At 40.3% G+C, this 72,089-nt stretch overlaps 3 protein-coding genes across 8 annotated transcripts; 2 read left to right on the forward strand and 1 right to left on the reverse strand.

Moving 5' to 3' along the window:
• Window positions 1-37,647: 37,647 nt before the first annotated feature.
• Window positions 37,648-39,893, reverse strand: LOC145796315 (uncharacterized). Its single transcript, XM_082881403.1, has 6 exons — window positions 39,815-39,893; window positions 39,656-39,752; window positions 39,079-39,517; window positions 38,709-38,781; window positions 38,404-38,528; window positions 37,648-37,806 (listed from the first exon to the last, which is right to left on the reverse strand). The coding sequence occupies exons 1-6, from the start codon at window positions 39,891-39,893 to the stop codon at window positions 37,648-37,650; spliced, it is 972 nt and encodes a 323-aa protein (XP_082737529.1).
• Window positions 39,894-44,301: 4,408 nt separating this feature from the next.
• On the forward strand, window positions 44,302-49,741 carry LOC114292368 (uncharacterized). 6 transcript variants are annotated; one of them, XM_028236308.2, is made up of 13 exons: window positions 44,302-44,544; window positions 44,912-45,025; window positions 45,529-45,639; window positions 45,724-45,786; window positions 45,886-45,999; window positions 46,082-46,231; window positions 46,544-46,621; window positions 46,695-46,916; window positions 47,000-47,086; window positions 47,272-47,442; window positions 48,076-48,168; window positions 48,633-49,258; window positions 49,481-49,741. In XM_028236308.2, exons 1-12 carry the CDS (start codon window positions 44,383-44,385, stop codon window positions 48,687-48,689), a joined length of 1,422 nt encoding a protein of 473 aa, XP_028092109.2. In that variant the 5' UTR covers window positions 44,302-44,382; the 3' UTR covers window positions 48,690-49,258; window positions 49,481-49,741. The 6 variants fall into 6 exon arrangements, with proteins under 6 accessions (XP_028092109.2, XP_082736070.1, XP_082736071.1 ...); XM_082879944.1 differs by having other exon boundaries at window positions 48,985-49,258; XM_082879945.1 differs by having other exon boundaries at window positions 47,272-47,436; window positions 48,985-49,258.
• Window positions 49,742-61,515: 11,774 nt separating this feature from the next.
• Window positions 61,516-68,696, forward strand: LOC114278831 (uncharacterized). The gene is made up of 7 exons (XM_028220970.2): window positions 61,516-62,138; window positions 63,110-63,187; window positions 64,561-64,595; window positions 64,767-64,822; window positions 66,787-66,885; window positions 67,142-67,222; window positions 68,344-68,696. Exons 1-6 carry the CDS (start codon window positions 61,605-61,607, stop codon window positions 67,195-67,197), a joined length of 858 nt encoding a protein of 285 aa, XP_028076771.2. The 5' UTR covers window positions 61,516-61,604; the 3' UTR covers window positions 67,198-67,222; window positions 68,344-68,696.
• The last annotated feature ends 3,393 nt before the right edge of the window (window positions 68,697-72,089 follow it).

Consider the following 72,089-nt stretch of genomic DNA (forward strand, 5'->3'; position numbering starts at 1 on the left):
TGGCCATTACACCACACCTCATAGCCTACCACCTCCACCATCCATTCAAGCACCTTGGAGCTGATTTTCAGAGGTTGAAGACTCGTTATTTTGGTCCAGAAGCTGCTGGCCTTCTTCTCTTCAAGGGTAAGTCTCCATTTCCCTCATTTTGACATTGTTTTGCTCTATAGTTTAGCCCTATTTGCAAGCATTTTTGGACTTCAACAGAAACTAAAAAAATTCTTGTTTTTGAGCTCCTCTTCAAGTTTGTTCAAGGTCATTTTTTTGTTCGGGGTCATCTACCCCCTTTCATGCTTCATTTCCTCATGCTTTGAGCCATGCATTTGAGCATTTGCATTGGCCTCAGTTTGGCTTTTTAGCCACTGATGTGTTTTTGAGCCCTAAAATCAGAGAGGGGCGACCCTCTCACCCCTTGTTCTCTTTACTAGCCTTGTTGGCCTTCCAAAGGAGCTCCATTTTGCATGTTGAGAAGTCTTGTTTCAAGCCATTATTTGTGAGTTTCAAGGTCTGCCTTGACTCTCTCCAGAGCCCTTTTGGCCATATTTTGTGTCTTTGATACATGTGTAGAACAATCTCATTCAAGGCCTTTCAAAGGGGCCTTTATTTGCATGTTTCCTAGACCCCTTTCAGGCTCTTTTTAGTGGGTTTTAGGACCCTCAGAACCTCTGTCCAGAGGTGGTTTTTCCATTGTGTGTGTCCATCATGCATGTGTAGAACAACCCCCTTATTGGCCTTTCAAAGGAGGCCATCATTCTTGCATGCATTGACTGAGTTTCAGTGGTGATTTAGGCATATTTTGGCATGGCATACTTCTGTTTTTTGCTGGTTTGGTAAGCCTTCATATGCTCCATATAATTGTAATGTAACTCATGGTTCACTAGCTTTCTTTGCATGCTTTGTTGACCCTTGATTTTAACACTTTTTGGCCATGCCTTAAACTAATATTGTGCTTATTTTGGACTGTCCTAGCTCTATTTTTGGGTCTCATGGTTGAATAATGTTGGTTTTCATGCTTGTAGTTCAATATCCATGCTTAACTTTGAGTTTCGAGGTTCATTCTAGGCATATACTTAGGTGTGTTCATGTTTTAGGCTCATTATACATCATATTTCAGAGCTTTTTTGAATGTCATATTGCCATGTTTTGTACTCTTTAAATGTGTTTGAGAGTCGGACTTGTATGCCTTGTTTTCAGACCATTGACTGAGCTCCATTTCGTTGCATTCCGAGCCATCATCTTAGGCTATTTCCCCACTGTTTCAGACCTGCCTAGGGTTTGTTTGGGGTTGGTGTTACCTTTGGTGCATTGCTTTGGGTACCTCTAGTGTAACGCACTTCACTAGTTTCGATACCCAAGCCCCCTAGCTTGCATTGTGTGCCATATTTTCATGTTTCGGGACCATATTTTATGCCATTTTAGAGCTGTATCATGTGTCATTTTATACCATGTTTCATCATTTACCATGCTTTGGTAGAGTGGCATTTGATGCCTTAGGATCGGTCCCTTGCATCGTGCATGTTTGCATGTGTTTCGGTTGTCTCATTTCCATCATATGGCCACTGATTTGGGCACGGCTGAGGCCTTTCCATTTTGGTATAAGCCCATCGTGCATTGTGTATGCCATGTTGCAATGTGTTGTGCATGTTATGTTGTTTTAGGCATTGTGTGTGCCATCTCATTTCCTTGCATTGCGTATGCTAGGTTGTTAGTCGCATTGTGTATGCCATATGGTTCATAGCATTGTGTATGCTAGTAGCATGTTTGCATCTCATCTTTGTATGTTTGCATGATTAGGTCGCATTGCATTAGGATTGCATGCTAGTTGCATTTGTGCATGTCATGCCATCCTTATTTGTTGCATCTTGTTTGGAGTAGGGTTTAGTCCAGACATGGGAAACGAGGGACGTTTCGTACTCCAAGTGATGAAACGTGCCTCGATTCTCGGTCGCCGACACTCTTGACTGTCCATGATAGAGTTGTTGGCTTTACTTGCTTATATGTGCAATCATTTCATATTGAGTCGTGCAATTCGACTCCTCAGCCATCATGCATCGAGATGCGTGATTGGTGGCACAAGGATCGAGGTCTACACTCCCTTGAACTTGTGCAAGGATAGAGAGAGTGGTCTTGCACACATATGTTGAAAATACCATGCCTTTTCTCCCTCTTGCCTTTGTTGCTGAAAAACCAGAATCCAGGGGCAGAAAGTGGTTGGCCGACCAGGTTTCCTAGCAGGCCGACCACCTTTTTTGGTTTCCACCACAAATGGTGGTCGGCAGGTGTTTCCCAAGCCAATATCTGGTCGGCAGCCTTCCCAAGGTGGAGTTTCAGCCTTCTGGAGCTTTGTGCAAGTTTCTGAGATCAATTGCAAACAAAGGCGAGGCGAGGCATCGCGATGGAATTTCCCGACGAGGTGACTTAAGCATGCATACACCCTCCATCATTCCGAGCAGAGCTGAGGCAATCCATTGCACGTAGCATAGCATGCTAGTTTACTTTGCTTTCCTAGTTAATTTGTTAATTAAATAGGATTTTGTAATATTTAATCATTCATTCGGACTGTAATTATTTATTCAGACCCTCCGAGCGAGGGCATAACTATAATAAGTGTGCGTATGTGTAATGCATGTCTTCCAACCCCACGTCTTTCTCCCTTTTATTTATCAGCTTATGATGGTTAGATTAGGGCATGTTTCAATTAGCATACTTATGCTCGCATGTTTGCATCATTCATCTGCCTTGCATGCACCGGGCTCGGCGCATCATACTAACTGCATTGTATTTCAATTTCGAGTTGAATACTTGTTAGTTGTAGCATTATCACATGTCATCTTTAGAATGGTCGAGCCTATTGTAGTTGCATCAATGCATGTGTTGCATTAGGCATCTTAGCATAGTTAGGATCATGCATAGATTTCTAACATAACTTCTATTTTGTCTCGGAGTACTCGGTAAGTGTTTATGCTTTAGCATCCTTGCATGCGTGTGAGTGACTACCATGATAGCATGCTTACCATGAGGCTATGTGCTTATGTGATATAACTGCCTGAATGCCCGTGTGTGAAGGTTGGGTTATTTGGATTGGAACAACTCATCGACTGCGAGTTTTAAGCCCACTTGAGAATGGCAAAATCATGTTTTCTAAGCCCACCTGAGGGTGGCAAATCCACATTTTAGCCTACTTGCGAGTAGCAAACCGCTTTCAAAAATAAACATGAGATGTTTTGTTCGAATTTAGGCGATCCGATCTATATTTGTTTGCTGTGCGCATCACGTAGTAAATCTAGGCTAATAACCGGAATAAGAGCACATAATGTTTTCAAAACTCGATATCATGGTTAGTAGAGGCCGATCTTTGATCGGGCGAACGGGGGTGCTCACGAAGTGACCTTCCCCAATCGTACCCAAGTTCCCGAGCCGAGGCAACTTTGGTGATGACGGACACGTGGCCTTAGGCAACGAGTCAGGGTTTCCTAAATTTCTCCAAAAATAAAATATTTAGGTGGCGACTCTGTATCTGGCAAAGCAGTCCATGTTTGGCACTTCTTTAAAAAAAATCTGTTTTCAAAAACGATTTGCCGGATTTGGACTCTTTGATGATTCATCGGTCTTGTATTGCACTCTGCGAGATTAGATACAGGGCCGTGACATTTGAGTCCTGAACTGTAGTGAGCCCAAAGGAACAGAACGGGATTTCCCTCCTGGGCTGTTCGGGGACGTCTACAGTTTCCGGCGACTCCGCTGGGGATTTAGAGAACTTGACTCGAACTCGTGATATCTGGTTTTGACTACACTTGTGCGTTTCTTTGCATTGCATTTGCATTGGTGCGCTTAGGACACCTTGTTTTTCGTATGCTATTCCTGAACGGTTTGCCGGAGGCTCACTTCGAGAAGTGTGCCATAAGGCTGACCGGTTACGGGCTCTGCCACGATGGGAACACAAATTCCGATTTTACCGGGGCACCCTTTTTGACCATTCGACCTAGTGCATATCGGAATCCATAGTGACTATTCCAAGCTAGGACAGGTTACTTGCCCGATTATAGGTTGTTTGAAACCGCTGCGTGCGTAATGAAACCCTAGCTCCTGACAAAATAGGACAGGGAAACCCTACCCTAACATAGGGGTGTTTTGGCTCTCACTTTCTTGTTATGTGCTTTTAGAGTGCGTCTCTACAGGGAATGCATGTGTCAGTTTGCAAGTTCGGGCATCAGAACTGCGGGCACCAATTCAGTATTTTTGGGAATCAGTTATCTGCGAGTATCAGATTTAGTTTGGGGACAGTGATTTGGGGATAATGATCAGTGTTGGAAAACAGCATTTTCAGCTTATCAACTGTGTGTTGTGATGCCCAACAGTGTGTTGTGTATTTATTTTAAGCCGTTATGCTGTCCGTTCGTCTGGTTGTTTATTTCCTTATTATTGCTTTATTTATCTTTTTGCTAGGTAGTTTAGCACAGTTGCTTCAGACCAAGCAGATATTCCCCAAGCACTCTGGACATGAGGTCGCCGACTCAATCGATCTAAGGATCTGGTCGACGGGCAACCAGTGTTCCACTCTCTACCCCCAGTTATCAGACAGAGATCGAGGAAACGCAGTGTATCCGAGCAAAGATTGCCAGATCAATGGACTTTGAACAGTTAGGTTGAGCTTCCCGAGGTTACTCCAGAGTTAGACCTACTGGTAGTTCAGATAGATCAGGGCACTATGGCAGGAACGACAGGAGTTGAGGAAATGATGCGTCAGATGCAGGACACCATGAGAGCCATGCAACAGGACGCTGTTCGTCGAGATGAATTTGCCAAACAACAGGCCGAGATCATGGCCCAGCAAGCAGAGTTAATTGCCAGGCTGCAACAACAAACTGCGGAATCCGCTTCACATCAAGCTCCTCCACCACCAGGGGTTCAGACACCCGAGGAAACACCCAATGTCCAGGAAGGTACGGACATTCTGGTAGGGCCGGCTCCACCCCCAATTTTACCCCAGCTATCCAAAACACCTACCAATCTACCGAACTCTCCTTTCGAGTTCGAGGTCGACCCTACCGCGTTAAAATTGAGTAAGCTTAAAAAGTTGTTCAAGAAATCCCAAGGGGTGAAGTCTATCCCGGACATTGAGGACGGGTATACTGACGTGGCTGTGACGCTGCCAGATAGGTTCAAAATGCCACAAATCGACCGTTTTGACGGATCTGGGGATCCCATGGTGCATCTCCGTTTGTTCTCCGATATACTACGGCCGATGGGCCTCACCAGACCGCAGAAGCTTTCATTATTCGGCCAAACCCTATCGAGTGTGGCCGCTATCTGGTACGAAAAATTAGAAGACGACGTTAAGCGAAACTGGGATGAGATGGCCGAGGCTTTCATTGCACAGTACTCCTATAACACACAAATCGAGATCACAACCCGTGATCTTAAGACAACAAGGTAGGAGCCTAAGGAGAGCTTTTCAGAGTTCGTAGCCAGGTGGAGGGCGAAGGCCTCAATGATGACCCTAAGGCCTAATGATAAAGATCAAATTCGGATGATTGTGCGCAATCTCCAGCCTAAGCTAATGCAGAAAATGATCGTGCTCCCCTTCCCTACCTTTTCAGATCTGCACGAGATGGGAGTACAAATTGAGGATGCCTTGAAACAGGGCTTGATTGATAATGACAGAGAGCAACCCAGAAGAACCTTCAACCGCAACAACAATACAAGCACCAGCAATGCCGTAAATGCTAGAGCGTCAGAAATAAGCATGGTCACCACCATTCCCCCTCCAAGACCCATGGCAGCTACACCTTTCTCCGGCGCGTCCGGAAGCAACACACAAACCACCAAATACCAACCTCAAGGCCAAAGGACCTTCACCCCATTATATATGCCCCTGTCCAAGGCTCTGGGGTATTAATCAGGAAAAGGGCACTTAAAGCCCCTGGAGCCGAGGCCATTGCCAAATCCACTCCCTCCCTCTCATAACCCAGCAAAATACTGCGCGTATCACCAACAACATGGTCACGACACTGACCAATGTTTTAGACTGCGTCACGAGATCCAGGATCTCGTTGACAAGCAAGTGATTATGCCTCTTGAAAAACCTAATGTCACAACAAACCCTCTCACATCGCACAACCAAGCTCCACCTCCCAAACGTATCAACTTTATCCAGACTGGGGTTGTATCTTACGATCCTAGCATATATATCACCCCGTCCTACCTACCCAAGCCGGAGGTGCTCCTTCCTGACTGCACTGACTTGTGCATGTTGGACATCTCCAGAACCCAACCCGGACCAATGGTGGTGACTGTCGAAGACAGAACAGGGGAGATTTCAGGGCAAAATGGGATTGTTGAGTCAGAATCAGAGGAATCTAGGAGTTTTGCTGAGGAGGTATACAGTCCGAGTGACTACATTCTATCAGTAGGCCAGGTTGGGCCAAATGTGGAATTATCGACAGGGGCAGAGCTTTGTGTGATACAGGGGGATGAATCTGGTCAGAGGATAGATGACTTGGCAGCTATGGAAGGAGACTTTGCTAACCTCCAATTTTTCAATGAACAAGATCCAGAGGGCATGGCAGTCAACTGGTCTGATTTTGAGGAGTCCGCAGAGGTCACCGGGTGGCTTGATGACCTACCAGATGTTGTCGACAAAACTCAGTTGGAATGGGGCCTGACAGGGGCAAAGACATCAGTTGTGGCCGGAAGGGCCGGAAATCAGAATGCATCGCCAGAGAGCGCCGGTGCTAAGAATTCCGCTCAAGATCTGGGCATTTTGAATACAGGAATTATTGAACAGTCAGCTGTACTGACGCAGTTGGAACAAGAAAGATTTGGGGACTCTGAGAGAATCAGGAAAGCTAAAGCCCTCGTGGGGACTGAAAGTGCCGTGTGCACAGGTACAGAGAATGCTGCGAGCATGTGGACGGAAAGTACTATGGGTATAATTGTACCGGAGCCGGACAGGTGTGTGTTGGCTGCTAATGGAATGTGGTGGGAGATCTATGTCTTGCCCACACGGATGAAGATTGGGGGAGCAACCAGCCAAACGATACCTGGTACATCGACGAAGTCGATCATATGACTAGAAGCGGGTGGTATTTCAAGCCCCCACATCTAGATCAGCTAGAGGTGTCTGGGAAAGATAAGGAGGTGGAGAAATAGAAAGAGAAGCAACTCGAAGAAGAGGCCGTACTGAAGCAGTTAAAAAAGATACAAGCAGACATCTCTATATGGGGACTACTTATGGCATCGCGAGTGCATCGACAAGCTGTCTTATCGGCCATGGACAAGGCCAAGCTCTCAATAGACACCACGCCCGAACAGCTGGTGGGCTTAGTTTTTCCGAGAGGGGCTACCCCGATGTTGACTTTCTCTAACAAAGAACAACCACCTAAGGGTGCGGACCATAACAAGCCGCTCTACATCTCTGTGGAGTGTAGAACAAAATGGATACCCGTGGTGCTTGTCGATACAGGGACCACCATCAATGTGTGCCCGGCAAGAACCGCATATGCCATCGGTTTAAAGAACGCAGACTTTGTACTGACAGCCCAAGTGATTCGACCATATGATAACACAAGTTGGGAAGTAATGGGGACGGTGAAAATTCAGACCAAGGTTGGACCGGGACAGCATGAGGTAGACTTTCACGTCTTAGAAGTTCCTGCGACCTTCAATCTACTCTTGGGGCGGCCGTGACTGCACCAGGTGAAGGCAATTTCATCCACCTTGCATCAGATGGTGAAATACCCCCATGGGAAAGGAGTAGCCATTGTTTTTGGAAATTCATCGATCCATCCACCACTAGAGGTGTCTACACCAATCTTGGAAATTGAGCACGGTATGGAGGATGTATTCTTATCCGATTTCACTCTGGCTGAGGCCCGAGTCGTGCAGAACATTTTGGCTGTTAATGAGGGGGTGTATGTCAATGCTCAATCAGTATACCTCATGAATAAGTTTTAACACATCCCTGGGATGGGATTGGGAAAGAGCGGCCGAAAGGGCGTTGCAGTGTTGGCCGAGGTGCCACACAACCCGCATACTTTTGGTTTGGGTTATCTGCCCACCAAAGAGGATTGGGTGAGAAAAGGTAAGGAGGTGGCTGGGAGAGCCAAAGCAAAGAAGGCCGGGAAGCCATATGAGTTAATGCACCGACCTATCCAGGGTACCCTAAACGGACGCTTTGTCCGAGAGGGGGAGGACTTTCCATTTTGCGGCTTCCCGGAACCATGGTTGAACGCGGAGAGGAAGCGCGTACCAGGCTTTGAGATCTTCTTCAACCTATAGTTATCCGAGGATGACGTTACCGAAGAGCAGATGGACCCATTAGCTGAGGCTGAGCAGAACAAGAAAGTGGAGTCTGAGGACGCCAAAAGTGAAATGGGGGTAGTGCTGGCGTGTCCACTTTCAGATCCTCTGATCGAACAGAAGTGCTTGGGGGATAACTTCTCGGTATGCGTGATGGGGAATGAAACGGCTACGGGTCTACCGGTAAACATTTTGGATGCATTTATCGCACCCTCTCTCACTTGGCAGTATGAAGAGGGATTTTTGTCAAGCAGCACCGGGTCAAGTAGTGAGCCGGAATCTAATTCCACCGAGTCTGTTGAGTCGGAATCAGGTTCCAGCTCGACTGAGTCTGAGTCTGAGTCTGGTGTTCCAGTGGGTGATAACCCGGATACCACAGTCCTGTCCAGGTCATCTTTTTCTTTCTCTTTTGAGTCTGTTGTAACCGAAGAATCGGACGATTTGGATGTGCTTAATGAGAATGACGTGGTTGTGATTTTTGAGTACTTTTCTGTGCCTTTGATTTATTACATTAACTCAGACTTTCAAAATTTTGATGAAAACGACAAGGAAGAAATTCCTCCGGTTTTGCAACGCTTAATTAAACAAGAGCAGGAAAGATTTGTTAAACCCTTAATGGATGAAATCACTACTGTGAACATTGGTACTAAGAAGGACCTGTGGCTGGTCCAGATCGGGTCCACGTTGTCTTCGGAAGAACATGAGCGCTTAGTCGCTTTATTAAAAGATTTCAAAGATGTTTTCGCGTGGTCCTACGAAGACATGCCTGGAATCGATCCTGAGATTGTACAGCATCGGATCCCTCTTGACCCTGAGGCCCGACCCGTTAAACAAAAACGCAGAAGGATCTGCCCGGACTGGGCTCTCAAGATTAAGGAAGAGGTCACCAAGCAAATTGAGGCAAGTTTCCTACTAGTATCCGAATACCCAACTTGGTTGGCCAACATCGTTCTGGTGCCGAAGAAGGATGGTAGGATCCGGGTATGCTTGGATTTCAGGGACTTGAATAGAGCTAGTCCGAAGGACGACTTCCCTTTGCCGCATATCGATGAGTTAGTGGACTTCACAGCGGGGCATGCTTTGCTTTCATTCATGGATGGCTTTTCGGGCTACAACCAGATAGTGATGGCACCTGAAGACCGAGAAAAGACTGCATTCATCACCCCGTGGGGGACTTATTGCTACAGGGTAATGCCATTTGGGCGGAAGAATGCTGGAGCTATATATCAACGGGCCGCGACCACGATATTGCATGACATGATCCACAAAGAGGTTGAGGTGTATGTGGACGACATGATTGTCAAGTCCAAAGAAAAAGAGGGCCACTACACCACCTTGCAAAAGTTCTTTCAAAGGATCAGAGAATTCCAGTTGCGGCTGAATCCTCAGAAGTGTACGTTTGGTGTAGGGATGGCAATTTGAAACCGGCCCAACGGGGATCCCCGATCCCGACCCCGATTTAAGCGGTTTTTTCCCGAAAAATACCCCCGACAGGGAGGGGACGGTATTTGAAAATCAATCCCCGATCTGTTTTGGGCCGGGGACGGTGATCAGTGTTCAAGCCCGGCCCAGCCCCGTCCCCGTCCCCGAATTATCCCCGAAGTGAAAATACTCTTTTACCCCTCCTATATATATATAAACCAAACCTATTTTTCCATTTCACTTCCTCCGTGTGTCTCTCTCTCTCACCGTGGCCCTCATCTCTCTCTCCCTCACTCAATGACTCAAATCTCAGTCTCATCTCTCTCCCTCCCTTTCCTCTCCCTCTCCCTCTCCCTCTCCTCATCATCTAGATCAGATCGAAACAGATCTGAATAGATCCGCCACCGATCCTCCACCACCACCGCCTCCATCGCCATGGCTTCCTCTTCGCAACACCGCCGATCCTCCGCTATAGCTTGACGAACAGATCTGTAGGATTTTTTTATTTTTTTAAGTGGATGATGATAGATTTTTTTTTAAGTGGATGATGATAGATCCTCCACCACCACCGCCTCCGTCGCCATTTCAGATTTTTATTTTTATTTTTTTAAAGTTGCTGTTGATGATGATGATAGATTCATATATATATATAAAGATTCATACATATATGTATATATATATACAATACAACAGATTCATATATAAAATTCATATATATATGTATATATGAATCTATTCAATACAACAGATTTTTTAATTTTTGAGTATATATATTCATATACAACAGATTTAAGAATATATATATAGATATGTTTAAGAATATATATATATATATATATAGATTTAAGAATATATATTCATATACAACAGATTTTTGAGTATATATATTCATATTCAATCCAACAGATTCATATATATATATATAGATTTTTGAGTATATATATGTTTATGTATACAACAGATTCATTGAATATTTTTTGAACAGGTCGGGGATTTTCGGGATCGAGGAAACCCGAACCCCGATCGCGGGCGGAGGTGGGGGGGCCGATAGGGTCCCCGTCGAGGATCGGGGCCGGGGGCGGGAAATTTCTCACTATCGGGGATCGGGGATCGGGAGGGTGGTCCCCGGCCCCACCCCGCCCCGTTGCCATTCCTAGTTTGGTGTTACAGCAGGGAAAATGCTAGGGTTTCTGATTACACAGAGAGGTATCGAAGTCGACCCTTCCAAAATCAAGGCCATCCTAGAAATGCCACCACCAAGGACTAAAAAGAAGGTGTGAGGCTTTCTGGGTAAAGTGCAATTCATAAGACGGTTTATCTCAAAATTAACCTTGACTTGTGAACCACTTTTTGGCCTTCTAAAGAAAGGAAAGAAGTTCTAATGGGACGACCGATGCCAAGCTGCTTTTGAACAGATCAAGGAATACTTACAAAACCCACCTGTGCTGTCACCACCTGAGCCGGAGAAGTCGTTGATTTTGTATCTGTCAGTGACTGAGACCACAATGGGTTGCATGCTCGCGCAAGAATCAGAGGACAAAGTGGAGAGAGCCATCTACTATCTGAGCAAGAAGATGCTAGAGTATGAGACTCGCTACACACCATTGGAAAAGGCTTGCTTAGCTTTGGTATGGGTTACCAGAAAGCTGCGGCACTACCTGTTAGCACACTCCGTAATGTTGGTTTCACGTCTAGATCCCATCAAATATCTCTTCGAGAAATCGGCACTTACGGGTAGGCTAGCTCGTTGGTTGCTGTTGCTTTCTGAATTCGATCTAAAATATGTGACGCGCAAGTCAGTCAAGGGAAGAGCAGTAACAGAATTCTTAGTCGATCATCTAGTGAAAGGAGATGAAGCAGTTGAGTACTTATTCCCAGATGAGGCCATTTTGCATATCGAAAACGAAACTTGGACGATGTACTTTGATGGAGCGTCAAACCAGTACGGGTATGGGATAAAGGAGTTACTGATAGCACCCGACAATTCCCGTATCCCTCTAGCATTCAAACTCGATTCAAAGTCTCGAACAACGAAGCAGAATATGAGGCATGCATCGCCGGTCTAGAAGCAGCCCTAGAACTAGAGGCAAAACGGTTAGACGTCATCGGGGACTCGAACCTTGTTGTGTCTCAAGCAAAAGGAGACTGGAAAGCCAAAGAAGCAAAGATGATAATGTATCACCAAACCTTGGACCTGCTGATTCCTCAGTTTGAGAAGCTAAACTTCACTCATCTACTAAGAGAAAACAACAGGTTCGCAGATTTACTAGCAACTCTATCTTCCATGATAAACATCCCGTTTGGAGTCCGGATGCATCCAGTCATTATCGACCAAAAATTTGTGCCAGCTTACGAGTCAATTGCTGCTATAGATGAGGTTCAGGATGAGAACCCCTGGTATTACGATATTTGGAATTTCTTGGAGAAGGAAGCATATCCACCAGGGGTAAATGCCAAGGATAAAAGGGTAATCAGAAGAATGGTCGTTCAGTTCATTATCTGTGGAGGTAAATTATATAAGAGAGGTCATCTGGGAATGCAAAAACTGTACGTTGAAGCTGAAGAATCGAAGCGCCTAATGGAGGCCATCCATGGAGGGGAATGCGGTGCACATATGAACGGGATAATGCTAGCGCAAAAGATCCTCAGACAAAGTTATTATTGGTCCACCATGGAGGAGGATTGTATCGGCTTTGTTCGACGATGCCACAAGTGTCAGATCCATGCAAACCGCATGAACATTCTGCCGTCGAAGCTGTACAATATGACTTCGCCATGGCCATTTTCAGTTTGGGGAATCGATGTGATCGGGGCTGTTACCCCAAAGAAGTCGAATGGGCATGAGTTCATCCTAGTCGCGATAGATTATTTCACGAAGTGGGTTGAGGCTCAATCTTATGCAGTGCTGAAGGCGTCGTATGTTGCAAAGTTTATAAGAAACAACATCATCTGTCGATATGGGGTTCCAAACGAGGTCATTTCAGATAATGGTTCCCACTTCAAGAAAAAAGTTATTGACTTGTTGGAGAAATACAACGTGGCTTTTCATAAGTCATCCACATACCGGCCGCAAACCAATGGAGCGTTTGAGGCCGCCAACAAGAACATCAAGCACATACTGTAGAAGATGGTGGAAACCTATCGGGATTGGCCAGATAAGCTGTCGTTTGCTCTGTGGGGCTACCGGACTTCAATTAGAACTTCTACTGGGGCGACTCCGTATTCATTGGTTTATGGGATGGAAGCCGTTCTACCTATTGAAATCGAAGTTCCATCTTTGCGAGTACTGGCTGAGTGTCAGATAGTCGAAGCAGATTGGCAGCAGAGTAGATTTGAGGAACTCATGCTCTTTGATGAAAGAAGACTGAAAGCATTGTACCATGTTCAAGGTTATCAGCGCAGAATTGCCCGGGCTTTTAACAAGAAGGTTAAGTCCAGGAATCTAAAAGAAGGAGATTTGGTGCTCAAGGACAACCGAGCTCCCATCCACGACCCTAGGGGCAAGTTCAGACCCAATTGGACTGGTCCCTACATCATTAAGTCTATCTGGTCAAGTGGAGTTGTGGTTCGGATGGACCTAGATGGCCTAGAGTTCTCCCAACCGATCAACATGGACAAGTTGAAGAAATATTACCCCTGAGAGGCTCGCTAGGCCGAAAACCCGAGAGGGCGACCTAGGCAAAAGTCAGAGCATAAAAAAATTTTGAAATTATAAAAACTGAGCTCGCAAGGTTGAAAACCCGCAAAGGGTGGCCTTGGCAAAAGTTAGAGCGTAAAAGGAGAGTAAAAATACTCGAGTGAACCCGAGCCTGAACTACGTAAGGCTTGATTCCCATCTTTGGGATACGTAGGCAACTTCATCCTAAAGTTCAGGCATAAACTTTTCCCCGATCAACTTTGTCCATTTAATCATCTCGGCCGTCTTTGTCTGTTCAGCATTCAAGAGTTCGGTTATGATCTCCGGTGCAGTGCTTTTCAGACTAGGGGCAACTTTCCGTTGCTGTGCAGTGCCGCGGTACTATTCAGACTAGGGGCAACTTTCCAGTTGCCAGGATCCGATGTTGTGCATCTCAGTGACAGATTTCAGGCGTGTCCAGTTCTGATTCATATCGAAAATGGTTTTCAAAAGTTTTAATAAAAGTTGACTTTGTTCAAAATTAATCTTTTTACAACTTAGACCATTTTTGGACCAAAGCGGAAAATTTTCAGTACCCACAACCTTCAATTTCATTGGTTTCAATACAGAGTTCTCCTGCTCTTGTATACAAATTTGAGGTTGCTTTTTATTACATTCATAAAGAAAACTTGAAAGTACTAATAAAGTAATAAATCCGGGGCATAAATAAGTCAGGTGTTCCCGCGCCCCCTCCCAGAGCTGGTCGAAGCCTCTGATGCCAAAGTGGGCCCTTCCTATGCCTCTTCATTAAGCCAATCCAAGCACTCATCAGACAAAGTGCAACTGAAAGTGGGAGCGGGGGCCAGGAGTTCTCACGTCCTCCATACTGTGGCATATCGAGCAAGCTGTGCGCCTTGGACCGGGAATGCGGCCGGGTACTCTATCCCCTCTGGCGGGCAAGTCTGGTCATGGCCGAACTGGCGTTAGAACCGGAACGGAAAATAGACGACACAGTGTGTCATGCCAATCAATTGAATCCTAGGTTGACGGGTCATGTTATAACTCATTGCCGGCAGATTGAGCCAAGGGCAGCGCCAAGCGATGCGGTTTGCAGACAAACTGCACATCCAGTTGTACCACCACCCCTCATCCAGGACATCGACTAGGCGTTGTCGAAAAAAGTAGCTGCGAGCTGAGTATGCCGGGCAAGGCTCCACAAGTTGTAACTTGTCCATCAACCACACCTGGGGAGGGATGAAAAATGAGAGAATAAAGAATAGAGAGATATACGATAAGAGAAAATGAAGGAAAGGGTTTTGTGAGAAAAACCGAGCCTGAGGGCCGAGTGATGTGAGCTATACATATGTGAGATTGGGTGGGAAACATTACCTGCAAAAGTAGTGGGCTCCCTGCAAGCCTAGCCGTCTCCCAGCGATGAAAAGCGTCTAAACCCATTAATGTCTCAGCCAATGTCATGGCGATACAACTCTTGCCCTCGTTCAAACCTTGGGCAACCTCGATCAACCGGACACTGAATCCACCGGAGCCCGGGGCAAGCAAGAAGTGAGATAGCAAGCATAGGCAAAGCGCGTGTCGCCGATAGCCCTGCCAATGATGGTCGCCGCGGTCACCAGCATCAGAAAACCAGCGAACCAAGCTTGGGATGTCCAACTCCCCGTCGTGAACCAATGATCGAGTATCATGCAAAGTGAGGCCGCACATTCGTCCTAGGGCTTGGACGTGGCCAAATCGGAGTTGAGGCAAGATCTCCTCATTGCGCTCGAATTCCATCAAAACTTGGAAATCCTCGAAGGTAGGACACATCTTTAGCTCGCTAAAGCTAAAGACGTGTGTTGTCGGATTCCAAAACCTGGCCGCAGCATGGAGGAAAGGAAGATGCAGCGGAGTACGGCCCAGCGTGAATAGTGCATTCAAGCCGAAACCCCGAAAGTTGAACTTTTTCGAGCCGTCTAGAGAAGCAATCCAAGCTTTGAGATTCTGGATGAGAAATGCTTCCATTTTGATGCCAAACTAAGATAAAATGAAAGAACCACGAAGCTGGGACTTTTATAGAAGATAAGGCACTGTTCAGGGGACACGTGTCAAGAATCTGGTGGTGGCTAAGCCAGGTGGTCGGCCGACCACCTTTTCTGGTAGGCCGACCACCCCCCTTGGTCTCTGATGGAAAAAGCTGGTCGGCCAGCTCCCTATGATGGTCGGCCATGGAGGAAAGCAGGGCTTTGGTCTTGTCCTAGCTTCTGGAAGAGAGTTCCTAGTATTTCCATGCATCGGGAGTGTTGAAGGTGCGAATTTTTCTCTGTTTCGGATGCGTTCCGTCACCCAGATCGTCCGAAATGCATTTTGTTTATCGAGTTGTTGTTAAGTCTTGCTTATCAAGTTGTTGTTTTTCTTATCGGGTTGTTATTTTGTTTGTCGAGTTGTTAAGTTTATCGAGTTGTTAAGTTTTGTCGAGCCGTTGAGTTTTGTATATTGAGTTGTTACTTTTTGTTTAATCAACATTGTTGTGTCTTGTCTATCGAGCTATAAACTTGCTAAGTATGTGTCTTTTCTTAGTAAGTCAATTGTTTAGTTTGTTGTGTCAGTTCGTTACCTGACTTCACAATTTTCAGTGCACAATTCCATTCAATCTCATTTTCGTGCGAAATGATATGATGCGATGCAAGAATATAAAATGCAACACTTTTTCAAAAAGCTGTTTCATTCCATCATGCTTCCTTTGTTACAACATTTTACAACAAGGGTACAAGTTTTACAGAAAATAAAACTGCCTAATAATGTACAATATGCTACAACTACTAGTAAAAAAAGGCATATAAAGCAGGGAACAGCTGCATCAATGCTATCAAGCACAGGAGTAAGAGGCCCTCTCCGTTCTCTTCTGCGGAATAGCCTCTGCACCATCATCGTCATCTGAATCGGGGCTGTCATCCTCGGAACCCTCCTCGGCCTCATCTCCACTACCAGAACCGGAACCAAAGCCACCCTCTCTGTCAGCGGATGTCTCTGACTGAGGATGTGTGGGCTCCTCCTCCTCGCTGGACTCCTCCTCCACAGCAGGTGCTCTGTGTCTTCCTCGGCCGTGAGTCAAACCCCCTCTCCCAACTCCCCGGGAAGGCCTAGATGGCTCGACCTATGGCTCAGTATATAGCGGAGGCATTTGAAAAGAAAGAGTGCAATTCGAATACATCAGCCAAAATATGTATATCAGATGCACAGACAAGAAAGCTACATAGAGGGGATGTATGCAGATATAGTACATGAATGAGGTGTGTGTCAGATGTGCTCTACACATACAGTCAATCAATGCAGTGAAATGTTCAAGTTCAGCATGTCATCAGAAGTATGATAAATGCAAGAAAACTAAAGAGTACCAAGACACCGAGGATGGACAACTGTGCCTCCCTCCGCAAGACCATGCCCTCAAGTGAGGCCACCAATCCGAGCATCCCCTCCATGTACTCTCTGAGTGGCTGTAGATACAAGCTCAAATCATCAATGAATAAATAAGTGTCTAAGTATCTGAGTCATAAATGAAAAGCAGTGGAGCATAACGGTGGTGAGTCAGGATCACTGACATATCGATGATCAGGTATAGGAGGCTCTATCGGAATCGAGTAGGAAGTCCCGTATCGCCAACCCGTCAACTCGGTCGGAATGTCTAGCCATCCGGCATGATGATAACCCGGGGAGATAGGGGGAACCAGTCCAGCCCCACCTCTCGATGTGCCGGCTCTGCTGGTCGAAGGGACATCTGCAGCCTGGGGTCGACTCGATGATGGCATGCCAGCAGACCTCCTTATGGGAGTACGAACACCTGTCAACGGGGGCATCAAGTATGTATGATGGTAGGTCGCATAGTCCCCCTCCTCTAAATGTAGCAATACATCTGTACCCAACATGGCACTAACGACATCCTGGGGAGTGAGCCCCTCAGTAGACCGCATATCGACCGAAGGTGTTGAGGGGATATCCTCATGAGGGTAGCCCATCGTCTGGCGCATGAAGCGTTCCCCCAAGAACCAGGCCCTACCAACTGGCCCCTCAAACAGGATCCTGTACCGAGAAGTGGCCTATCCTCCAGCATACTGAAATCGGGTGTTCCTACCCAAGGGCACCCGGGGCTGCCATGTGATCTGTGGATAACCAATGCATAAGCTGATTAGAAATCGTAAGTGTGCAAGATGAATCAAAGATGAAGACATAAAGGATTGAGAGTTCTGAATTACCTTTGTCGGCCGCACTGTATCGAAAAACTACCGTAGGTAGGGCAGAGTCTCCCGAGCTCTCGGCTGATACTGGCCCTCAAACACAAGCGAGTAAGGGATCATGAGAGGTACCTCCACCTCAAGCTCCGGGGCTAGTGTGGGAAAGTATGCAAAAACCCATAGCTGTGGAAAATAGGGCAATAGCCATCAGAATACAGAATGCTAAGTGCAGAATGTACAGAGAATGCAGAATGCTGAGAACAGAATGCAAAGTATAAAATGTGAAGTGTGCCGTATGTGCAATGTATAGATAATGAAAAGCAGAAATGTAAATCAAGAGGGCAGAAAATACCTTCCAGACTCTCCAGTAGCCACCGACTATGTTCCCCCGTCCGCGGGAGGTCGCGCTCATGTAGCAATAAAGGGTGGCTAAGCCTGCGCCACCATAATCATACTGACTGACTCGTGCGAGGTCCACCAGGGCACTCAGCAGATAAAGCCTGACAGTGTTCCCCCTATCGGAGAACAGAGTGGTCCCGAAGAAGAACATCAAAAACCCTCGAGTATACTGCTCTACCTCCTCGAAAGTCTCGGGCACTATCTCCTTGAAATGTGTAGAGAACCAACTGTACCGGACCCTGCCCGATGCTTTGTCAACCAGTGGGCGAGCTCCCAATAGATAGATCCAGGCGGCCTTTCACTCGCCCATATCCTCATCATAAGGGATCGCCCAGCCTCCTACGTCAAGGCCTGTCAGTACAGCGAAGTTGAACGGGGTTATAGTCATGTCCCCGGTGGTCGAGAAATAGAAGGAGTTGGTGGTGTCCCACCATCTCTCTACAAGAGCCCCCTTCAATGTCCTGCTAGTAGGATAGCGAGATATCCCCGTGCAAAAGGGTCCAAACCCTGCCTGGTCAACCCAATCACAGACGGCCTCCGAGAGCTCTATGTACCACTCCCTCTCAATAATGGAGCCATATCCTCATGTGACACGGGAAGACACCTGTATTCATAATGAACACATGTATTCAGTTTCAGAATGAAATGAATAAGCTGCGTGCAAATGAAATGTATGAGCTGTGTGCAAACTAAATCAGATACAATACTGTGAGCCGTGTACAAATACAAGTGTGTGCTGTGTGTTCACCTCAAATTTGGGCTGCGTGTTCAGAAACTCAGAGTTTGGGCTGCGTGTTCGACTTTCAACAAGTGTGGGTTGTGTGTTCATCCAAAAGAATGGGCTGTGTGTTCATCTCAAAGTTCGAGCCGTGTGTTCAACGTCAAGTATTTGAGCTGTGTGTTCAAGTTTCAAAATCAGTGGGCTGTGTGTTCATCTCAAAGTTCGAGTCGTGTGTTCAATGTCAAGTATTTGAGCTGTGTGTTCAGATTTCAAAATCAGTGGGCCGTGTGTTCATCTCAAAGTTCGAGCTGTGTGTTCAACGTCAAGCGTTTGAGCTGTGTGTTCAGATTTCAAAATTGGGCTGTGTGTCCATCTCAAAGTTCGAGCCGTGTGTTCAACATCAAGTATTTGAACTGTGTGTTCAGATTTCAAAATCAGTGGGCTGTGTGTTCATCTCAAAGTTCGAGCTGTGTGTTCAACATCAAGTGTTTGGGCTGCGTGTTCAGACTTCAGAAATTCAAAATTTGGGCTGTGTGTTCAACTCTTAACAAGTGTGTGCTGTGTGTTCACAATCAATATGCGGCCCGCGCGTTTAGAAATTCAAATGATTGGGCTGTGTGTTCAAGATGCGAACGAAATACTGTGTTATAGACTAAGTGTTCAGAACAAGCTGTGTGCTAGAATGAGCAGATAAACATAGCGAAAGCATGAAATGCATAATACATTGCGAAAAACGTAAAAGTGAGGTACATACCTCCCGTGCCTGATGAGAAAGGTGGGACTGCGGCTCCCGCAATAGCAGATCCACGGGTGCTCGATCATCAAAATCGGTAAAATGGTAGAAAACGGACCGGGGAAGGATATGCTCCTGAGGGTGATACCTCTCGAGATCGAAGGGTCGAATCCTCGGGGGTAAGGACATGATGTCTGGATCACCTCTGGCACCGGGAGGACCTCCGCCATGAGGAAAATGACCCGCCATTTCAAGAAATCTTCAAAAAGGAGAAAAAATGAGCAAAATGAGCCAAAATTGGAAAAACTCAACAAAAGTCAACTCTCGGGAAATGAAAAAGTCAACAAAAGTCAACTCCTGAGAAAATGTTCCAAATATTGAGACAAGCTTACCTCAAGTGGTGAAAATTGAGAAAGAAGTACCAAAATCAAAATTTAATCGGTTCAATGTGAAAAGAACTGAAAATTTTCACGAAACAACTTTGCATGGGACGTTGGAAAACGCGTATAGAATGCAGATCTGAGGGAGAAAATTGTAACAACCCTCATCACTGTTTACCGATTAACTACCGATTACTGCTAAACTGAGACTGATTATGATTGGTAATCGAACTGATTGAAATACTGAACTGACTGACTGAAATCTGGAACTGAATTGATTAAGTATATCTGTTTAAATGCATTGTCTATCTGTTGACTGTTTGATTATCCGTTCATGTCTTTGTGTTTAAATTGCGAATTGAAGGCCTTATCGGCGGCTGAATCTGAAATTGATTAATGATTTGGGTTCAGTGGAATTTATATGATTTTATGGTGTATTTATCTAAAATGTGATTTGGTATGATTAAACTGGATTAAAATGAGTTAAATTACAAGAGTTGGACTTAATTTCCATTTTGCCACTTAGTGGACTTTCATGAGCCTCTTAGTTGATCTCTAATGTTAACATTACAACACTTCATCAGCCCATCTTTCTTGTTCTTGCCGACTTGAGATAGTGAGAGGTAGAGAAAGCTTGAGTTCTTCACAATTTTGGCTTAGAGTCTTGTAGAGATTGAAGGATTCTTGCATATTGAGCCTCTAGACTTATAATTGAGGAACCTAGGTATGAATTTCATCCTCCTTATTGTGTATTTGAGTCCTTTCTAGCATGGATCATGGTAGTTTAAAGAGTTAAATCAAGAATTGGTTCAATAATGTTGAATTGGAACTCATTCCATGCATACATGTTTGAATTGTTGAGTTGTGAGTTGATTTCATGATAAAATGTTATATGCATGTTCATATTGTGTTTAAGTCCATGATTTCATCTTGTCCTTGGAAGAATTGGCTCATTAGAGCATGAAATTGAGCATTGAAATGGTTTAAATTCATGCATGTTTGCATGTTTTTCATATTCTTGAAAATTGGTTTGAAATTGAGTTGTTTGAAACACCCTTAGGCCTTGATTTTACAATTGAGCTTTGGAATCATGTTAAACTATGAGTTTTGGGATGTTTTCTGGAAAATTAGCCCAAGAGGATCGAAATTTATGTTTTAAAACTTGAATTTGAGCTTGAGGTTCAAATCTGGGAATTCCAGATTTTGAACTCACGCTCGAGCGGGGTGACTGGCGCTCGAGCGTATAATTCGTGCTCCCAGTACTTTGCACTGTTTTGAAGTCCGCTCGAGCAGAATAATTGATGCTCGAGCGGGACATTGTGTCTCATGCTCGAGCGGGTGTCGAGCGCCCAATCGAGCGTGATTTTCACCTATCCAGCACTTTTGACTGTTTTGCAGAACGCTCGAGCGGGTAAGTCTACGCTCGAGTGGAAACCTTTGTCTGCATGTCCACTCGAGCGGAGTAACATACGCTCGAGCGTGACCCCTGTTTTTTGAAAATTCTGAAAATGCTTTTAAAGTGCATCTTTGTATCCTCATCTCATCCTAGGCATTATTAGGCCTAGTTTAAGGCATCTTAATGAGGATATAGATGTAGAACCACACCGAGGCAAATTAGGGATTAAGTTATTATCTTTCCCAACTGTGTAACTTAGTGTGTGTTCAATCTGTAAACTGTGTAGGGTTGGCGACTGGGGACGTGCTCTAGCTCTATTGTAGCCCAGAACTCTGTGAGTAACAACTGTGTAAAGATATGTTCAAAATGGTTATCTTCTAAACAATTGAACTGTACTGCTTTCTGAACTGATACTGTTAATTGAATGAATGTATGTCTTATATTCTGAACTATATTGTGGCATCCTTAGTAACTACTGTTTACTGTTACTGTTACAGAGATCTCTGTCGGTTCCCTTGTTAGAACCACTACTGTTACTGATTGATGGCTATCATTTACTGTTCGGTCTTTTAAGACCTACTGTTTACTGTACTGTTATGCTAATGGATGTACCACATATGACTGTTATGATTGAATGACTGATATACTGAATCAACTGACTGTTTTCAATACTGAAAGGACATTCATTCTTAACCTCTTTACGCATTACGTTATTCACTAGGCTTTAGCTCACTGCTCATATATATATGTAGGTGTACAGGCACCAGACCGCAGCTAGAAGCGTCGGGGTAAACTCCAGTTTTTTCAAGCCAACCACTGTGCCTCACTACGAGGTTCCAAGCCTGTCAAGTTATGGCTTAGGGGTGTTTTAGTTCCCCTTTCTGTCTCGGTAACTGTTTTGTCTACTGTACCATACTGTTTAATAGGGATTAGGTCCCTGAACTGAATGATTGTATATATGTACATACTGTTCTGTACTATTCATGTATATGTGTATGAAAAATCTTTTTGGCATACAGACTGTCACAGCTCATTGGACATTGTTCATTTACTGTTTTGGCTTCCGCCATGCCCCTATACTCTGTTTTACTGTATTACTGTTAAGCAGGCCTTCGGTAATCTTGGATTACTGGCCGGTTACAGTGCTAAACCCATAGGGCGCGGGTTTGGGTCGTGACAAAAATGGTTTAGGAAGGAGGAGAAGGTGATTTCGGATCTGAAGATGTGAGCAAAAAGAGCTTTAGCCGAGTGTATTTAAAGAAACATGTGTGAAAGTACAAAACTGCCCCGGATTTGGGCTAGATGGTCGGCCGACCACCTTTTCTGGTAGGCCGACCACCCCCTTCACTAAACCTGGTCAGTGACCTCCAATGGCCTCCAAACCTGGTCGGTGGTACTCCCAAGGTGGTCTCCAAGGTCTCTTTGAACTCCTTGCAAATTTTGGTAGTGATCGGAGTCCCCGGCACTCGAGAAAGTACAAGGAAAGTGCACTTTTCGTCGCAAAATCCCTCCGTGGGAACTTCAGCTCCAGCTTCCGATGCGTGTTTCATCATTACTCGCCAAGAGCGAGGTGTATCCTTTTTGAATATGTTGCCGCGATTGAGTCACCCTCGTCGAAACTTGCATTTCTTTGCTCGTTGTTTTGTGTTAAATATGTATTCGAGTTTGCACTTAACCTGCATTGTTATGCGCGTCACTTGTATTCTCATGTACACCACTTGCATTGTTGTGCACGTTTCATTGATATTGTCATGCCTCCATGCTTAACTTGCGTTGTCACGCACGTTTCTTCTTGCATTACGATGTGCTTTCTCATCGGCACCTTCTTCGTTTGCGCTCAACATAGTGTTGAACATATGTTGCTAACTATGTTGTACTTGTTAAGTTTCTCTCTCTTGCAGGCACGATATTGTATGTACAGTTCATTTGAGGCTGGTGCGACCAGACGAACCGCGCAGGTATCGTATCTCCTCCGTGTGAGACGTAGCGAGAATCGAGTAATTCTCCGCATTCTTAAACTGCATGAAATATAGTTTTACTTTGCATTCTTGTTTAAAACTGTTGCATCTATTGTGAATACTTGCTTCATTACAGCTTGTTGCTTTGCATGATCATAAGTTACGTTCGGCTTTGTGTATATCATTTTGCATTTTGCCCCTGCCTGCGGGCACGCCTGCGGGCACATCTTTGTTTATCTCGCCTGTTTGTCTAAGTCTTCGGCCTTGTCAAAAATGGGTCGTCTCTAGGCTTTGACATTTACTCCCGTCACTTATGACTTTCGAGTTCTGTCAAAGAGGGGCAACTGTAAACACCCCATTTTTGACCGACCTTAAGACTCAGACGTCACCAACTGAGCGCTCGGTGATGTTGCATATTGTACTCGTTCTGAGGTTACAAAGTCTCAGCTAAGAGCCTTGCCTCCGGGCTTCGGAACCTTTTGCGCCTTGCCTCGGTTTGCGAACCAAGTCCTCTTTTCTCTGTTTTCTCTTCCCGAAGGAAGGGAGAGGTCTCGTAGACCATCTCTCAGTGGTCGTAGGCTACGTTTTGTGGTCGTAGGCCATTTTTCCCGTTTGGAGACCAGTTACCAGTTTTTCGGAGCCGTCGGCCGTGTGCCTCGGTTCGAGAACGCTTAACTACCTCCGTTTGCTCCGGTTTTTGGCACACACCTTGTTTCCTCACCCTAGAGGGACACTGTGGCCCGAGCGACCACCTTCGTGGTCGAACGCCACCTCCGGTGCCTAACAGCCTGTTTTCGAGGCCTCGGGCCGCGTGTTTTGGCCCCCGAACCCTCGTTTTGTATCAGTTAGGGTTCATTTTTGGTATGGACCCTATTTTCATTGTTTGGAAGGTGGTAGGATGGTGGGAGACCAGCAATTCTTTTGAAAACCATTTTCTCTCTCCTCCAGCCGATTTTTTTGACAGAAAGCTGGTTTTTCTCACTTTTGGACCTTAATTTCTAGTCTCCTATACCACCATTGTGTTGTACTCATCTGGGAGGCCACCAATATGGGTAGGCCGACCAACTTTTCTTCCTGACCCTTTTGAACCTTGCTAGAAAGATGGTTTTTCTCTCTCCTGGGTCACATTTTCTGGTCTCCTACCATACAGCTGTATTCTACTCATCTGGGAGGCCACCTTTCTGGTATGGCCGACCAGCATTTCACCATGACCCTTTTGACCCCTGGTCGGCTGACCAAGGGAAGTGGTCGGCCGACCACCTTGGCTGGTCGGCCAGCCTTCTGCTTTTTGGCCTTCCTGAGTGCAATACAACTGTGCTAGCTGTGTAGCACTTGACCCACTGTCCGAGATTTTAAACCTTTTGTTGGTCTTTTTAAGTTGGTTTTGACCCTTTTGCTTAGCTTCTTAAAGAAGCTTGACTCTTTTGTCAAGCTTCTTGAGAAAGCTTGACCCTTTTGGTCTAGCTTCCTCAAGAAGCTTGACCCTTTTTGGTTAAGCTTCTTTGAGAAGCTTTGACCCTTTCTTGAGTCTTCTCCAAGAAGTCTTGGCTCTTCTCCTCTATAAAACCAACACTCCCCCTCCATTTGCAAGGGTTAGAAAAACCAGCCAAGGCATATACACTCCACCCTCCATATCTCTCTCATCCAAGCTCAAATACCCCATTGTTCTTGGCCATTACACCACACCTCATAGCCTACCACCTCCACCATCCATTCAAGCACATTGGAGCTGATTTTCAGAGGTTGAAGACTCATTATTTTGGTCTAGAAGCTGCTGGCCTTCTTCTCTTCAAGGGTAAGTCTCCATTTCCCTCATTTTTGACATTGTTTTGCTCTATAGTTTAGCCCTATTTGCAAGCATTTTTAGACTTTGACATAAACTAAAAAAAGTCTTGTTTTGAGCTCCTCTTCCAGTTTGTTCAAGGTCATTTTTTTGTTCGGGGTCATCTACCCCTTTTCATGCTTCATTTCCTCATGCTTTGAGCTATGCATTTGAGCATTTGCATTGGCCTCGGTTTGGCCTTTTAGCCACTGAAATCCAATGGATTTTCAGTGGCTTAGATGTGTTTTTGAGCCCTAAAATCAGAGAGGGGCGACCCTCTCACCCCTTGTTCTCTTTACTAGCCTTGTTGGCCTTCCAAAGGAGCTCCATTTTGCATGTTGAGAAGTCTTGTTTCAAGCCATTATTTGTGAGTTTCAAGGTCTGCCTTGACTCTCTCCAGAGCCCTTTTGGCCATATTTTGTGTCTTTGATACATGTGTAGAACAATCCCATTCAAGGCCTTTCAAAGGGGCCTTTATTTGCATGTTTCCTAGACCCCTTTCAGGCTCTTTTTAGTGGGTTTTAGGACCCTCAGAACCTCTGTCCAGAGGTGGTTTTGCCATTGTGTGTGTCCATCATGCATGTGTAGAACAACCCCCTTATTGGCCTTTCAAAGGAGCCCATCATTCTTGCATGCATTGACTGAGTTTCAGTGGTTATTTGGGCATATTTTGGCATGGCATACTTCTATTTTTTGCTGGTTTGGTGAGCCTTCATATGCTCCATATAGTTGTAATGTAACTCATGGTTCACTAGCTTTCTTTGCATGCTTTGTTGACCCTTGATTTTGACACTTTTTGCCCATGCCTTAAACTAATATTGTGCTTATTTTGGACTTTCCTAGCTCTATTTTTGGGTCTCATGGTTGAATAATGTTGGTTTTGCATGCTTGTAGTTCAATACCCATGCCTAACTTTGAGTTTCGAGGTTCATTCCATGCATATACTGAGGTGTGTTCATGTTTTGGGCTCATTATACATCATATTTCAGAGCTTGTTTGAATGTCATATTGCCATGTTTTGTACTCTTTAAATGTGTTTAAGAGTCGGACTTGTATGCCTTGTTTTCGGACCATTGACTGAGCTCCATTTCGTTGCATTCTGAGCCATCATCTTAGGCCATTTCCCCACTGTTTCAGACCTGCCTAGGGTCTATTTGGGGTTGGTTTTGCCTTTGGTGCATTGCTTTGGGTACCTCTAGTGTAACGCACTTCATTAGTTTCGGTACCCGGGCCCCCTAGCTTGCATTGTGTGCCATATTTGCATGTTTCGGGACCATATTTTATGCCATTTCAGAGCTGTATCATGTGTCATTTTATACCATGTTTCATCCTTTACCATGCTTTGGTAGAGTGGCATCTGATGCCTTAGGATCGGTCCCTTGCATCGTACATGTTTGCATGTGTTTCGGTTGTCTCATTTCCAACATATGGCCACTGATTTGGGCGCGGCTGAGGCCTCTCCATTTTGGTATAAGCCCGTCGTGCATTGTGTATGTCATGTTGCAATGTGTTGTGCATGTTATGTTGTTTTAGGCATTGTGTATGCCATCTCATTTCCTTGCATTGCGTATGCTAGGTTGTTAGTCACATTGTGTATGCCATATGGTTCATAGCATTGTGTATGCTAGTAGCATGTTTGCATCTCATCCTTGCATGTTTGCATGATTAGGTCGCATTGCATTAGGATTGCATGCTAGTTGCATTTGTGCATGTCATACCATCCTTATTTGTTGCATCGCGTTTGGAGTAGAGTTTAGTCCAGACACGGGAAACGAGGGACGTTTCGCACTCCAAGTGACGAAACGTGCCTCGATTCTCGGTCACCGACACTCTTGACTGTCCATGATAGAGTTGTTGGCTTTACTTGCTTATATGTGCATTCATTTCATATTGAGTCGTGCAATTCGACTCTTTAGCCCTCATGCATCGAGATGCGTGATTGGTGACACGAGGATCAAGGTCTACACTCTCTTGAGCTTGTGCAAGGACGGGGAGAGTGGTCTTGCACACATATGTTGAAAATACCTTGCTTTTTCTCCCTCTTGCCTTTGTTGCAGAAAACCAGAATCTAGAGGCAGAAAGTGGTCGGCCGACCAGGTTTCCTGGCAGGCCGACCACCTTTTTTGGTTTCCACCACAAAGGGTGGTCAGCAGGTGTTTCCCCAGCCAATATCTGGTCGGCAGCCTTCCCAAGGTGGAGTTTCAGCCTTCTGGAGCTTTGTGCAAGTTTCTGAGATCAATTGCAAACAAATGCGAGGCGAGGCGAGGCGAGGCATCGCGATGGAATTTCCCGACGAGGCGACTTGAGCATGCATACATCCTCCATCATTCCGAGTAAAGCTGAGGCAATCCATTGCACGCAGCATAGCATGCTAGTTTACTTTGCTTTCCTAGTTAATTTGTTAATTAAATAGGGTTTTGTAATATTTAATCATTCATTCGGACTGTAATTATTTATTCGGACCCTCCGAACGAAGGCATAACTGTAATAAGTGTGCGTGTGTGTGATGCATGTCTTCCAACCCCACGTCTTTCTCCCTTTTATTTATCAGCTTATGATGGTTAGATTAGGGCATGTTTCAATTAGCATACTTATGCTCGCATGTTTGCATCATTCATCTGTCTTGCATGTACCGGGCTCGGCGCATCATACTAACTGCATTGTATTTCAATTTCGAGTTGAATACTTGTTAGTTGTAGCATCATCACATGTCATCTTTAGAATGATCGAGCCTATTGTAGTTGCATTCATGCATGTGTTGTATTAGGCATCTTAGCATAGTTAGGATCATGCATAGATTTCTAACATAACTTCTGTTTTTGGCTCGGAGTACTCGGTAAGTGTTTATGCTTTAGCATCCTTGCATGCGTGTGAGTGACTGCCATGATAGCATGTTTACCATGAGGCTATGTACTTATGTGATATAACTGCCTGAATGCCCGTGGGTGAAGGTTGGGTTATTTGGATTGGAACAACTCATCGACTGCGAGTTTTAAGCCCACTTGAGAGTGGCAAAATCATGTTTTCTAAGCCCACCTGAGGGTGGCAAATCCACATTTTAGCCTACTTGCGAGTAGCAAACCGCTTTCAAAAACAAATATGAGATGTTTTGTTCCAATTCAGGCGATCCGGTCTCTATTTGTTTGTTGTGCGCATCACGTAGTAAATCTAGGCTAATAACCGGAATAAGAGCACATAATGTTTTCAAAACTCGATATCATGGTTAGTAGAAGCCGATCTTTGATCGGGCGAGTGGGGGTGCTCACGAAGTGACCTTCCCTAATCGTACCCAAGTTCTCGAGCCGAGGCAACTTTGGTGATGACGGACACATGGCCTTAAGCAACGAGTCAGGGTTTCCTAAATTTCTCCAAAAATAAAATATTTAGGTGGCGACTCTGTATCTGGCAAAGCAGTCCATGTTTGGCACTTCTTTCAAAAAAAATTTGTTTTCAAAAACGATTTGCCGGATTTGGACTCTTTGATGATTCATCGGTCTTGCATTGCACTCTGCGAGATTAGATACAGGAACGTGACATTTGAGTCCTGAACTGTAGTGAGCCCAAAGGAACAGAACGGGATTTCCCTCCCGGGTCGTTCGGGAACGTCTACACTACCCCATTCCCAATAAAAGTAAATTCAAGCATTTTCGGTAGTCTAAACACAACAGTTTTATTTGCACAGTCAATGGTAGCACAGTATTTAGTCAACCAGTCCATCCCAAAATACAATCAAAATGACTAATGTCCAAGGATAATAAGTCCACATATAACATCATATCGCCAATCATAATATCACATGCCGGATAAACATGAGTACACATCATAAAATCCCCAGACAGTGTGGATACAGATAACACATATGTCATTTGTTCTAGTGGTCTAGTCAATTTTTGAGGGAAAGCATGCGATATAAAGGAATGTGTAGAAACAGAATCTATCAGTACACGTGCATTTTGAGAACATACAGAGAGTGTACCTGACACCACAGTATAGGTGTTGGGTACGTCACCAGGCACTAAGGCGAACACTCTTCCTTGCCTTAATGTTTCATTGTTTGCATTCCCTCTAGCATCGGCCCTTGCATTTGGTCTTGCTGCAGAAACAGACCCGGTGGAACTTGTCATAGGACGGTTAACCTCATAGGATCTCATCGGGCAATCCCTCACCATGTGGCCAGTCTTGCCACAGCGAAAACACGCACCTGATGCTCAATAACAGGCATCCCTATGCTTCTTTCCACAGTCGGGGCAGTTTGGAGTAGATCCGCTACTCTGGCTAGAGCTGCCAGAGGATCCTGTATATTGCCTTTTCGAAAATGACGGGCCTTTCTTGAAACTGAATCCAGTCCTCTTTCCTCTCCATTCTGTTGTTGGTTTTGTAGTTTGTTTCTTAGCTGCTATTGTGGCTTCTGCCATCAATGCCCTATCAAGTATCTCCACATAAGTAGGTAATTTTAGAACACCCACTTGGTCAAATATTTCCAGGTCCAGCCCCCCCTCAAACTTCCGTGCTTTCTTGTAATCAGTATCCACCATATGTGGAGCAAAACGTGCCAACTCAGTGAATTTGGCTTCATATTCTGCTACAGCCATGCTTCCCTGTTTAAGTTCTTGGAATTCCGACACTTTCCGATCCCTGAAACATTGGGAAAGTACTTGTCATAGAAGATAGTATTAAACTGTGCCCATGTCATATTCTCATTGCCATTTCGGATCAGTAACCACCATCTGCGAGCTTCATCTTTCAGAGTGTGGGTGGCTAGGAGGACTTTCTAAGTTTCGGTACAAGGGAACACTTCATACAACTTCTCCATTTCAAGTAGCCACGTCTCTGCTTTCAAAGGTTCAATTCCACCATAGAACGTTGGCGGTTTCATTTTCATGAATTTCTGTGTCAGATTGATGAAGTTATTATTATCTGCCTCAGCTTGTGCCGGTGGAGGCGGAGGGGGCAAATGTTATTGTCTCTGTTGCTGCATCCAGGCTTCAGTCAATGCTGTTAACATCTGTTCCATTCGGCCCATTCGAGCCTCTGAAGATTCACTTTCACCACTTCCCCTTGCATTGCCTATTTTACTATACAGACATCAAATGATAATAAACGCAAGCATAATCTTATTCGTTTCCTTCAATTTATTTGATTCAAATGTATATTCAGTTTTCATATTTAGTTGCATTACCACACACTCACACATGCAAATGAAATGCCCTTAATGCTTACTAGGACATCCTAAGCTCATACGAACCTGTGTGTGCGATAGAACACGTGCTCTGATACCACTCTGTCACGCCCAAAACTCGCCCCTGTAGGTTTAGCACTGTAACCGGCCAGTAATCCGTGATTACCAAAGGCCTCTGAACAGATTATCAAGTAATAAGGGGCTGCGGAAGCAATAATACAAAATAAACAAGGTTCAATGAGCTGTGATAACGTACATGGGACAGAACATTTTAAAACTTACTTATAGATATATAAGCATGCCAGTCCAGATACACAATATTTACAAAATATTTACAGAAGTGAACTTCCCAAGATCTGACTTTACAAACAGTTACAGAGACTAGCATGAAATACAAAAACAGCCATGGCATTAGACTTCGATCGGAATCTCCTCGGAAGGCACAACGGTTGGCTGACAAAAACAGTACAAAAAGCCGTCAACTCTGGCCCTGGTCATATGCCGGCTCACCTACATACATAATATAAACTGTGAGCGAAAGCCCAGTGAATAATAATAAAGTAAAGGGTTATATGAATGATGCCCAGCACAAGTTAGAATCCATCATTTAAATCAGAGCATAATCAGACTTCAAAACAGAAACAGATTCATATACATTTTCATATTCAGATTTTGCATAAGATCATACGTGGTACACCCGTTAGCTATCAGAACAGATTGGTCCAGAGACCCACATACATAGTTGGTACTAACGACCACAAAGGTCCATAACTTGCGCGCAAGTAGCCATGGTATTGTTACCCCCAGGCAAGGGCCACGTGCAGATTGGCCGCGGTATTGTTACCCCCGGGCGAGGGCCACATGAACTAAGGGTGCCACAATTACTTTTCAAAAAATTGGACATTCATTCATAATTCGTAAGATAGCATTTCAGAAAACAGATCATACAATACCAATTAGAAAATACTTAAGTTGAACATAACTTTACAGAGTTATTACTCACAGTGGGCTTGGAGACAGACAGACAGAGTAGATCAATCAGACAGGACGTGGCATGTGACCTACACGACACATAACAGATACACACTTGAAACACACGTTTTAATTGTACAAAACTAATTTTGTTGGCTCTTAGTGTGTTTCTAATCTCTTATCCTCATTATAGAGTCTTAAACATGGCCTAGGAATGCTTAGGGTGGAATGAGGATGCAAAGATGCATTTTAAGACACTTTTCAAAATTTTGCTGAAACAGGGGTCCTGCTCGAGCGTGGCCTTCTACGCTCGAGCGGACATGCAGACAAAAGGAATCCGCTCGAGCGTGGATTACTCCGCTCGAGCGGACTGCAAGCTACAGTAAAAGTACTGGATGCATGAAATTCATGCTCGATGGGTGCTCGATACCCGCTCGAGCGTGAGACACAAGTCCTCGCTCGAGCGTGCATTACCCCGCTCAAACGGACTATAAACACAGGCAAAGTACTAGATACACGAAATTCCCGCTCGAGCGTCATTTTACCCGCTCAAGCGTACTGCATGAACTCAGTATGTACGCTCGAGCGTGGAGTTTCCCGCCCGAGCGTGAGTCCAAAATCTGGAATTTCTAAATTTGAACCTCAAGCTCAAAACTCAACTACAATGCATCAAATTTGATCCTTTGGGCTAATTTTCTGGAAAACTCTTGTAAACTCATAATATGACATGTTTTGAAGATCAATTTTGTAAAATCAAAGCCCAAAGGTAGTCAATTGAACACAATTTCAAGGAAAACTTCAAGAACAAAACAAGAGCTTACATGCAAGTATTCATTTTAAATCCAATGCTCTAAAACATGACCAAATGTAAGATTGAACTCAAAATCATGCTGAACTCATGGACTATAACTAGAATAAGAACTTGCATGCAAGGATTTCCATGAAAACACTTCAAAATGCTAAGATATGAACATGCATGCATGATACAAGCTTCAATTCAACATTTTCAACCAATTCTTGTCTTAAACTCTAAACTTCCATGAACCATGCAAGAATTAAACTTAAATACACAATTGAAAGGGAAATCTCCTACCTTAAACCTTGAATTCCAAGTCTAGGAGCTCAAATATGCAAAGCCTCTTCAATTCTCCTAAGTTCCAAGCCAAAACTCTAGATGAATTCAACCTCCTACCTCTCTCTCTCTCTCTCTCTCTCTCTCTCTCTCTCTCTCTAGTCGGTTATAACAAGGAAGATGGCTGAGGAAATATGTTAAAGCTAACATAAGGAAATCAAACAAATGGTTCATGGAATAGTCCACTAAGTGGCGTTCTTGTAAATAAGTCTAACTTTGATAATTTAGCTTATTTAATCCAGTTTATTCATATCAAATCAAATTTCAACTAAATTTACCATAAAATTCTATAAATCCTAACTAGCACATAAATCAAGTCATTTTCTGATTCGGACGCCGATAAGGCTTTCAATTCGCAGTTTAAAGTGAAAGATATGAACAGATCATTTTATGGCAAACAGATAGAAGCACGTAAGTAATGCAATACACATGCATATTAATTCCAAATCCTTCCTAGATTACTATTAATCATAATTAATCATGAATTAGCATTAATCGGAGATCGGGGTCATTACAGGAGCCTTATTCCCATCACAACTTTTAATAGCTATCCACACTTCCTCTTCAGAAAACTGAGCTTCAAGACCAACAACAGTCCCATCATGACCAATAGATTTGAAATGCCCAAGCAATTTTGGTCTCACCTTCCAATCTTCAAAGAACACCTTTTTAAAGTGCAGAAATGTTTCTTGTTTCACGCTACTTGGTTCCTCAAGTAGCATTCCCCCCATTGATATTGAACTTAACAAATTCCTGTTTTGCCTCATTAATACCACTACATGAAAGAATCTTGTATTCTTATCCCTTTTCATACACCAGTCCAACCTGGATTTCTAAAGCCAAATCCATTCAAGCTTTTGATTTAAAGCCCACACCTCCTTCCTAAGATCCCTTCTACGACCAGCCTCAAAGTCATTAAGATCTCTAGATTCTGCCACTAGGTCAAGACTATGAAGCTCTTCCTCTGATGATTTAAGAGAATGATGGACATTACCAAAGACCTCTACATTCCATCTTTTTAATGACGAACGGAGATTCCTAACTTTAGCTTGGATCGCAAATCCAGCCCAACCTAATACATCAAGCTCCTCCCAGGACTTCTTCACAATAGATTGAAACTGGTGATGTAGGTCCAAGCATTCAAAAAAGGAAATGATCTTGGGCCCCAATCCTGACCATCCTCCATTAATAAAAGTGAACTATGATCAGACACTCCTCTAGGAAGGCCCCATAAGCAGAATTTGAATCTTTCCAGCCACTCGACAGATAACAAAATTCTATCAATTCCGCTCCACGTAAACTGCCTGCCTTGCATAGGAAGATCAGAAAGTTCCAAATCTTCAATAAACTCATTAAAAGCCCTTATTCCTCTATCCACTCTTAAGCACTCTTTCTTTTCCCCTATGAACCAAATTTCATTGAAATCCCCCCATATACATCATGGCGATCTAAACTTTGGTTTTAAGTTTAGACAAGACCTTCCAAACATGATTCATTTTATCCACATCATTAGGAGCATATATATTAATCAACACACAACTAAAATCAGGAAAAACCATACTTGATAAAAGAATGAAGCTTTTTGAATAGCAGCACTCGGAGATAGAGAACACAGAGGGTTTCCAAATACACAAAATACCACCTGCCAACCCAGTTGCATCAACTGACATATAGTCCATATCATCGACTGGCCAGATAGATCTCACTACCTCCACTGAATGTTTAGACTTCTTTGTTTCTTGCAAAATACCATGTCGATATTCCTTTCTTTAAGCAAGGTTTTAATTTTCCTCCTTTTACTGGGCCTCCCAAGACCCCTAATATTCCTGGATAAGAGCTTCATGAAGATTAGTAAGTATACCCTAGCCTCCATTCGGTATAACCTACACAGGAGCATTGCCCTCCCTACTCACCGCATTCCTTGCATCATCTTCCTCCATTCTAACAATTTTCCTCAAGGATTCCTCTTCCGTTCTATCAAAAATAATGCCTAAAGCTTTCCCCACATTAATTTTTTCCTTTGCCTCCGCCACGAAAGGATCAAGCCTTTGAGAGCTCTGCCCTTCTGATTTCGACCGTGAGAGCACTGAAGCAGTAACTTGAAACACCGGACCTTTGACCCAATTCTTCACAACCGATGCATCGCTATTCTGTAACCCCCTTCCTTGGAGGCGATACTTCCTACCAATCCTCACTCTAACTCTTTTCTGTGCAGCTAAGGTGTTCCTGTTGACAATGGGAGCCCCAGAAAGACAGGAACGCCTATTTGACTCTACCCCAGGAATGTCCACACACTCAATGGGTTATGGGTCTGAGGTAATTAAACGATCCACCTCCTAGGCCTAAGAAATGACCCTACCATTATGGGCCTGCCCCACAACCTCAGCAACTGAAATGGGTTTTTCTATGACATTACCCATCAGGGTTTCTTCCAGAACAACCTAAATGTTTATACCAGGCCTATCAGTCGCTGGCCTACTAAGACTTTTCATGTGCCATACGTAGTAACCCCTTCCCCTTCACCTACACTGACCTCATTACACTATTGGTGAGTAGATGGCCAGCCAGTCACCACATTAACTGCGCACGCCCCAGCCTTATTTGTGTTCCCCAAATCTCTATTCATGGTTTCCTTCACTAAAGATGGAAACGAATCGTTTGTCTTTCTTTCCACCTTTTTTAGCCCACCATTTTCCATCTCCACTCTTTGTACAAATGCCACCTCATCCTTATTTGCCACATCATTATGGATAGCAGCATCCACATCAGCATCATCTTCCTCCAAGCTAGCGTCCTCCTTTTCTGCCTGCTTGTCACGCATGTTAGAGCTAACACAGTGATACATGGTACACATACAAATCTCATTCACCACCTTGGTAATCAATATTTGCTACTCACTAATTCTAACTGGGAAACTTCTATCTTTGTATTTCACATATACAACTGTATTAATGGGATCCATAAAATTGGTAGCAAATTTAATTCTCCCATACTTGAATGATATCTGATTAGAAGTTTCTTCATCAATCTCAGTCACCTCCTCCCCATAACCTTCTGAGTTTCATAAAAGTATCATTGTTCCAAAGGTTAAGTGGGACACCATAACAGCTTAACCATACCCCTCACTCTTGCCCAAAGTACCAATTTTGCTCCCATATAGACACAGACTCACACCAATCCTTCAAGCATTCGCTGAGTAAGGCTTGATTCTCCTTAAGGTGGTCCACTGATGTGAATGAAGTGTAGCCAATCTACCTCCTCATTCCCTTATTACAATATCCTTAGAGCCTCTTTCAAGAACCGCTTTTTTTAACTCAGGAAAAGTTTGGAGGCATTTCAACTTAACAACAAGGCTATCATAAAGCCAACCATTCCCTACTTCATTAGCATATACTACATGACCCATCCTCCCACTATCGGGATCATCGTATAAAGCTTCAGCATAAGATTTTTGTCCAAACAACCTCTGTGTAAGAACTCGACATGTCGTTGTTGTAGCCCGATCCTCATTCCTCCCTTCGACAATGTTGACCCATTGGTTCTTCTTAAACGGTTTTACTAATTCATCTTTTCCAAACTCTACTACCTTGACCTTAATCGCCTTGTCGTCACACCACACCCCATTAGTGTTTTGAACCGCCATAGCTGCTGCAACTTTGCAATCATACCTGACGAACCGAATCTTGACTTTGTTGCTTTCCGTATTTTATTTGAAATGAACACATCTCTGACGATTCCAAACTTCATAAACAGAGAATGAAGACCTTTTGGACTCATAGACCAAGGAAGGTTATCCACAAAAATAGTGTACAACCTAAATCTACCATCCTTAGAGCTCCTTAGAATCTTTTTCCCCATTCCATAAAGAATTGGCTTCCATCCTCATTTTTCTCGTTCCCTTACAGCTCCTGTCATACGATTCATCAGATGATCTAATGTAGCCCCAACCTTCCTTGTTATTATGTTTATTATTTTTTATCAGCAAAGAAAATGAAATTTATTAGTAGACAAAAGCATACAATTGAAAAGGCAAGGGTAAATCATTGTCAATACATGACATCCTTGCTAAGTTGATTCTCAGGAACACAGTAGAGTTACCAGTTCTAGCAGATACACCGCCTCCATAAAATACAACCAAAGCCAGAACATTGACAGCAGAAGAATAGCAACCACTAACACATTAGCACCAGCCTCACAAACATATCAGCCACCTCAACGAAATGCAGATTCATTTGGAACAAAATCTAACCAAGAGGCACACAGTAGAGCTACGAGTTCTAGCAGATACACTGCACAAACCAGCAAAAGACAGATAGATACACTGCACAACCTAGATACACAGCACAACCAGTAAACCAACAACCTAGCAGACACCAAAATGCCAGATAGATACAACACTGAGACAGATAAATACACAATCAGCAGACAGATACCCAGCTAGAATTGAAACAGGTGTTACCCAAACCAGTAAACCACCAAACCAGCAGATACCAAACTGCCACCCAAAACACCACAAACAACAACAAGCAAATTATAGACCAGCTCATAACACATGGTGGCAGACCATCAGGTGTTGCCCAAACCAGCACAACCTGAGGTGAAGCAGTTGGTCACCAAACTAGCAAATCAGCAGACCAACAGAATCCAAAATTCAAAAAGCCCCCAAAACACCCAAACAGCAGCCAGCCTATGACAAAACAAATCTCAGCTGAAGTCTTTAATCTGTTCTAGATTGTTGATTAAATCCATGACAAAGTACATGATCCCCTTTGATGAAGCTTTAATCCAAAGAGAAAATCTAACCTTAATAGTTTCACATAACTCAGACCCACTAGGCTGGACTCCATTAAATACACAATCATTTCTTAACTTCCAAATGGACCAGAGAATAATAGAAGGTAAGGCCCTTCACAACCTCTTAACTAATTTTTTATGATTCCAGCCTAACCACCATTGGAATAAGCAATCAATAGACTTTACACCACCCACAAACACCCCACCAATGCAGCAAATCAAACCAAACTTTCCATGAAAATGGACAGTGTAGCAGATTCATTTTCACTTTTGCAAAAAACACACAAGACAGAAACACTACTATTGAGGGCACCAACATGTTGTAAAAAAAACCCTTGTTTTAACTCTATTCCTTAAAGCCAACCAACCAAAAAATTGAACTTTAAGATAAACTTACAAATTTTGATATGAGGGCCCAAAAGGGAATCACTGAACCTATAGATATCAGATACCTTAAAGTTACCTCTAGTAGAACCATTCCAAACAGGACAGTCTTCAACATCAAGACTTAGAGAAGGGGTCTCCCTCAATGCTGCCACCAACCTATTGACCTCTGCTTTCTCCCAATCATATAACACCCTTCTGAAGGCAAAGTTCTACTCCACCAAGCTGGATTTCCTCTCTGAAAAATAAGACAGTGTGCCCTCCTTGTCATTTGACAAACTAAAGAGTCTAGGGAACTCATCTTTAAGGCACCTATTTCCAACCCACTTATCAAACCAAAACTTAATTCTATACCCATTTCCAACCTTTATCTGAAATTGCCCCATAAAGAACTCCACCAGAGATTGATTATGACCTGCAATTGAAAGAACATCTCTCCAGATTCTAGATTGTCTAGATGATGAGTGCACATGTGGTATCTAACTAGCCTCCTTAATCATGTACTTACTGCACACAAATTTTCTCCATAGAGCATTTACTTCACTTCCAAATTTCCACCACCATTAATAAGTAAACTTGCATTGACATCCTTAATTCTCCTGGTCCTCAGTCCTCCTTGATTCATATTTTTGGATACTTCCACCTAATTCACCAAATGAACCTTCCTCTTTAACCCATTCCCACCCCATAGAAAAGAAGCTTCAAGCCTTTCAATTTCAATAACCACTTCACTAGGCATTTTGAACGAAGATAGATAATAAATAGGAAGGCTAGACAGTACAAACTTAATCAAAGTTAATCTACCTGCAAAGGAAAGGAGTTTTCTCTTCCACCCAGCCAACCGAGATTTTACCTTATCCAAAACTAACTTCCAATTTGATTTCCTCCCTGGATTAGCACCTAAAGAAAGACCTAAAAATTTGAGTGCAGGCCATGAACCTTGCAGTTTAGAATATCAGCGAAAGAACCAAAGTTTCCTCATCCACACCCAGATCCACACCACACACCACACTCTTGTGGAAATTTATTCTCATTCCAGACAATATTTCAAAACTTCTTAAGATCTTCTTTGTGTGCACTATTTGATCCATATCTGCCTCACAAAATATAATGAAATCATCAGCAAATTGGAGATGGGATATCACTACTTCTTTTACCCCCACTTTTACCCCCTTAATAATGCCTTTCTCATAAGCTCTGTTCATTAAGATATTCAAACCTTCAGTCACTATGTTGAATAGCAAATGAGAAAGAGAAACACCTTATCTAAGACCTTTCTGTGGAGAAAACTCCTCCGTTGGTGAGCCATTCACTAAGACAGACAGTCTTGCTGTAGAAATACATTCCTGCATCCAAGATATCCACTTAGATCCAAAACCAAAATTAGATAACATAGAGAATAGGAATTCCCAATTGATTGAATCATAAGCTTTCTCAAAGTCCAGTTTGATAATAATACCTTTTCTTTTAGATTTTTTCCATTAATCAACTATTTCATTAGCAATAAACACCCCATCTAATATACTTCTCCCCCTTCCCCCCCCCCCCAAGAAAGCAGATTGTGTTTCCCTAATAACTACAGGAAGAACTTTCTTGAGTCTATGAGCCAGAACTTTAGAGAGAATTTTGAACAAACTACGCACCAAACTAATAGGTCTGTAATCAGACAGACCGCAGAGATTATCATTCTTAGGAATAAGGGTGATAAATGAACTGTTAATCCCATAAGGAAGCTTGCTAAAAGCATGAAATTCTCTCAAGAAATGCATAACCTCATGATGAATTGACATCCAGAATTTCTGAAAAAATAGGAGATTAAACCCATCCGGGTCTGGAGCCTTATCACCATTGCACTCCTTAACAGCTGCCCTTACTTCCTCTTCAGTGAACACTGCTTCAAGATCATGAAATACAGAACTTGCTTGCACTGACTTAAACAAACCTCCCAGAACTGGTCTTCTTACCCAGCTTTCAATGAATTGCCTCTTGAAATGTTGTAAGACTTCATACTTTACCTTCGCTGGCTCCTCAAAGACCTCACCTTCAACTGTAATGGAATTAATTGAATTTTTACTCCTCTTTCTGCTAGCCATAATATGAAAAAACTTAGTGTTTTTGTCCCCATCGATGGTCCAGTTTACTCTAGATTTCTGTTGCCACAGCTATTCTACCATTCTACTAAGCTTCCAAACTTCACCTCTTACTTCTCTTTTTCTAAACCTTTCAGCCTCCTCTAGAGGTCTACCTTCAGCCAGAATGTCCAGTTCAACCAACTCCTCCTCTGCCTTCTTGAGTTTTGTTGATAGATTTCCAAAAACTTCAAAATTTCATTTTTTCAGCTCCAACTTCAGAATTTTCAATTTCTGAAACAAAACATACCCTGCTCTCCCAATAATTCTAGATTCATGCCAAACCTTGTCCACGAATGAGGGAAAACTTGGATGAAGAGTCCAGGCATTAATGAACCTAAAAGGCTTAGGTCCCCAATCCCTCTCATCATCCATTAGCAAAATAGGACAATGATCAGAAAATAGCCAAGGAAGACTCCATAATTTGAAGTTAAACTTCAACATCCACTCCGGATTAAGCAGAATTCTATCTATCCTCCTTCATTTCTCCCCATCTTGAGCATTGCACCATGTGAACTTCCTGCCAAGCAATGGTAAATCATTTAACTCACAACTCTCAATGAAGGAATTTAGATCCAACATCCCCTTATCTCTTCTAGAACAACCCATCCTCTCACTAATATTCCTAATCTCATTTAAGTCACCCCCCAAGCACCATGGTTTTGGGAACTCAGATTTTAACTTAAGCAAGGATTCTCAAAATTTACACCTACTACTCACCTCATTTGGTGCATACATATTCAAAATAGTACAATCAAATGTATTCAACAAAGTACCAGAGAGGAGAATAAATCTCCTACTGCTACAACAATCCACCAATTGAAAAAAATCTAAGTCCCATATACAAAGTAGACCTCCAGCAGTCCATCAAAACCCACAGCCATAAAATCCATGTTTCTCCTTCCCCACAATGCTCTGACTTCATTCTCAGAAATTGAAACTTTCTTAGTCTCCTGAAAAAGCACAAAATCAGCCTTACTTTCATATATGAGCTTTCTAATTCTTCCCCTCTTCTCTAACTTCCCCAACCCTCTAACATTCCAAGACATCAACTTCATATGTAAACTGTTGTAGCACCAAAATCCCCATAAAGAGACTTAAAATTGCTATTATTTCCTCTTCTTTTTCCTCCTTTCTCTGTCAACTAATTCCACAGCAACCATCTTTTCCAAAGCTTCAGACTCTCTACCTTTATAATTGATGCCCAGGATTTTCCCCAGCTGAATGTTTGCTTGTGCTTCATTGAGGATGTGACTTCTACTGCAAGAGTTACCCTCATTTGAAGCAGAGAGTGACAAAGCTGCCGCAGCAACCCTAAATACAACACATTTAGTGGTGGACTTACTAGATGATGTACCTTTATGACCATACAAACGAGCTAGAGATGAGTACCCTTTCACCTTTGTAATGGATTTTGTTGCAGTAGAAAATCTGACCTTACCCTTACCTTTCTTTTTTGACTTCTTCACACCAGATATACTATCTATCACTCTATCTGGGTTTGTTTGCACCTGGTACATGTTGGGCCTGATAGAGGCCTAATTAGAAATAGAAGTTGACTGTGTAGTTGGGCCCCTCACCACTAAACCCATTCTGCTATTCTCCACTGGATCAAGGATATGGCCCAAGTTCACTTCCAGGTTATTACCAGGCCTTTGGCCAATAGACCCACTTAAACACCCAACAAAACCAGGTGTAACTAGTTGTTCCTCATCCCTTAGATTATCATCATTAGCCTCTAAGCTATGCTTTGCAACCGCCATCTCCATACGCTCCTCAACCACCAATATGTTCCCCACGCCACTTTGGGTCTCAACCACTACTATGTCCCCATGATTGCTTTTACTAGTCAATTCCAGCCTACTTCCTGGTGCCATATCGCTAGAACTTGCCAACTCAACTTCATCGTCTTTCTTCTCTACAGCCTGATTCTCAACAGTCTTATACCAATTAATACTAATTTTTTTAGATAGGTGAGAATCAATACTAATTTTAAATGTCTTTCAAATTTTTTTATCATCTTCTCATCAATCAAACACAAGAGGAACTTAATTATTAGATAACAATATTAAAATTTTGAAATATCATTTCTAAATCTAAGTTGAACACTGCACATGCAATAAGTGAAGGTGTACATGCATTGGATGTGATTAGTATTTATTAAGTAATTGTCTTAAATAATTAGATAATTTGAGTAGAAATGATTTATTATTCTATAATTTGCCAAAAATCGAACCAAAAAAAAATCCTCACTTAATTTGTTTCAGTTTAGAAACACTCACCCTAAAGTTTGATGATAGTGACAAATCAAAATGAAAACTGTAATGATAAACTATTTTGTATAAAAAATTTGAAACAAAAGTCTCATAGAGAGAGAAAATCTAACCGTCAAAAATTTCAAATTAAAAAAAAAGCCAACAGTCTAATTCCATTTAATACTAATTTGAACAACGAAAAATCAAACTTTCTCAATAATGTTTCCTTCTAATTAACAAAAATTAGAAAACACTATATAATATATTAGATCATTTTTAACCCAGACTCAAATCTTTTATCAAAGTTTAATTTGATAAAAATTTAGTGAAATAGTGTTCCCCCCATTTTACCAAATTAGTATACAATAAAGGGAGTTCTACTTTTTCATCATATTAGGGAGCGTTTAACTTTTCATCAAATCTCGCAAGTAATCGTTGGTGGACGACCGAATGGATGATCAACCGGTCATTTAGGTGAACGATCGGATTGGGGAAAATTTGAAAAAAATTTACATTAGGCCGAATGATTGCCCCAGACATCCTCCCGGTTGATCGATTATTTCATAAAAATTAAAAATTTAGCGTTAAAACGTTTGGGTGCCGTTTGGTAACACTTACGTTTTCTGTTTTCTGTTTATATTTACAAAAATTTAAAAAACTCAAATAAAAACTTGTTTGGTAAAATTTTTGATTTATAAATCAGTGGTTTCAGTTTATAAATTTGGCCAAAAAATGAAAACACAAATAATGTGTTTCCATTTTGAGTTTTCAGTTTTTTTTTTTTTTTACCACCCAACATTAGCCACCACCCACCACAATTTTCTACCACCGTCTTCCGCCACCACCATCCACCACCCACCTGCCACCCACTCGCCACCACCATCCACCCCTCGCCACCACCACCACCCACCACCCACCTGTCATCCACCCGCTACCACCCACCACCCACCACTACCATCCACCGTCCGCCACCACCACCCGCCACCTGCTTGCCGCCACCACTCACCACCCACCTGCCACCCAGCCACCATCTACCTGCCACCACCCACCACTACTACCACCACCATCCACTCGCTACCACTTACCACCCGCCACCGTCACCCATCCACCCGCCACCACCATCACTACTCGCCACCACCTGCCACCTGCCACCTGCCACCACCACCCACCACCCACCACCACCACCACCACCACCCATTTGCTACCACCCATCACTCGCCACCGTCACCCACCCACCCACCATTACCACCCATCACCCATCCGCCACTACCCACCACTATCCGCCACCCACCTGTCACCACCACCCACCACCCACCACCCATCCGCCGCCACCCACCACCATCTGCCACCACCACCCATCACCCGCCACAACCACCCACTCGCTACTACCCATCACCGTCACCCACCCACCCACACACCCACCACCACCCCCACCACCCACTACCTACCCACTACCACCACCCGCCATCTGCCACCCACCTGCCACCCACCGCCACCACCACCACCCACTCGCTACCACCCACCACCTGCCACCACCACCCACCACCACCACCACCACCACCACCCACCGTCATCACTTTCCACCACCGTCTTTCGCCGCCACTTGCTATTTCTCACTCTTTTTATATTTTAAATTTTTTTAAAATATTTTGTCAATTACCAAACGCGTTTACAGTTTATGTTTTTCTAAAAATAAACAAAAAATAAACAAAAACCAATTTATAAAAGTTTTGTAAATATAAACTGAAAACGTAAACGTTACCAAACACACCGGTATTAGATAAAACTTTTAACTTAAATCTATATTTAAATTTGATGGAAAAAAATAATAAATGTTGGAGATACTCTTAGACAACAAAATTGATTTGTATGATTTGTTTTTTTTATTAATGTTGAGTTTGGCTGTGGGATTTGAGAAGGAATTTGCAAAGAGAAAAGAAAATGATAAGTGAAATGTGAATAAAATATACTTACTTTTGATCTAGTTTTACACACTTTTTTTTTAAAATCTCTTTCTAAATCTTTCAAATATTTAAATTTTAGGATTTAGGTTATATTTTACGTTTTTTTTTTCCAGTAGTGCTACATGTACCAATTAGTGTACTAACACTACTTATAATATTATTATTGACTTTACTCATTAATCACATTATAAATATCAAAATTTTCTTAAATTATGTCACATCATCAATTAGTACATTAATTAATTTACTAATTGATACATAGAAAATGAGTAAGAATACTAATTAATGTTATCATTAATGATGTGACAACTTTATTGTGTTTGTTTTTATTTAAAGTAAATGTCACGTCATTAATAATTGCTTGAGAACACCACTTTTAACAGTATCTATTGTTGGCCTGGATACATATAGTATTTTTTTTAAAAATACTAGAGGCCTTAAAAATTTTACCAAAAATTTTATTAAATTTTAGTAAAACTTTTATAGAATATTTGAAATTTTTAGAATTATTTTTTTATTTTTTTTTAATTGACTTTTTAATTTCATGTGACACCGAAGGGCCCTAACCAGTCGCTTCTCTCAGAGACTCTGCTGCGAAAATGGTGGTCTTATCCTGTGCTTACTCTGCTTATCCTACGCACGCTGTCTGTCTCAGAGCTCACAGAGGCTTTTCTCCAGTGCGGTCGACCTCTCCAGTCTCCGTTTCTCATACCCGTCGTCATCATGATCACCACCACCATGATCATCCCTTTGTCCCAGAGGTTATGCTAAACCCAAGAACTTTATTTATTTCTCAAAACCCTAAACTAATCCTATGTTTGGATGCCGAGAAAATGAACGAACGAATTGAGGAGGGTTTCCTCCCAAGTTCTGATGAAACACTGAATGAGCCTTGCAATTTGATTTAGAAATTGTTGAAAATGTCTATTTTTTGAAGTTTTCATAAGAGAAAACTAGCTTTTTTTCCTGTAAAATAATAGAACTTTGTGTTTCTGTGGTTATAGTACTCTTGTAATTTGATGTAGGAATATTGTTGAAAAGTCCATATTTTAAAGTTTTTATGAGAGAAAACCGGTTTGTGTTTCCGTGGCTCTATCTAGTAGTCATTATGTGTTGTCCTTGATGCAGGTTGAAAAGGCAGTGGACTCCTTGTACGCGGAGTTCCGGGCTGTGGATAATCTAGTTGCGCGTAACACTGCCCGTGTTCTTAGGGCTTTCCAGAATGCCCGGGTTGGATCCCATGTAAGGATAATTAATTTGAAAATAATTTGCCAGTTGATATTTTGTTTCTATTTGGAAACTTGGGTAATGAATATAAATAAATTGTTGATTGTAGGCAGATATCTCCTAATAAGGTTGATGAATACGTGAATTCTCTGGAAATGTTACTAGATTTACTTTACAATGTATATTAGCCAATGCATTACTTGCATTCATATGACCTAAATGAACTTTAATTGAGTCTAATTGTGCCAAGGTATTGCCGATCGTGAAATCTACGCTTGTTAAGTGAGCCTGCTCAATAGTTTGTTTGAGCTTGGCTTGTTGAGAAATACTACCGTCATCGTCGTCGTCATCTTGTATGTGTACTAAAATCCAAAGAAAAGACAGTTGTTAAACAATGATCTTGGTTTCTGTGTGCTCAAGAATCATGCATGTGCTGGAATAGTGCTGTCAAATTTGTATATAAAATATTTTAGAAATTGAACTTTCTTTGTTTTCAATCACAATCACGTGTGCGTCAGCACTTTGGTGGTTCCACAGGCTATGGACACGAGGATGCTGGAGGACGTGAAGCCCTTGACCAAGTTTTTGCAGAAATTTTTGGTGCTGAATCTGCAATAGTTCGTTCACAGGTTCACCTCGTACTAATATATGTTTCTGTAATTCTATGGGAGCATGTATAAGCTGTTTAATATATTTTGCTCCTTCACCATCAGTTTTTCTCAGGTACCCATGCTATCTCATGTGCATTGTTTGCTTTTCTTAGGCCAGGGCATGAGGTGAGCTATCATTGTTATGTTGTTGCTTGTCATTGTCATTGTCAATTGAGAATCCTTATTTTTATACTAGCTTATGATTTATACTGATTTAATTTTCAGCTTTTGGCAGTTGTTGGTGCTCCATATGATACCTTGGAGGAAGTTATTGGAATTAGGGACTCTCATGGATTGGGTTCCTTGAAAGATTTTGGAGTGAAGTACCGTGAAGTGCCAGTAAGTAACTACTTCTGGTTCTAAATTATTGAATTTTTTGAGTTTATGTTTCCAAACTTTTCTCATAAAGATTATGATTCAGCTTGCCGAGGATGGTGGGCTTGACTGGAATGCACTTGAGGGTGCATTGACAGCTCAAACAAAATGTGCACTCATACAGAGGTCTTGTGGTTACTCATGGCGTCGTAGTTTAAGTGTAAATGAGATAGGGAGGGCAATCAAGATGATCAAGGTACAACTTATAAATATGCTGAAAGTATGATAAAAACTGTGGTCTTGTTCAAGTTGGGTCAGAAGTGGCCCCATTGCAACTTGGAGAAGCATGAGGATTTGGGTGTTATGGACATTCTCTCAATTCTCTCAATCCTCTCAATCTTGGTCATATAATTTTGGAGTCCACTCCAAAAAAAAAAAAAAAAATGGTACTATTTTCAAAAGTCCTATTCGATCCATACTTTCTTTTTATTTGTCATTTGCTTTTTTCTTTGGCATAAATACATGAACCTCCATCTTGTTAATGTCATCAAAACTTGTTTCTGGACAGATGCAGAATCCGAACTGCTTGGTCATGGTTGATAACTGCTATGGTGAATTTGTGGAAAACATGGAACCTCCAATGGTGGTACGTAACATGTGTCTTGTTTCTTTTGTTTGGAAAAAAAAAATGTTAAAGTTGTGTTGTTTATGTTTTGCAGGGTGCAGATCTAATTGCAGGCAGTTTAATAAAAAATCCTGGGGGAACCATTGCACCCTGTGGTGGATATGTTGCAGGGAAGGAAAAATGGGTTAAAGCAGCAGCTGCTCGTCTATCTGCACCAGGGCTTGGGATTGATTGTGGCTCAATCCCTGGTGACATAATGCGTGCATTTTTCCAAGGGTTATTCCTTTCACCTCAAATGGTCGGGGAAGCAATCAAGGTACCTAATTTGCATTTTTTAAATTTATGGTGTTTTTTGTTACTCTACCAGGCCATGTTGATTTTCTTATCATCTGTTACAAGGGAAGCTTCTTGATTGCTGAAGTCATGGCAGCTAAAGGGTATAAGGTGCAGCCACTTCCTCGGGCACGCCGTCATGATACCGTACAGGTTTGTTTTATTAGCCCATTGTCTTCAAGAGGAATTCATTGTAAGCTGAGAGCAATGATTTTCATTTTCAATTTGGATGTTGATCCAAATTTTGCTTTTTATGAACCCATTGGCCAATTATTATCATACTATGGTAATGTTGTTCCATTTAATTGTACCTATTCTTGGTGCTTTCCTTGTGGCAGAATTATAAACGTGAAATGATCATGTTGCTAGATGCTGCTTTTCAGGCCGTACAGCTTGGATGCCGTGAGCGTCTCCTTGCTTTCTGTGAGGCTGTACAGAGAAGCTCCCCGGTTGGTTCTTTCACCAAGCCCATTGCGGGTTCGACTCCTGGATATGCATCTGAGGTTTGCGTATGTTTGGCTTTATTATCATTTATATTAACTCTTGGGGGATGAACTTTTTCTACTTCACTTTTTCTTTTTGAAATAATATGGCAACTTTAGGTGCAAGTTTTGTCCCCAAAACAGATGCTGAATTTTATAATCCTCAGGTATATATACATAGATGGCACAGGCACAACTAATGCTTGATAATTGACAGTTCATGGAGCTGTAGGAACAGAGTACCACCATGTGCTAGCAATTTCTCTCTTTTTTTCAACATCATCATCTCCTTTTCACCTCTGCTGCCTCTTTTTCTTCCCTCATTCTTTTGAAAAATGAGCTAAATTTTGAGGAAATATGGAACAAATTCACAACTGTACGGAAATTGGTTTGGGTATAGCATGAGGTAGAGCTACATATAATCAATCATCAGTTACAGAAGGGCCTTCTATGGGTACCTCATGTATCTGAGGCATATGGGATCAATTCTTCACAGCTCTCTGTGGTTTGAACAATAAAATTTGCCTCATGGATTGGATTCTCTCTGTGTCTTTTTTTATTTTATTGATATGTCTCTCGTCTCATGGTTATGATTCTGATTGATAACATGCTTTTCTAAGGCCAATCCTAATTTTGCATGATAAATTATTTGTGATTCAGGTAATCTTTGCTGATGGAACCTTCATTGATGGCAGTACAAGTGAGCTCTCATGTGATGGACCACTAAGGGAGCCTTTTGCTGTGTATTGCCAGGTGTGCTATCTGTGGTGTCATGTTGTCTTTGCATTTTATTGATAGAGTTTAAGCCCTACTAATTTATAGGATAAAAGGCCTTGATCAAAGGCCTCTTGAAATCTTGAACTTCCTACAGCATGTTACTGGCAATAATCCATTTAATAAAATTATTGGCCATTAACCAAATTAAATAAGGGGGTGTTGTTTGCACTCCTCTTTTATTCTTAACTCATTCACTTTTGTTTTGATTATCCCAATTTCCAATTTTTCCCTTCAACGATTTCAATTATTTTCTGTGCCAAGTCAACAACTATATAACTTGTTTGTGCACAAGAAATGATATTGAGGGGAAAATTTGTCTTTTTGTAATTCCCCCAAAAAGTGTAGTGCGGGAGGATAAAAAAGCAGTGTGAATAAAACTCCGTGATATATATATTGGTATTGGATACTGAAATGCATATTTGCTTGAATTTTCTCATTAGGGCGGCACCCATTGGACACAGTGGGGACTAGTTCTGATGTACCCATTAACCAAATGAAATAGGGGGGTGTCGTTTGCACTCCTTTTTTATTCTTAACTCATTTCACTTTTGTTTTGATTATCCAAATTTCCAATTTGCCCTTAAACAATTTCAATTATTTTCTGTGCCAAGTCAACAACTATATAACTTGCTTGTGCACAAGAAATGATATTGAGGGGAAAATTTGTCTTTTTGTAATTCCCCCAAAAAGTGGAGTGCGGGAGGATAAAAAAGGAGTGTGAATAACACTCCCTGTGATATATATATTGGTATTGGATACTGAAATGCATATTTGCTTGAATTTTCTCATTAGGGTGGCACCCATTGGACACACTGGGGACTAGTTCTGGGAGATGTATTGAAATCTATATAATCTAAGACTAATCATAGAAATGAAGCAAGGTGTTTTATTGATATGCTTCCAAGTTCCAACAATAATGTCATTGTTTGAGTCTTCTCACAAAGACTTCCAATTTAGCCATTCAATGGTGGCAAGAATGAAAGGAAACCTCAATGAGATTGCTAATGCTTGTTAAGTAGGGAGGGGAAGAAGGTGGCATCAAACTCAACGCAATTTTGAACCCAAGGTGACAGATAATTCTCTTCTCTCTCTCTCTCTGTTTTTTTTCTTTTTTTTTTTTTTTTAAAGTCATTACAACCATATGAACTACTTTAAGGTTGTAAAGTTTCAACTGGTCTGTGTTTTTGGGACATAGAAATGAACTAATGTACTTTTGTATTGATGTGAATCTGAATCTTATTGACAGCACACAATACATTTATAACATGTTTGATTCTTAATTGTGTAGGAATGCGGCTACTCTCTGAAGTTATGTGGAGAAATTAAGGATTTCGGAACTACAGGTGGCAGACACAGGTTCTTACAGTAGCAGTTTTATCTATTTATTTATTTATAATTTTTGTAACCCTGGTTGAATTGGGTTTTGTCAATGCAAGGTGTACCCTCTGCTTAATTTTTTATGCACCGATTGATTACAGAAACTGTATTTTTTTGGTTGGTTGGGCGGCTTGTTATATCAATTTCAGACAGTTTCAGCGGATTTCATCCATTTTTGCTTCCTAAGGTAGCAGGTGTGCGACTCACCAACACCATTTTTTGTGTGTAGATTATGATTGTATCTATCCAGAAAAATAAGAAGGGAAATCAAAAGAAACAAAGAAAAAAAAAAAGTCCACCTACTGCAATGAACATGAATGAATTGGTAAGGAAGTTGCTCCTCTGTGTTGGGAATGTTTGTTGTAGTTTGTAGAATCTAAAACATCTCTCCCTTAACTTCCAAGATTATTTTCGCAATTTATTTAAATTATTTTTAGTGCAGAAGCCATAGTCTAACACAGAACAGAATCCTTAAAAAAAAAAAAAAGTCACAATAACGTTTTTGTTTTCTATTTTCATGTTTATAATTTTTAGAAACTAAAAATGAAAACTTGTTTAATATTGTTAACATATGAATATAATACTATATATATATTAGTATGTATAGATACATATGAATATAATACTATATATGATATATGTCAGTATGTATAGATAAGTTCATAGTATTAATATAATATGTATATATAATATAGAACGATAGCTTTAGGTTGCTTTCGGTCGCCCACTACCTTTCGGCGTCGCTTTTCTTATTTTATTAAATTACATCATCATGATGTCTTGTATCCGAGCTCCTATATTAAGGAGTCTCTATTGTGTTTCTGACATAGAGTTAATATAACAGAAATATTACTCTCTCAACTCTCTCAATTTCTCTTTCATGGTATCAGAGCACAGGTGCTTTTCCTAAGTCTCTGCATCACATATTTTGTTCTGTCACAGATTGCTGCGTACCTTGTCCTTACCTAATACACAGATTGGACAATACCACCATCTTCGTCTCTTCACGACGAAGCCAACGCCACCAGATTCATCATCAACTGCCGCCGCACGCGCCTCCACGCACCGCCAGAACATTCGGCCACGCGCTCACTCGGTTCAAACGCGCTCTACGCGCTGCCTACACTGCCCGGTGCTATTGTGCGCCCCAGCATCATCTGCTAACGTGAGCCGCGTGTTTCTGACGTCAGCCGACGTCAGCCCTAGCTGCTTCCATGCGCCGTGTGTCTCTCGCCTGCTAACGTGCGCCGCGTCACACTCTGCTAACGTGCGCCGCGCCCTGTGACATCAGCCCTGCATCATCCTGTTTGACCAGCTTCGTTGACTTTTCTATTTTCTGCTTTTCTGGTCACATTTTTGGTCAGTTCACTCCTTTTCTGACTAATTTCGACCTTCTGAATTCACTGGTAACCTCAGTTTTTTCAGATTCTATCTCATTTGTACTATTTTTCTCTCATGGATCGCCTGGACTCCACTACCCACCCTATTTCCGCTATTCTTGACGGGACTAATTATGTCCTATGGGCACAAGCTATGTCTGGCTTCCTCAAAGGAAAGAAATTTTGGCGCATCATTACTGGGGATGTGTGCAAACCAGTTCCAGGGACCACAGATTCCACTGCCACGGACTCCGCTGCCAAATACATCGACCGACTGGAAGATTGGGATAGTAAAAACTATCAGATCATCACTTGATTTCGCAATACTTCTATTACATCTATCAGCCTTCAGTTTGGTCGGTTCCAACTTGACTCTGCTTCCTCTCCTGCCAAAGCTATCTGGGATTTTTTACAAGAACGCTATCAGACTACTGGCCTTGCTCACCAATATCAGCTTCTGAGTCATCTTCACGGTATGCGCCAAGAAACCACTCAAACCATTAATGATTTTCTCTCCCAAATGTATTATGCTTGGGATCAGCTCGCTCTTTCTGAACCTCCATGGGACTGTACTAAGGATGCTACCTTGTTTACTACTTACCGTGACCAACAGCGCTTGGTTCAGTTTCTCATGGCTCTCACTCCTCGATTTGAGCCAGTACGCGCATCTCTCCTTCATCGAACTCCTTTACCCACTCTTGAACAAGCAATTTCAGAACTATTGTCCGAGGAAACTAGATTTGGTACTCTCCATCCGCACCCTGTGGACTCTGTTCTTGCCACTCCACAGATTCGAAGTTCTCCTTCCTCACCTTCACCACAGAGGTCCAATGCCTGCAATTACTGTCACAACCGCAATCTTCCATCGACTCATCTTCTGGTTAATTGTCCAGTTCGTCTTTGTCGGTTTTGCAACAAGACTGGCCCTGGTCATCTCCAGCAAGATTGCTTCCGCAATCACGCCCGTGCCTCTCGCAATGGTCCTTCCACCGGGAATTTTTCTCGCAGCCACTCTCACCGTTCTGGAACTCCGTTTAAACCAATACCTGCTCAACGCACTGCTGCTGCTGCCTCCGAGGATTTACCTTCCTCTGTCCCTATAGACCCTTCCACTCCAGTCTTCTCTCAAACCGATGTCGCAACCATGTTTCAACATTTTTGGCAGAATTCCGGTACTCCTCCATCTACTGCTTTATCTGTCACCGCAGGTAACACTTCTTGGTACTTTGACTCCGCTTGTTGTAATCACATGACCTTTGACCCTACTATTTTTACTCCTCTCTCTTCTCCTCCTCCTGTTCCTTCTATCCATACTGCTGATGGGTCTTTTCTGTCTGTAAGTCATGTTGGTTCTGTTTCCACCTCTCACTTATCTTTATCCCATGTCTATCTTATGCCTGCTCTTATTTTAAATCTTATCTCCATTAGTCAATTATGTGAGCATGGCCTAACTGTTACTTTTTCCCGTACTGGTTGTTTGGTGCAGGACCCTCGGACGGGGCAAACTCTTGGGATAGGCCATAAGCATGGACGTCTCTACGAACTCATCCATCTTCATGTTCCCGATTCCTCTCAGATCACAGCTCCTACCACTACTACCACTGCTACCACTGCTCCTCCTTTATCTCCTTTTCAGCTTTGGCATTGTCGTTTAGGCCATCTTTCTGTTGGTCGTTTAAAATCTCTAATTTCCAGTGGTCATTTTGGTCATGTAAGTTCTGATGTTTTAGATTGTGTGTCCTGTCAACTTGCCAAATAACCTGCTTTGTCGTTTAATAAAAGTGACTCTGTTTCTCTTGCACCATTTGATCTCATTCATTCTGATATTTGGGGACCTTCTCCTACTCCTACTATGGGAGGCGCACGCTATTTTGTTGTTTTTATAGATGATTTTTCTCGTTTTACCTGGTTGTTTCTTATGAAAAATCGCTCTGAGCTCAAACAACTTTATTACAATTTTGCTACAATGGTTAAAACTCAATTTTCTAAAAATATTAAGGTTTTTCGCTCCGACAATGCATGGAATATAAAGATTTTGACTTTCTTTCCTTTCTTCAGAGTCATGGTACTCAACCTCATCGTTTCTGTCCTGGTACGTCTCAACAAAATGGATGTGCTGAACGGAAACATCGACATATTCTTGACACTACTCGAGCTCTCCTTCTGTCTTCCTCTTGTCCGGAACATTTTTGGGGCGAGGCAGCTCTCACTGCTGCTTACACTATCAATTGTATCCCTACACCTGTCATTCATAATCATACTCCTTATGAGCGTCTGCATGGCACCCGTCCCCCTTACACCAACCTTAGGGTCTTTGGATCTGCCTGTTTTGTTCTTCTTCAACCTCATGAACGTACCAAACTTGAACCTCGTTCTCACCTTTGTTGCTTCTTAGGGTATGGCATTGAACACAAGGGGTATCGTTGTTGGGATCCTCTCTCCCAGCGCCTCCGTATCTCTCGTCATGTAATCTTTTGGGAACACAAAATGTTTTCCTCTCTCTCTCTTTTCCGTTTGTCCGTTCCCTCACCCTCTCTGTTTTTTACTGACCCTTCCACGGATCTGTTCTCTGATGACCTTACTCCCTCGCCCTTGCCAGCCTCTCTCGAGTTCTCTGATGGGCTTACTCCACCGCCCCTGCCGGCCTCTCTCGAGACTGCCTTGCCTTCTGGTCTGTCCCATACCCCTGCTCACTCTGATGGTCTTGCTCTTGCTTCTTCGGGATCCTCCCCTCCTGGTGAGTCTCTCCCTCTGGCTCCTCCTGCCTCTACTCGACCACACCGGGTAACCCAACCTTCTACTCGTCTTCGTGACTTTATTGTTGGTTCTACTGCTTTTTCCACTTATGAACCGACCTCCTATCGTGAGGCTCGCTCTAATCCTCTTTGGCAGCAAGCTATGACTGATGAATTGCAGGCTTTAGACAAAACTCACACTTGGGACATTGTTGATCTTCCTCCTGGCAAGACTGCCATTGGTTGCAAATGGGTCTACAAAATCAAAACTTGTTCTGATGGATCTATTGAGCGCTACAAAGCCCGCCTTGTTGCAAAAGGCTTCAACCAAGAATATGGTATTGACTATGAAGAGACGTTTGCTCCTGTTGCTCGTCTCACCTCTGTCCGCAGCCTGATTGCGGTTGCTACCTCCCGACACTGGGATCTTTATCAAATGGACGTGAAAAATGCTTTCCTTAATGGTGTTCTTCTTGAGGAGGTCTACATGCAACCTCCCCCTGAGTCTACTTATCCCCCTCATAAAGTCTGCAAACTTCAGCGTGCTCTTTATGGTCTCAAACAAGCTCCGCGCGCTTGGTTTGCCAAGTTCAGCTCCACTATTCATGACTGTGGTTTCACCTCCAGTTCTTATGATACTGCTCTTTTTATCCGCAACACTGCTCAAGGGACCACCTTGCTTCTCCTTTATGTGGATGATATGATTATCACTGGTGACGATCTTGATGGTATTGTATGCCTTAAACAGTTTCTTAGTCGTCATTTCGAGATGAAAGATCTTGGTCTTCTCAGCTATTTCTTGGGTCTTGAAATCTTCCATGATTCCACGGGGTCCTTTCTCTCTCAGGCTAAGTATACCTCTGATCTTCTCACCCGCGCTGGTCTTACGGATTGCAAGACTGCCTCCACTCCCTTGGAGTCTCAGAGTCGTCTTACACCTCTTGATGGCACTCTTCTCTCTGATGCTACCCTATATCGTCAGCTGGTTGGCAGCCTTGTCTATCTCACTGTTACTCGTCCTGATATTGCCTATGCAGTTCACATTGTCAGCCAGTTTATGTCAGCTCCTCGTACCCCTCATTATGCCGCCTTAGTTCGTATCCTTCGTTATCTCAAAGGTACCTTGTTTCATGGACTTCATTATTCCGCCCACTCCTCTCTCCAGCTTCGTGCCTTTTCCGATGCTGATTGGGCTGGGGATCCTACTGACCGGCGCTCTACTACAGGGTTCTGCTTTTTCTTGGGTGATTCTCTTATTTCTTGGCGCAGCAAGAAACAATCTCTTACTGCTCGCTCCAGTACCGAGGCTGAATATCGTGCTCTTGCTGATACTACTCAGGAACTTCTTTGGCTTCGTTGGCTTCTTACTGACATGGGTAATTCCCCCTCTGGTGCTACTGCCCTCTTTTGTGACAATCAAAGTGCTCTTCAAATTGCTCACAATGATGTTTTTCATGATCGCACCAAACACATTGAGATTGACTGTCATTTTATTCGTCAACACGTCACTCATGGTACTGTCCATCTCCTTCCAATCTCCTCTGCTGATCAACCTGCTGATATCTTCACCAAAGCCCATTCTCCTGGTCGCTTCGTTGAACTTGTCTCTAAACTCAAGTTGGTTGATGTTTGTCCTCCTTGAGTTTGAGGGGGCTGTTAACATATGAATATAATACTATATATATATTAGTATGTATAGATACATATGAATATAATACTATATATGATATATGTCAGTATGTATAGATAAGTTCATAGTATTAATATAATATGTATATATAATATAGAACGATAGCTTTAGGTTGCTTTCGGTCGCCCACTACCTTTCGGCGTCGCTTTTCTTATTTTATTAAATTACATCATCATGATGTCTTGTATCCGAGCTCCTATATTAAGGAGTCTCTATTGTGTTTCTGACATAGAGTTAATATAACAGAAATATTACTCTCTCAACTCTCTCAATTTCTCTTTCAAATATATTATTTTATTTTTAAAATTAATTTTAAAAAAAATGATTGAACTTGTTTTCAAATCAAGTTTGTACTCTTTCCTTCTTCCTCAACCACTTTCGGCCACTCTTAACCTTTGACGTCGTTAGTCAGCTCCAATAAGTTTCAGCAATTGGACAATCACCACCTGTGACCTCTACTAACTCCTGGCCACCCTTACAGTTGGCCAACCTCCACTTCTAGCAGCTACTTCTAATAACTCATTCTTAAAAATATTTTTATAAACTAAACAAAATTATGAGAATTTTTTTTTAAGGTTCTTGATATTAAGATTTTATAAAATAAAGGACATATAATATTTTTATAATAATTGGAGTTCCTTAATATTTTCACAAAGAAAATTCGACATAGAAAAATTTCGCCCCGATACAGAGAAATTAAGAAATTTCAAAAAATTTTGTGATTTCACAAATTTCTCTGATATGATTACAGAGAAATTTCATCGAGAAATCTTAATTAATAAAAAAAACATGTTGAATCTCTCCTACTACTCAAAGTTTGGGAGTGATATTTCACTAATTTTTTCTAAATTTTTATTTCTTATATTTCATAAAAATAAAAGAAAAAGTATTTCTTAATTTTGCCAACCATAAACAAAAAAACTACAACATCTTAACAAACGCCACCACTATGGTGCTAGAAAGTACTCCCTCACGTTTGGTTTTTTTTTCCCTGGGAGTTTTACTTCATATTATGGTGCATTGGGCATTTGTTTGAGAATTTTGTGTTTTTGAAAATTTCTTTTTTAAAGAATTTTTTTTTAAATTATCTTTTCAATTAAAATTCTGTGAGGTGATGTGATAGATCAAATTTTTTTTAGGTGCAAAAATATGGATATGGTCCCTCAATATTCTGAGTGCATTTATAGAAAATTAGATTGCATCTAGGTTGGAGCTGAAACTAAGGTTTCCCATCTACTCTCAACGTTAAAAAATAGGGATTTTTTTTTAAGTTCCATGATATTAAAATTTTATAACATAAAAGTCATTCAATATTTTCATAATGTTTAAGATCCCTCAACATTGATCCAGAGAAATTTCAATCCAGAGAAATTCTAGACTTTCCAAAGAATTTCTCTGGGTTCAAATCAGAGAAAATTCAAATTTTTCTGAATTTAAACCAGAGGAAATTGAACAACACAGAGCAAATTAAACCCAGAAATCCAAAACCAGTAATACAAAACCAGAAATCCAAAGAAAATTCACATAATTTCCACATCCAGAGAAAATTTTGATCCAAAGAAATTCTAGAAAGACTAGAGAATTTCTTTGATGTTTTGATACTGGGTTTAATGTTGTTTGTTAATGTGATTGAGAGAATTTTATCTGGATCATAATTTCATTTGTATTTTTGATTGAACCAGAGAAAATCTCTTTAAAACCCACATTAAATTCATTTCAATACAACCACTGCAATTTAATTCAAGCTCCTTCAATAGCAACAATGGTATACAGCAAAACTATAATACAAAACTAGAAATCTAGAAAAAATTCACACAAATTCCACATCCGGAGAAAATTCTGATCCAAAGAAATTCTAGAAAGAGTAGAGAATTTTTTTGATGTTTTGGTACTGGGTTCAATGTTGTTTGTTCATATGGTTGAGAGAATTTTCTTTGGATTAGAATTTTCTCTATATTTTTGATCGAATCAGAGAAAATTCCTTTAAAACCCACATTAAATCCATTTCAATACAACCACTGCAATTCAATTCAAGTTCCTTCAATAGCAACAATGGCACACAGCAAAACTGTAATACAAAACCAAAAATCCAGAGAAAATTCACACAAACATCCAGAGAAAATTCTGATCTAGAGAAATTTTGGAAAGATTAGAGAATTTCTCTGATGTTTTGGTACTGGGTTCAATGTTGTTTGTTAATGTAGTTGAGAGAATTTTCTCTGTATTTTTGATCGAACCAGAGAAAATCCCTTTAAAACCCACATTAAATGCATTTCAATACAACCACTGCAATTCAATTTAAGCTCCTTCAATAGCAACAATGGCACACAGCAAAACTATAACACAAAACTAGAAATCTAGAGAAAAATTCACACAAATTCCACATACAGAGAAAATTCTAATCAAGAGAAATTTGGGAAAGACTAGAGAATTTCACACAGTGACTAAATCCAGTACCTTTAACACGACGGAGGAGGTGGCGTGCGCTTACGACTGCACCGCTTGAGCGATGCGTAAAGTTAAGGCGAGAACCAACTTCTTTTAACCATTTTCACCTCATCACTCAGTCACCGACAATCTCATACCTCATCCTCCTCCTCCTCCTCCTCCTCCTCCTGATGTCGGTGACCTCTCTGGTTCTTCTCTCAGCATACTTCTCTTGCCTTAGACTATGTCTATTTATGATCAAATTCCATATATCGATCACTCTGGTTCTCAATCACATACTAAGTCTCTCTCTGTTTTGTTCTTCTAATGTCTCCGAGAGCCTTGCAGGTTCATTTCTCACTCAACTCAAAATCGAAGATCAGCAAGAGAGAGAGAGAGTGTGTGTGTGTTTAGAGTGTTTTATGGGTGAGAGAGAAAGGAAATTTGATTTGAGAGACTCAAATTTCTCTGTAATATATGAGTATGGGGTTGAGAGATCTTAGACATTGTAAAATAATATTATGGATCTCTTCCATTACTAAAAATATGAGTGGTATCTTAGACTAATTTTTTCTAAAAAATATGTTGGGTAAATTACACTGACACCCCCTGAGGCTTATGTTTATTACAGTTCCCCTTTCACCTTTTGGAAATTACATCTCTCCCCTGAGGTTTAAAGTTTCATTACAGATTTCTCCCTTCAGCAATTTAATTTTTTTAAATACCAATTTTGCCCTCATTGGATAAATTACAATGACACCCCTCATATTTTAGAAATTACAATTTCCTTCCCAAGGTTTAAAGTAGCATTACCAATTGCCCCATCAGTTAGTATTAGTTGGAAAAAAATTTATTGAAAAAAAAAATTATTTGGAAAAAATTTTTGTTAGTAAAATTTTTAAATTTTTTGTTTAAAAACCAACGTAAACTCATTTTTTGAATTTATATTTTTTCCTAAAATTTACAAATTGAGACAACCATTTATAAACCAAAAAAATTATCAAATAAGTTTTTATGACAGTTTTTAAAATTTTTGTAAATATAAATTGAAAACTGAAAACGAAATGATTACCAAACAGGCCTTAGATGGTAAAAATGTCATAAAATTAACAAATAATTAAATAAGTTACCAACATAAAAAATGATTTATCAAAAAATTCTTAAGTTATGTATGTTTTGATTTTTAGAATTTTTTTTAAAAAAATTAAAAATTAATTTGGTTAAGAAATAAAAAATAAAAAATAAATATCATTTAAGGGTAAAAAATAATTATCATTTTAACTTTTGGGTAGGTTATATACATACGTATGGTTGTTTCAATTTAATTTGTAAAAAATTATTTCTAACCACTTGAAAGATAAAAATTATATAAAAATGATAATTATTTTTTATTTTTTATTTCTTAACCAAATTAATTTTTAATTTTTTTTAAAAAAATTCTAAAAATCAAACCATATGTAGCCTAAGAATCTTTGGATAAGTCATTTCTTACGATAGTAACTTATTTAATTATTTGTTAATTTTATGACATTTTTACCATCTAAAGCCTGTTTGGTAATCATTTCGTTTTCAGTTTTTTATTTATATTTACAAAAATTTAAAAAACTGTCATGAAAACTTATTTGATAATTTTTTGGTTTATAAATGGTTGTCTCAGTTTGTAAATTTTAAAAAAAAATGTAAATTCAAAAAATGAGCTTACGTTAGTTTTTAAATAGAAATTTCAAAATTTACTAACAATTTTTTTTTTCAAATAATTTTTTTTCCAATTAATTTTTTTTTCAATGAATTTTTTTTCCAACTAATACTAACCGAGGGGGCAATTGGTAATGCTACTTTAAACCTTAGGGAGGAGATTGTAATTTTTAAAATGTGAGAGGTGTCAATATAATTTACCTAGTGAGAGCAAAATTGATATTTTAAAAAATTAAATTGCTGAGATAGAAATCTGTAATGAAACTTTAAACTTTAGGGGAGAGATGTAATTTCTAAAAAGTAAGTGAGAAATTGTAATAAATATAAACCTCAGGGAGTATCAGTATAATTTACCTAAATATGTTAACGTTAATAGGAATTATGGAGACTCAAACTCAAATTTTAAAGGAAAAATCGAAAAGAAACAACTCAGTTGGTGATGTGATAAATCAAAATGCTCTTAATCAAGTCGGATCCAAAACTATTGAGGAGTGATATGAGAAGTTGATTAAAAGTTAATTTTTTTAATTTTTTTTTACCTTTTTTTTTTTTTATCTTTTTATATGTAAAAAAAAATATAAGAAATGATATAAATTAAGATAAATTAAAAGTTAAAAACTCTTTTTAACTTTTCAAATTATCCCTGAAAATGGATTTTAGTTAGTTATTAGTACCGAGGTTCATAATCAATGGTCGTTAGATCAAACGATTAAACATCTCAAGAGCAACTATGAACCATCTGATGAAAACCAATAGAGTTTTTTTTTTTTTTTGGGGTGAATAACTAATAGAGTTGCTACGGGTAAGAGAGGAAGAAAAGTACATGTGTCTGTATTAAAATGTAAATAAAAAATATAAGGGTATAAGTATCATTTGCACACTCATATTTTGACAAATTTTTTTTTCTCTAACATGTATTTCCTTCCAAAGTAATACCATGTCCAACCTCCAACCTACTACTCCCCCAATCCAAGAAGAAATGACACGATTCCCAAAGCCACACATATAGAATGAAAGGATAAATTACATATATCTCCCTTGATATTTGGCTAAATTACAGATGTCTCTTGAAGTTTCAGAAATTATATCATATCCCTTAAGGTTTGTATTTTCATAACAATTTATTCCATGAGGTTTAAATTTCATAATAAAATACCTCCTAATTTGTTATGCAAATATAACATTCAAGAAGAAATTTATAATTTTTCAAACTTCAGAAATATTTGTAATTTAATCAAATCTCGAGAGGTATATGTAATTTTCTCTAGATGAAAAATCTAGAAGGAGAAAAAGGAGATAGAGAGAGGGGTTGCTGTCTGGCCTCACAAGAAATGAATAATACAATATGTGTAGATTAATATATTAATTAGGGCGGAGCAAGTGATCCGTGAAATCTGTAATCCGATCCAGTCCAGTCCAGTCCAATTCGATAGATTTAGATTAGTTTTTTTAATCCGCGGTTCGGTTCTGAATTGAAGAATTAAAAATTTGTAGTTTACGGATTGGTTCCGGATTGAACCCCACGGTTCCGGATTGGAACCGATCCGAACCGTATACAAATAGTCTATATTTTTATTATACATCTTCCCCCATAGTATCTTCTCTTAATTCTATATAAAATCTAAACTCAAACCTAAAACCGTATAATATTTTCTTTTATTGCTCTTGTTTGTTGGTTTTTGGTTTTAAGTTGTAATGGTTTAAATACTTATAGTGAAACCAATTTTCTTATGGTTTAAATTTTAGAACAGTATGTCGCTATTATAGAAAAATATATTGCTATTGTGGAACTAATATTTTTATAAAATTAAAGTGTTATAAATATATTTTTGTTATTTAATTATGTGAATCCATGGTCCTAAACCGATCCAATCCGTATTTAAATGGATTGGTTCGGATTGGTTCCATGATTTAAACGGATTGAATTAGTTCCAATTTTTTAGGAACCGTACATAATGGATTGGTCCTGATTTTATCCCAATCCGATCCAATCTGGACCATGCTCACCCCTAATATTAATGGATAATATAACATAATTTTAAAAATTTAAATATTTATAATTTATATAATTAATAAAATTAATAATAATAATATAGTATTAATTAATATATGGAGCTAAGAAAAATCCATTTGTGTTTATCTCTTGAAAAGCTATGGATGATCCAGAGGCAAACCCAAAATCACTGTTTTGAACTTCTTCCATTTTTGGCCATGACAACACTGCTACAAATTTCTATCAATCTTTCAGCCTTAAACACCTCACATGATGATCGAATTAAGAGACAGAGATGTTGTGGGTTGAGATTCTCAGAACCCATTAACTGTCACTCTGTTTCGAGAACAAAGATTGGTTCTCTGCATCAAAGAAGGTTCAAATTGGGGGTTTTTAGAGAGAGATGGTCATTCTTGGAAGTGGGTAGGGATAAAGATGGGATTTTAGTGGGGGAGGAGGGGTGGAAGAGGAAGAAGAGGGTGGTTGTGGTTAAATTCAATCAAGGGTTTGGGTTTAATGGTGGTGGTGGTGGGAGAGATAATAGCAGCACTGCTAGGATTTTGGGTAATCTTGCTTTGGCTGTTGGCTTGACTTATCTTTCTATGACTGGACAGCTTGGTTGGGTTTTGGATGCAATTGTCTCTGTTTGGGTCTCTCTCTCTCTCTCTCTCTCTCTCTCACACACACACACACACACACACATTATCTGGGTTTACTCACACAACCAACATACACTATCTCTGAAAGGACCTGTATGCAGAATTTTTACCTTGGATTACTGTTGTGTACATATGTTTATTGTTTAGCCTTTAATTTTTCTATCTTCTTTCCTGCCAACATGTTTCATGTGTTTTTGAATTTTAATCCAGTACTTGTGCATCTCCAATCTTTACCCCTTTTTTTTCATCAAATTTTAGTGAAATTTTGGTTAAAAGTTTAATTTGGTATGGAACACTCCAATTTTTGCTCTCCTATCTTTTCATCAAATCTTTTCAAAAAATTATAAACTTATGGTAAAACCTGTTTTAACAATTTTTGATGAAAGAAAACCATCTCCATTCGGTACTCTTTTTAAAATTAATTTGAGTAAAAATATGATTGTTGGAAATTTGGTGAAAGATTTTGTTTATCTTGATTCGATGGAAAATTTGTCTCTCCCTTGATTTGACACAGATTTGATGAAATGGGTAGAGCTCATATTTAGCCATTTTTTCATCAAATTGGAATTTCATGAAAAAATTGATGAAGGATTGGAGATGTGCTAAGAAGATATGCTATACTATCTAAATAATCTCATGCTAGATTGTTTGTGTTTGACATGTTACTTTGCTCACTGTGTCATTCATTCTCTTGTCCAACTATAATTTCTGGGTTGGCATTGGCAACATCCATTGCTTTGATTCAAGTACCTTTCCTATGGTGCCAGTACCACATTTCATGTCTCTAAAAATCTGAGATATTTTCCATACATTGTTTAAATGCTTTAATTCAGTTGATATCTGTTGACCATTATATATCAGCAACATTTACCTTGTGAGGTATTTTCTGATATTACTAACTTGAAAGTCGAGCCAATTTTTGTCATTGGATCTGATTGTTTGTGATGCTTTTTCACATCTAGCTCCTTGTAGTGATTCTACCAATTGTGGGTTTGGGAGCTTTTCTGTGGTGGGCAGGACGAGAAATAGTTCAAAGCAGTGTGAGGCTACTTTAACTTTTGTTCATCTGCTCTACTCCTTATAATTTTCACCTTGTTGATTGACTGTTTGATTGGGCACATGAAACAAGCTTCTTTCCAATCACTCCATAATTTAAATGATTGATCGTGTCTTGTGCCAAAGAGAGAGAGAGAGAGAGAGAGAGAGAGAAGTAATTGATCACGTCTTCATAAGCATACCAACACAATCACACATTTATATTTATTATGTTATATGGAGACGTTGTTCTAGTTTTCATGCCAGCTTGTACTTCGAGACAGAGTCCAGCATCTTGTTTATCGCTGTATCTTGAAGTGTTCTTATAAATGAGTTACTCCTAATATTTGGTCAATGTTTGATGATATGAGTAATATTCTTTTACTGTTATTTTGGGATTTTTAGCAATTGCATATGTGTGGACACATTCATTTTTAAAATTGTCCATGTATGCTGGCTGTTTTTCACTGCCCTGAAAGATGGGATTCACTCCTTCGGACTGATTCTCTTATTGTGAATTTATTGCCAGATATACTGTTTATTCAAAGATAATGTTTAGTGCTATTATTTGGAGGAATAATTAAGCATGTGCATTAATCAGATGATTAAAATCTTCATAAGCCTTTTTAATTATTTGTTTATGGGAGACAAACTATCAAGGAAGTGCTTTATGGGAGACAAACTATGTTCTTGAATGAACCTACTGTAAATCAACCAACCGCATGACCAATTGTGTAAAGAATATATGACTTGGCTGGGAAGATATAGAAGACCTTGTGTTGATTGATTTCACATTACTGTAAAGAAACCATTTGCGAAATCCATAATTTTAAGGTTTTTTCAACTAATTTCTCACCTGGAGAGACTGGAGTGGGAAGTTGGGTAAATAAAAAAAAAAATAATTGTTACGTAGCAGTCTTAGGGAGAAACTCCCAACTATAATATGTATGTAGACATTTCAATTGCTTTTTGTTGCACTTCTAAATATTACACTTCTTGTAGCAAGGTTTTAATCTCTAAATATGTTCGTAGTGCATGTAAAGCAACATAGTTTAGTAGTTTGAAAATTCCATTTTTTTCTTTATTTTATTTTTTGATATGGCTTTCTAGAGAATCTAGACACACAATACACTTACCTGCACAATCATGAAAATTGGAGGTGTTTCCTTGTGAAATTTGCATCTCTGTCTGATGCTGCTTGGTTGCCCTCTGCTTTTGTAGAATTCACTTTATATGTAATAAAGAAACAATATAATGTAAAAGCATAAAAATATTGTTCCGTTGGGTGGTTATTATACATGAAGCATGTTATTGAATAAGTTTCACTCTCTTTTGCGCTTGTTGATTCCTTTTCCTTGACTTTCCACTCTAAATGCAGTGTCCAAACTGTGGAAATGAGTTTCAGATTTTCAGGTAAGATGAGTCATAATTATAACTTATTACCCATTATGATGTGGGGAAAATTTATGAAGCCTTCTACATAATTGTTTTGCCTCGTAAGTTACTTAACTTCATGACTGATGCAATTACTTATCAAAGAGAAAAAATAAACTAAAACTTCATTGCTGATGCAATTTCCTGCAGATCTGCTATCAATGATGATTTGCAGCTGTGCCCCTTTTGTACTCAACCTTTCTCTGGTAAACTACTAAGTCGGGGCCAATATACTATATTGAATTTCTAAAAATGTATTACCACTCTCTTACAATATTACGGTGATGACATTCTATTTGAGACTTGACTCACATTGGTTTTACTGGACACTTTGTTTTTTTGTTGAGTTTTGCAGGAGTATGTCAGTACCAGAATTGATCATAGAATTGATTTTACTATAATTTTCATCTTAGCCTAATGTCTTATAAACCTCCTGAAATTTGGAGGCAATTATTGAATGTTTTACCTCACAAATTGGCCCCCGCTTTTGGCTCAGCCAAGTAACCCCTGCTGAGTGGATTTCACCGATGGATCTCCTATTTATACTTGGTCTCTAAACAATTCCATACCTATTACACCAGTTTAGGCCGGGATCAGGGCCTAAGAACCCCACTCGGGATCACTAGAGGTGTGTTGCTTGGAAGATAGTGTTAAGGGATCATCAAGGTTGCCTGTCTCACCCTTTGGAGTGACTCCAACCAGACTGGAGAGGGTGGCTTTGACCAAAATATGTGACTGTTAGATCACCATTTGTCCCAAAAGCTTAAGCTGTTAGGAAATGGGCCCAACAATGTATATTATGTTATCCAACACCCTTCCTCACATGCAATCCCTTCTTGCATGTGGGGATGCAAACATAAATACATAGAGAAGCAAAATGCAAATGGGAGCAAGTGCAAATGGAGAACTTGGACCTATGACCAGGGACGGAACTAGGATTTCATTACCAGAGGGGCCAAAAGAAAAATAATTTTTTTTCATCATATACATTCGTGTGTGTACAATATGATATATAAATTATATGTATGTAGAAAAAAAATTTAAATACGATAGAAGCAATTTCTAATAGGATGAAGAAGGTGTTTTTGGTGCAAAATAAAAAGAGAATTCTAGATGGGGGAAGAATGAGATATATGTTAGTTATACTGGAGGGCCATTTTATGTATAAAATGATATATATATTCAAAATTCTATGACAAATAATATTTTTCACAGAAAGAAACAAGGGGGTCATGGCCCCCCATAGTTCTCTCCTAGTTCTGGCCCTGCCTATGACCTTTCCCTACCTGAGCTCTGTTAATTGCCCCAAAAGCTTAAATTAATAGGAAATAAGTTCGACAGTATATGTCAAGTTATCCAACAGTGACACCTCGAAGAATGCATCATACCTACCTCTGCAAATCCTTGCTACAGTCCTCAAGGCTTAACATACCTACCCACTGCAGTTTCATCATCCGTACAATTGATAGTTTGGAAACCTCTGGATTGTCGAATAAAGGGGGTTGAGCCACCTTTCCCCATTGTGGGACATTGTGCTTGGCTGACCTACCATCCATGGCTTGACTCCTTCATATAAGGGGATGTTTTCCATACATGGAGAATGCAGCAAGCCATCAACCCCCTTCGGCAAAGTTTAGAAGTTCTTTCTCTATTGCCACCCTTTCTCCTACTGGGCTGCCTTAACTCTCACCTCCTCCACCTCTGGTGTTTTCTCACCATCTTGGTGCCCAAAAGGACCTACGCTGACCAGCTCATCACCATTCATCCACACTGCCCAAAACTCTGTCCGGATTAGAAAATGTGGCTGGTCAGTGTTAGGTGTTTATATAGTAGCATGTGTGTATTTACAATAGTAATAGTTGGGGTGTATCCCTCCTCCCCGTCTCTTTGTTCTCTTGTTGGAGCATCCTAGGGCTAGGGTGCTTAAAATGCTCCAGAAGCGTATTTATAAAAATATTGGTTTCAGCATTAATTGTAATTTTATCAAACTTGAAGTGATAGCTAAATTTTATTGTTTCTCTTGTGTATCATAATGAACAAAATGGATCTGGTAGTGGCAATAGTCGCTCACTGTTAATTAATTTTAAAACAATATCTTGATTTATGAAGAGCCTTTAAAAATTAGTCTTCACATCTTTGTGTATGTCTGAAATATTTTGCTTTCATTCAGTTGTAGGCAATGAGTTTGTAAGGGATCCTGTGACGTTCTCCAACCAATCTGCTACATTTGGGGAAGCATTTAAAAATTTCTATCCTCGCTCCAAGAAAGGTATTTGTAAATATAAAGTATTTGTGAAGTCCTCTTGGATTTGCTATAATTTAAGAAAGTATTTATGAATATTGCAAATGATTATTAATCATAAGCCATCCTCCCCACCTCACTTTCTGGAGAATAACAGAAAGAAAACAAAGAAATAGAATAACCCTTTTTAACTTCCTTCCAAACCATTCCTTTTGAACTCCTAAGATATTATTGGTTCTTAAATATTAACGTATTCTTGAAATTTTCACCCTTGGTTTTGCAGAAAAGGATTTTTCTTCAGTTGTTGATGTTGAAGCTGAAGTAAAAGATGTCGAATGAAGCCTTTGTAACACCCTAGTATATGGTAAGAATATCTGGATCTAAATGACCAATGTCCCCTTTGAAAAAAAAAAAAAAAAAAAAAAAAAACCAAGTGAAGGAAGCAAAGAATAACTATGGCCCGTTTGGTAGCACTTATAAGTTAACTTACTTAGCTTATTTGCTTAAGAAAATGTTCAACTAATGTTGTTTGGTTGCAATTTTTAGTTATAACTTATTTGACTTTTTCTTAAGCTACAATTTGTAACTTTCTTTAATTTATGTGAAACCCTTGATCACGTATAGACAAAAAAGCCCCATCTCTTTTGTCTTCAGCATAAGTTTTTAAGGCATTCTGTATTTGCACAACAAAAACACTATGTGATAGCTTATTTAACTAAACAGATTCAATTTTTGAACAGATTATCAAAAGCTGCACCAAACAAATTTACAACTTATTTTAATTTTTTTAAGTTACTATTTTAAAAAACCATGTCATTCGAACTAACTTATAAGTGATACCAAATGGGGCCTAAATATCCTCAAGTTCTATGCTTTTACTTCAGGCTACTTTTTGTTTGACCGGAAAGCTTACAGCAGAAGATAAGAACCCTACGTTTGTATTATTATTATTATTATTATTATTATTATGGGTCGTATGTGGTAAAGTCATCCTTGGACATTGAAAGAGGTAGCTAAATGGAACTGAAATGCACATTGGAAAATTGGGAACGGCATGTTGTACATGTTAATTGGATGTTCAATTTGTTGAAAAAGCCTAGCAAAGGTGAGAAATAGTAATTGTTCGAAATTTTTACCATACATGTCTAAGGAAAGTTATGTGGAGAAGAACTTTAATATATCTCAATTAATTGTCTCCTGCCCGAGTCAAGTTCAAATGGAACCGGGGGAGAATAAAGCATTATCTTAAAATTTTAGTTTGAAGTGATTAAAGTTAACCTAGGTTTTAAGAGAGATTCCCTTTTAGAATGCTTAATCTATATGATGTTGTTAAGATTGGGCATGTTTGCATATCCCCTGAAAATTGAACTTTCCAATTGTGTTATACATTCGCAAATTTTTAAAAATTTATTCCACACTGTTGGTCTTCCTTTCCATCTTATAATTTGCCTGGTATTCTTTTTCTGTTTTTTTTTTTTTTTGTAGATGTATTGTGTAGTGCATCCAATCTCTAGTCAAATAGCATGTGATGCAGTTACGTTCGTGCACGATCAAAATGGACATACCTCTGGAATCAACAAAACACATAACGAGGGAGAGGACATGTGAGCATAGTGGTTCTACAATTATAATCTTTTCACACAAAAAAAAAAAAAAAAAAAAAAATTTCCCCTAGTATATTATTTGTTAATAAATTTCTCATCATTTGCTGTAGTCCCTTGTTCCCATGTATTTGTTTGGTCTATAGGCGTAGATTGAGAAAATTTTGAGTTGTAACAAGGTTTTTGGCTGTATGACAACATTGTATCAGTTTGCAAAATATACTTTAAAGTCCTTTATATCTTCGGGGTATTCTATAATTTGGACCATTACAGCTTCCTTTTATTTTTTTCCCATACTTTTGATGAATTCTTTATTTACTAAAATAGTTAGTTCCCTGCAGAGGGGGTGGGGTGGGGATAGAGAGAGAGGTTCCTGCAATGATGGAGAAATTTGCACATTATATTTCGAGTACTGGCGTTGGAACAAAATTTTCTAAAACAACAGCCAACAAAACAAGAGTTTTTAGAGGTGACGAAAGTTTTTCGCTGACAGAGGAAAGGAATTAAAACTAAGGTGTACCGACTGAGTTTCCAGTAGCGCAAATCCATGTCCAAAACAGGGGGTTTTGCAAGACAGATTTGACAGGAAAAGCTTATGGGCATACAAGCAGTTGAGGATCAAAAATCATTTTTAAACATTCGATGGTGCAGTGTGAAAATATCAATTTGACGAAAGGGCGACGCTGCCAGTCAACAGGGATTGAAAATTGCACATGTTTATGGCAGAAAATTATACTGTAGTATTATTCAGAAGGAAAATTAGGCCATAATAGACGCAAGTTCCTCAAAAGTAACTACTTCAGTTTGTGTGCTGATTCACCAAAACCCTAATAAGCACACCAAGAAAATATTTTGAGTGTCAGAATATCAAAATGATCACAAGGGAAAAAGTCTAAGAAAAGGTCTCAACATACATCACCCATATCTCCAAGATTTCCATGTACAAAACCAACAAACTGGAATGTCCTAACTAAGAACATCATCCCAGTGACTGAAGCCCAAGTGAAGCACTTTATTTGAAGTCATATGTAGTGACAGTCCTCAACCTAGTGTGATCCTTCTCCAACTTTCTGCAAAAAGAGAAGCAAGTTAGAGCCCGTGGGTTAGTGGCGACTCCGGAAATTTTTGTCAGAGGTGTCAATCAAAAACTTAAATGTCATATATTTTACAGAAAATTCACATTAATCATTATATCGCCTATGGAGAAAAAAATTAACAAATTAATTTAAATTCTGAAATTATAAACAAAATATTTCTATATATTGATACTATTGTTTAAACAAAAAGACATGCTAATACACGAGCTTCTACAATTGACCACGATGAGATTTCATATTTTGAAATCGTTGCATAATAAGTTCATTATCAACACTATTAAATACAACTTTCTCAATATATGTAACCAAACAATCATTTAACCATTGATCTCCCATTCGGTTACGCAATCGATTCTTGGTGGGTTCAAAGTTTTGGGATTAAAAACTATGGGTTCAAAATTATATTTTAGTGGGTTCAATTGCTGATTTTTTTCCTAAAACCTAATACGTATATAATAAAAACTAAAAATAAAAATCATCTAGGGGATTCGGGTGACACTCTTGGCCATGTGTTGAAGCCGTTCCTGCCGAAGGTACAAGTAACAACAGTAAAAGAGCTAATCCATCAAAAACAAAAAAATTCTATCATGATTACAAGAGATAGGACGTGTCTCGCATATTATATATAGAATTTAAATAGATGGGATTTAGGTACAAGATATCATCAATCAAAAACAATCCCCACAATTGACCTTATTCCTTGTTGAGGTTTGAGCATCCTAAAGGAGCCGCCTAGATTGAAGCCTAAGAAGCACCGATATTCTAAGATGGGTGTTGTGTCCGTGCCTGACACAATGAGGACACAAGTGTCCATGAGTTCGACGTGCAACATGGCATGTCAATTTTTTTAATTATTGTTTTTTGTAGGACATGTTGGAGACATTTTATGGACACGTGTGTCCTGTGCTTGGAGAATAAATACAACAAAAAAAAAAAAAAATTAAATTAAAAACCCACATATACATCAATGTCTCTCGTATATATATATCCTAAATTTATATTCATATACTGAGTAAATATATATATGTACATATTATTTTTGCTATAACTCTGTTGTGACCGTACCCTAATTTTTTGAGAACCGTGATGTCTTTTGTCCATATGCATATATCCTTGTTTTTAGGCTGAAGCTGTTGTCACCATAAAGGTGACGTGGCAAGATCAATGTTATCATTTGTTTTAGCAGCAAGTCATAGAAATAAAGTACCTCTTCCTTCTTTTCTTTCTTGCCCTTGGTGAGGAACTTGTAACCCCCAAAGAAAAGTAAGCCCCAGCCGGTTAGAGAGACGATCACAAACTGCAAAAGACAAAGGATAGCAAGAAAAATTGTCAAGATGGATCTGAGATTCACTCTCCACTTTTTACAGTACTTGCATTCTGGAGAGAGTATGGAATGATTGGTTCAACATGTAAATATTATTAAATTGACTAAAAGTAATAGTGAAAGTCTGTCATGATGCATGGAAGCTTTTACAGAAATAGTGAAATACCAATCCAAATTCCTATATCTACTTCAAATGCATTGGTAAAAGACAAATAGTCATTCAGATGCACATTTTCACATGGGAAGGGAAAACTGAAGCCTACGGAAAGCAATGTTTAAATTTAAAACAATTAAATGCACAAAAACCTTTTCACTTTGTTGATTTTACTGAATTTTGGTTGACTGAACCAAAATTCACCATTGATAGGAAAAACTACCAATTAATGTGGTCTCAAACTAGCTGCGGCGAAATGCCAACAAAGGTTGTTGGGTAACATTTTTGTTTAAAAGGTTGTTGGGTAACATTATAATAAGTGCAGAATCTCTTCAACACAATCAAATTTTGTATAATCACAACAAGATGCATGAAATCATGCTACAAATTATATAATGTGTCATCAAATATAAATAAATAAATAAATAAAATCACACAGAAACAAAGAAAAGTAACACTCACATGCTCTTCTTTCCATTTCGACGGGCTCAATGGATCCTCCCAAAAGTTCACCTTTGGAGGTTCATGATGATCTGCAATACAACAACTCAAAAAAATCAGTAACCAAAAAGAACACATTTTAATAGGTTTGATGAAAAATATTTGATTTTTTCCACCAGCAGAATGATCTTATTTCTCCATAGACATCCAATCTCCAATACACCCTAAGTTTAACTACTATAGTCTACTAGTATGAAAATTCATGTAAGAGAAAACCAAACAAGATTGGAGAGTGAATCATTGTCTTTTCTCTCCTATTTATCTAAACATGAAGAAGAAAAAACACAATATTTTTTCTTTTTTTTCTCTTTCTTTCCTTTTCTCTACTAACTTAATAATCATTTCTTTTTACTTTTTTTTTTCCTCTCTTAAGTTCCCAAACACCTTATTTGATTTCAATTTTTTGAAATTGAGTATTTTAGTTTTCTTCTTTTTTTGGTTAATTTTTTTAATATTTAAGGTACATTTTTTACTTTTTAGATACAGTTAATATAAATATAATTAAAAAGAAAAATATTTGTGAATTTTTTTTAAAAAAATTAATACAAAAAGTA

Source organism: Camellia sinensis, chromosome 7 (genome assembly GCF_055761805.1).
Source record: "Camellia sinensis isolate YWXY chromosome 7, ASM5576180v1, whole genome shotgun sequence".
In the NCBI taxonomy this organism is placed as follows: domain Eukaryota; kingdom Viridiplantae; phylum Streptophyta; class Magnoliopsida; order Ericales; family Theaceae; genus Camellia; species Camellia sinensis.

What these genes read in the sequence shown, in the direction of transcription:
- LOC145796315 (XM_082881403.1), bottom strand. Translation starts at nt 39,893, where the DNA reads ATGCCTGGACTCTTCATCCAAGTTTTCCCTCATTCGTGGACAAGGTTT. An exon ending in AGAATTATTGGGAGAGCAGG is followed by an intron (nt 39,753 to 39,814) that starts GTATGTTTTGTT and finishes GAAATTTTGAAG; the next exon opens with TTTTTGGAAATCTATCAACA. An exon ending in GGAGTTTTCTCCACAGAAAG is followed by an intron (nt 38,529 to 38,708) that starts GTCTTAGATAAG and finishes TTTGTGAGGCAG; the next exon opens with ATATGGATCAAATAGTGCAC.
- LOC114278831 (XM_028220970.2), top strand. Translation starts at nt 61,605, where the DNA reads ATGGAGCTAAGAAAAATCCATTTGTGTTTATCTCTTGAAAAGCTATGG. An exon ending in ATGCAATTGTCTCTGTTTGG is followed by an intron (nt 62,139 to 63,109) that starts GTCTCTCTCTCT and finishes TTTCACATCTAG; the next exon opens with CTCCTTGTAGTGATTCTACC. An exon ending in GAGAAATAGTTCAAAGCAGT is followed by an intron (nt 63,188 to 64,560) that starts GTGAGGCTACTT and finishes CTCTAAATGCAG; the next exon opens with TGTCCAAACTGTGGAAATGA.
- LOC114292368 (XM_082879944.1), top strand. Translation starts at nt 44,383, where the DNA reads ATGGTGGTCTTATCCTGTGCTTACTCTGCTTATCCTACGCACGCTGTC. An exon ending in CTGCAATAGTTCGTTCACAG is followed by an intron (nt 45,640 to 45,723) that starts GTTCACCTCGTA and finishes CTTCACCATCAG; the next exon opens with TTTTTCTCAGGTACCCATGC. An exon ending in CTTTTGCTGTGTATTGCCAG is followed by an intron (nt 48,169 to 48,984) that starts GTGTGCTATCTG and finishes TTTTCTCATTAG; the next exon opens with GGTGGCACCCATTGGACACA.